Here is a 72,089-nt window from a genome sequence, read left to right as displayed (position 1 = left end):
GTACAAAGCGGATTTGGCCAAAGTTGAAAGACCTTCCAAAACCATCCCTAAATAACTTAGCCAAACAATGAAAGTTCCAATAAGCTCCTACAGGAAAGGTGCATCTATGACACAACCCCCGAGCAGGTAGCTACATTCTGCACAGTACAAAATGCATATGAATTCCAGCAAGAAAACTCACTCCAGAAGGATGAAATGCATGTATTTCTCTCTGAAAGGACACTCAGCCACTATTCTTTTGCTTGCTCCTTCCAAGTCTTTGTAGAACCGTGTGTTTTCACTGCTGGAATAAGTTTTAGGATGCATTGTTTCAATCTCTTGCAAGCCTCATGTTGTTTCTTAGACAATGTGGAAAATCACGGATTATGTTTCCCAAATCACAAGAAATAAAGGAAAACGCACACTGCACCAGTCTTCTTCAAACACGCTCTATCTCCTAATGTGTTGTGAACTTTCAACAAACCAGAAAAGAAGGGCATTTTGCACTGAAATTCAGACGGGTATGTACAAGGGTTCATTCCTATTGGTTGCAGAGTGCAAAAGCATGATTGACTTCAAGTTCTCGATGAAACCCTTACATTTCCAAGAGTAAAGAAGTAGGACTTTTACAAAAAGATGTGTTTGCGTGTCTGTGGTGAAAGGAGCTCTAAGTTGTGTATTCAGTGCTGGAGATTGACACACTCTACACAGGTTACTCAGCGTTTTAAGAGCACCAATATGTTGCAAACTGAAACTGCTACAAGGTGTGTGTAGCATGCAGAAAGAGGGCTTGTAATTTCAAAGAAAGAAGAGGAAACCAAAATCCAGGTAGTGAAACGAGCACACCAGTATGGGAGATGTGCATGTGGAGAGTTTTAAGCAGCAGTTCTTTGTGGGCTCTTGGAAACAGGGCTGTGAAAAAATTTCGTAAGAAAGCGGATTTGGCTAAAGTTGAAAGACCTTCCAAAACCAACCCAAAGAAGTTAGCCAAACAATGAATGTTCCAATAAGCTCCTGCAGGAAAGTTGCTTCTATGACACAACCCCCGAGCAGGTAGTTACATTCTGCACGGTACAAATGCATATGAATTCCAGGCTGAAAATTCACTCCAGAAGGATGAAATGTGTATGTTTCTCTCTGAAAGAACACTCAGCCATTGGCTTTTACTTGCTACTTCAAAGTCTTTGTAGAAACGTGTGCTTTCACCGCTGAGGTACGTTTTGGGATGCATTTTTTCAATCTCTTGCAAGCCTCATGTTTCTTTCACAATGTGGAAAAATAAGGATTATATTTCCCAAATCACTTGAAATCTAGGGAAACGCACACTGCATCGATCTTGCTCAAACACGCTCTTTCTCCTAATGTGTTGAGAACATTCAAGAAACCAGAAAACAAGGGCATTTTGCAGTGAAACTCAGTCAGGCATGTACAAGAGGTCATTTCTATTGGTAGTAGAGTGCAAAAGCATGATTGACGTCATGATCTCCTTGAAACCCTTACATTTCCAAGGGACCTGAAGTAGGACTTTCACAAAAAGATGTGTTTGCGTGTCTGTGGTGAAAGGAGCTCTAAGTTGTGTATTCAGTGCTGGAGAGTAACACACTCTACATAGGTTACACAGCGTTTTGAGAGCACCAACATGCTTCAAACTGAAGCTGGTACAAGGTGTGTGTAGAATGCTGAATGAAGACTTGTCATTTCAAAGAAAGAAGAGGAAACCAAAATCCAGGTAGTGAAACGAGCACACCAGTATACGAGATGTGCATGTGGACAGTTTCAAGCAGCAGCTCTTTATGGACACTTGGAAACAGCGCTATTAAAAACTTGCGTACGAAGCGGGATTTGACCAAGGTTGAAAGACCTTCCAAAACCAACCCTAAATAACTTAGCCAAACAATGAATGTTCCAATAAGCTCCTGCAGAAAAGGTGCTTCTATGACACAACCCCCAGCAGGTAGCTACATTCTGCACAGTATAAAATGCATATGAACTCCAGCATGAAAATTCACTCCAGAAGGATGAAATGCATGTTTCCCTATGAAAGAACACTCATCCACAAGGCTTTAGCTTGCTGCTTCAAAGTCTTTATAGAAATGTGTGTATTCACTGCTGGAATACCCTAGCCCTCAACATCACTATAACCCTAGGTCCAATCTTAACCCTAACCTAATCTCTAAGCCTAGCCCTCAACATAACCCTAACCCTACGTCCAATAGTAACCCTAACCGGATCTCTAACCCTAGCCCTAAACATAACCCTAACCCGAGGTCAAATCGTAACCCTAACCGGATCTGTAACTCTAGCCCTCAACATAACCCTAACCCTAGGTCCAATCGTAACCCTAACCCGATCTCAAACCCTGGGCCTCAACATAACCCTAACCCTAGGTCCAATTGTAACCCTAACCTTCTCTCTAAGCCTAGCCCTCAACGTTACGCTAACCCTAGGTTCAAGTGCAACCCTAACCGGAACTCTAACCCTAGCCCTCAACATAACCCTAACCCTAGGTCCAATCGTAACCCTAACCATATCTCTAACCCTAGCCCTCAACATAACCCTAACCCTAGGTCCAAAAGTAACCCTAACCTTCTCTCTAACCCTAGCCCTCAACATAAGCCTAACCCTAGGTCCATTCGTAACCCTAACCGTCTCTCAAACCCTAGCCCTCAACATAACCCTACCCTAGGTCCAATCGTAACCCTAACCGTCTCTACAGAAGGATGAAATACGTGTGTTTCTCTCTGAAAGAACTCTCAGCCACTATTCTTTTGCTTGCTCCTTCCAAGTCTTTGTAGAAACGTGTGTTTTCACTGCAGGCATAAGTTTTAGGATGCATTTTTTCAATCTCTTGCAAGCCTCATGTTGTTTCTTAGAGAATGTGGAAAAACAAGGAGTATGTATCCCGAATCACTTGAAATCCAGGAAAACGCACACTGCATCAGTCTTCTTCAAACACGTTCTATTTCCTAAAGTGTTTTGAACTTTCAACAAACCAGAAAAGAAGGGCATTTTGCAGTGAAATTCAGAATGGCATGTACAAAAAGCCATTTCTTTCGGTTGCAGAGTTCAAAAGCATGATTGTCTTCATGTTTTCGATGAAACCCTTACATTTCCAATTTACCTGAGTTAGGACTTTCCCAAAAAGCCGTGTTTGCGTGTCTGTGTTGAAAGGAGCTCTAAGTTGTGTATTCAGTGCTGTAGAGTGACACACTCTACCCAGGATACGCAGCGTTTTGAGAGCACCAACATGCTTCAAACTGAAACTGCTACAAGCTGTGTGTAGCATGCTGAATGAAGACTTGTCATTTCAAAGAAAGAAGAGGAAACCAAAATCCAGGTAGTGAAACGAGCACACCAGTATGGGAGATGTGCATGTGGACACTTTCAAGCAGCAGCTCTTTGTGGACACTTGGAAACAGGGCTGTGAAAAACTTTCGTGCAAAGCGGATTTGGCCAAAGTTGAAACACCTTCCAAAACCAACCCTAAATAACTTAGCCAAACAATGAAAGTTCCAATAAGCTCCTACAGGAAAGGTGCATCTATGACACAACCCCCGAGCAGGTAGCTACAGTCTGCACAGTACAAAGTGCATATGAATTCCAGCAAGAAAACTCACTCCAGAAGGATGAAATGCATGTATTTCTCTCTGAAAGGACACTCAGCCACTATTCTTTTGCTTGCTCCTTCCAAGTCTTTGTAGAACCGTGTGTTTTCACTGCTGGAATAAGTTTTAGGATGCATTGTTTCAATCTCTTGCAAGCCTCATGTTGTTTCTTAGACAATGTGGAAAATCACGGATTATGTTTCCCAAATCACAAGAAATAAAGGAAAACGCACACTGCACCAGTCTTCTTCAAACACTCTCTATCTCCTAATGTGTTGTGAACTTTCAACAAACCAGAAAAGAAGGGCATTTTGCACTGAAATTCAGACGGGTATGTACAAGGGTTCATTCCTATTGGTTGCAGAGTGCAAAAGCATGATTGACTTCAAGTTCTCGATGAAACCCTTACATTTCCAAGAGTAAAGAAGTTGGACTTTTACAAAAAGATGTGTTTGCGTGTCTGTGGTGAAAGGAGCTCTAAGTTGTGTATTCAGTGCTGGAGATTGACACACTCTACACAGGTTACTCAGCGTTTTAAGAGCACCAATATGCTGCAAACTGAAACTGCTACAAGGTGTGTGTAGCATGCAGAAAGAGGGCTTGTAATTTCAAAGAAAGAAGAGGAAACCAAAATCCAGGTAGTGAAACGAGCACACCAGTATGGGAGATGTGCATGTGGAGAGTTTTAAGCAGCAGTTCTTTGTGGGCTCTTGGAAACAGGGCTGTGAAAAAATTTCGTAAGAAAGCGGATTTGGCTAAAGTTGAAAGACCTTCCAAAACCAACCCAAAGAAGTTAGCCAAACAATGAATGTTCCAATAAGCTCCTGCAGGAAAGTTGCTTCTATGACACAACCCCCGAGCAGGTAGTTACATTCTGCACGGTACAAATGCATATGAATTCCAGGTTGAAAATTCACTACAGAAGGATGAAATGTGTATGTTTCTCTCTGAAAGAACACTCAGCCATTGGCTTTTACTTGCTACTTCAAAGTCTTTGTAGAAACGTGTGCTTTCACCGCTGAGGTACGTTTTGGGATGCATTTTTTCAATCTCTTGCAAGCCTCATGTTTCTTTCACAATGTGGAAAAATAAGGATTATATTTCCCAAATCACTTGAAATCTAGGGAAACGCACACTGCATCGATCTTGCTCAAACACGCTCTTTCTCCTAATGTGTTGAGAACATTCAAGAAACCAGAAAACAAGGGCATTTTGCAGTGAAACTCAGTCAGGCATGTACAAGAGGTCATTTCTATTGGTAGTAGAGTGCAAAAGCATGATTGACGTCATGATCTCCATGAAACCCTTACATTTCCAAGGGACCTGAAGTAGGACTTTCACAAAAAGATGTGTTTGCGTGTCTGTGGTGAAAGGAGCTCTAAGTTGTGTATTCAGTGCTGGAGAGTAACACACTCTACATAGGTTACACAGCGTTTTGAGAGCACCAACATGCTTCAAACTGAAGCTGGTACAAGGTGTGTGTAGAATGCTGAATGAAGACTTGTCATTTCAAAGAAAGAAGAGGAAACCAAAATCCAGGTAGTGAAACGAGCACACCAGTATACGAGATGTGCATGTGGACAGTTTCAAGCAGCAGCTCTTTGTGGACACTTGGAAACAGCGCTATTAAAAACTTGCGTACGAAGCGGGATTTGACCAAGGTTGAAAGACCTTCCAAAACCAACCCTAAATAACTTAGCCAAACAATGAGTGTTCCAATAAGCGCCTGCAGAAAAGGTGCTTCTATGACACAACCTCCAGCAGGTAGCTACATTCTGCACAGTATAAAATGCATATGAACTCCAGCATGAAAATTCACTCCAGAAGGATGAAATGCATGTTTCCCTATGAAAGAACACTCAGCCACAAGGCTTTAGCTTGCTGCTTCAAAGTCTTTATAGAAATGTGTGTATTCACTGCTGGAATACCCTAGCCCTCAACATCACTATAACCCTAGGTCCAATCTTAACCCTAACCTGATCTCTAAGCCTAGCCCTCAACATAACCCTAACCCTACGTCCAATAGTAACCCTAACCGGATCTCTAACCCTAGCCCTAAACATAACCCTAACCCGAGGTCAAATCGTAACCCTAACCGGATCTGTAACTCTAGCCCTCAACATAACCCTAACCCTAGGTCCAATCGTAACCCTAACCCGATCTCAAACCCGGGGCCTCAAGATAACCCTAACCCTAGGTCCAATTGTAACCCTAACCTTCTCTCTAAGCCTAGCCCTCAACGTTACGCTAACCCTAGGTTCAAGTGCAACCCTAACCGGAACTCTAACCCTAGCCCTCAACATAACCCTAACCCTAGGTCCAATCGTAACCCTAACCATATCTCTAACCCTAGCCCTCAACATAACCCTAACCCTAGGTCCAAAAGTAACCCTAACCTTCTCTCTAACCCTAGCCCTCAACATAACCCTAACCCTAGGTCCAATCGTAACCCTAACCATATCTCTAACCCTAGCCCGCAACATAACCCTAACCCTAGGTCCAAAAGTAACCCTAACCTTCTCTCTAACCCTAGCCCTCAACATAACCCTAACCCTAGGTCCAATCGTAACCCTAACCATATCTCTAACCCTAGCCCTCAACATAACCCTAACCCTAGGTCCAAAAGTAACCCTAACCTTCTCTCTACCCCTAGCCCTCAACATAACCCTAACCCTAGGTCCAATCGTACCCCTAACCATATCTCTAACCCTAGCCCTCAACATAACCCTAACCCTAGGTCCAAAAGTAACCCTAACCATATCTCTAACCCTAGCCCTCAACATAACCCTAACCCTAGGTCCAAAAGTAACCCTAACCTTCTCTCTAACCCTAGCCCTCAACATAAGCCTAACCCTAGGTCCATTCGTAACCCTAACCGTCTCTCAAACCCTAGCCCTCAACATAACCCTACCCTAGGTCCAATCGTAACCCTAACCGTCTCTACAGAAGGATGAAATACGTGTGTTTCTCTCTGAAAGAACTCTCAGCCACTATTCTTTTGCTTGCTCCTTCCAAGTCTTTGTAGAAACGTGTGTTTTCACTGCAGGCATAAGTTTTAGGATGCATTTTTTCAATCTCTTGCAAGCCTCATGTTGTTTCTTAGACAATGTGGAAAAACAAGGAGTATGTATCCCGAATCACTTGAAATCCAGGAAAACGCACACTGCATCAGTCTTCTTCAAACACGTTCTATTTCCTAAAGTGTTTTGAACTTTCAACAAACCAGAAAAGAAGGGCATTTTGCAGTGAAATTCAGAATGGCATGTACAAAAAGCCATTTCTTTCGGTTGCAGAGTTCAAAAGCATGATTGTCTTCATGTTTTCGATGAAACCCTTACATTTCCAATTTACCTTAGTTAGGACTTTCCCAAAAAGACGTGTTTGCGTGTCTGTGTTGAAAGGAGCTCTAAGTTGTGTATTCAGTGCTGTAGAGTGACACACTCTACACAGGATACACAGCGTTTTGAGAGCACCAACATGCTTCAAACTGAAACTGCTACAAGCTGTGTGTAGCATGCTGAATGAAGACTTGTCATTTCAAAGAAAGAAGAGGAAACCAAAATCCAGGTAGTGAAACGAGCACACCAGTATGGGAGATGTGCATGTGGACACTTTCAAGCAGCAGCTCTTTGTGGACACTTGGAAACAGGGCTGTGAAAAACTTTCGTACAAAGCGGATTTGGCCAAAGTTGAAAGACCTTCCAAAACCATCCCTAAATAACTTAGCCAAACAATGAAAGTTCCAATAAGCTCCTACAGGAAAGGTGCATCTATGACACAACCCCCGAGCAGGTAGCTACATTCTGCACAGTACAAAATGCATATGAATTCCAGCAAGAAAACTCACTCCAGAAGGATGAAATGCATGTATTTCTCTCTGAAAGGACACTCAGCCACTATTCTTTTGCTTGCTCCTTCCAAGTCTTTGTAGAACCGTGTGTTTTCACTGCTGGAATAAGTTTTAGGATGCATTGTTTCAATCTCTTGCAAGCCTCATGTTGTTTCTTAGACAATGTGGAAAATCACGGATTATGTTTCCCAAATCACAAGAAATAAAGGAAAACGCACACTGCACCAGTCTTCTTCAAACACGCTCTATCTCCTAATGTGTTGTGAACTTTCAACAAACCAGAAAAGAAGGGCATTTTGCACTGAAATTCAGACGGGTATGTACAAGGGTTCATTCCTATTGGTTGCAGAGTGCAAAAGCATGATTGACTTCAAGTTCTCGATGAAACCCTTACATTTCCAAGAGTAAAGAAGTAGGACTTTTACAAAAAGATGTGTTTGCGTGTCTGTGGTGAAAGGAGCTCTAAGTTGTGTATTCAGTGCTGGAGATTGACACACTCTACACAGGTTACTCAGCGTTTTAAGAGCACCAATATGTTGCAAACTGAAACTGCTACAAGGTGTGTGTAGCATGCAGAAAGAGGGCTTGTAATTTCAAAGAAAGAAGAGGAAACCAAAATCCAGGTAGTGAAACGAGCACACCAGTATGGGAGATGTGCATGTGGAGAGTTTTAAGCAGCAGTTCTTTGTGGGCTCTTGGAAACAGGGCTGTGAAAAAATTTCGTAAGAAAGCGGATTTGGCTAAAGTTGAAAGACCTTCCAAAACCAACCCAAAGAAGTTAGCCAAACAATGAATGTTCCAATAAGCTCCTGCAGGAAAGTTGCTTCTATGACACAACCCCCGAGCAGGTAGTTACATTCTGCACGGTACAAATGCATATGAATTCCAGGCTGAAAATTCACTCCAGAAGGATGAAATGTGTATGTTTCTCTCTGAAAGAACACTCAGCCATTGGCTTTTACTTGCTACTTCAAAGTCTTTGTAGAAACGTGTGCTTTCACCGCTGAGGTACGTTTTGGGATGCATTTTTTCAATCTCTTGCAAGCCTCATGTTTCTTTCACAATGTGGAAAAATAAGGATTATATTTCCCAAATCACTTGAAATCTAGGGAAACGCACACTGCATCGATCTTGCTCAAACACGCTCTTTCTCCTAATGTGTTGAGAACATTCAAGAAACCAGAAAACAAGGGCATTTTGCAGTGAAACTCAGTCAGGCATGTACAAGAGGTCATTTCTATTGGTAGTAGAGTGCAAAAGCATGATTGACGTCATGATCTCCATGAAACCCTTACATTTCCAAGGGACCTGAAGTAGGACTTTCACAAAAAGATGTGTTTGCGTGTCTGTGGTGAAAGGAGCTCTAAGTTGTGTATTCAGTGCTGGAGAGTAACACACTCTACATAGGTTACACAGCGTTTTGAGAGCACCAACATGCTTCAAACTGAAGCTGGTACAAGGTGTGTGTAGAATGCTGAATGAAGACTTGTCATTTCAAAGAAAGAAGAGGAAACCAAAATCCAGGTAGTGAAACGAGCACACCAGTATACGAGATGTGCATGTGGACAGTTTCAAGCAGCAGCTCTTTATGGACACTTGGAAACAGCGCTATTAAAAACTTGCGTACGAAGCGGGATTTGACCAAGGTTGAAAGACCTTCCAAAACCAACCCTAAATAACTTAGCCAAACAATGAATGTTCCAATAAGCTCCTGCAGAAAAGGTGCTTCTATGACACAACCCCCAGCAGGTAGCTACATTCTGCACAGTATAAAATGCATATGAACTCCAGCATGAAAATTCACTCCAGAAGGATGAAATGCATGTTTCCCTATGAAAGAACACTCATCCACAAGGCTTTAGCTTGCTGCTTCAAAGTCTTTATAGAAATGTGTGTATTCACTGCTGGAATACCCTAGCCCTCAACATCACTATAACCCTAGGTCCAATCTTAACCCTAACCTAATCTCTAAGCCTAGCCCTCAACATAACCCTAACCCTACGTCCAATAGTAACCCTAACCGGATCTCTAACCCTAGCCCTAAACATAACCCTAACCCGAGGTCAAATCGTAACCCTAACCGGATCTGTAACTCTAGCCCTCAACATAACCCTAACCCTAGGTCCAATCGTAACCCTAACCCGATCTCAAACCCTGGGCCTCAACATAACCCTAACCCTAGGTCCAATTGTAACCCTAACCTTCTCTCTAAGCCTAGCCCTCAACGTTACGCTAACCCTAGGTTCAAGTGCAACCCTAACCGGAACTCTAACCCTAGCCCTCAACATAACCCTAACCCTAGGTCCAATCGTAACCCTAACCATATCTCTAACCCTAGCCCTCAACATAACCCTAACCCTAGGTCCAAAAGTAACCCTAACCTTCTCTCTAACCCTAGCCCTCAACATAAGCCTAACCCTAGGTCCATTCGTAACCCTAACCGTCTCTCAAACCCTAGCCCTCAACATAACCCTACCCTAGGTCCAATCGTAACCCTAACCGTCTCTACAGAAGGATGAAATACGTGTGTTACTCTCTGAAAGAACTCTCAGCCACTATTCTTTTGCTTGCTCCTTCCAAGTCTTTGTAGAAACGTGTGTTTTCACTGCAGGCATAAGTTTTAGGATGCATTTTTTCAATCTCTTGCAAGCCTCATGTTGTTTCTTAGAGAATGTGGAAAAACAAGGAGTATGTATCCCGAATCACTTGAAATCCAGGAAAACGCACACTGCATCAGTCTTCTTCAAACACGTTCTATTTCCTAAAGTGTTTTGAACTTTCAACAAACCAGAAAAGAAGGGCATTTTGCAGTGAAATTCAGAATGGCATGTACAAAAAGCCATTTCTTTCGGTTGCAGAGTTCAAAAGCATGATTGTCTTCATGTTTTCGATGAAACCCTTACATTTCCAATTTACCTGAGTTAGGACTTTCCCAAAAAGCCGTGTTTGCGTGTCTGTGTTGAAAGGAGCTCTAAGTTGTGTATTCAGTGCTGTAGAGTGACACACTCTACCCAGGATACGCAGCGTTTTGAGAGCACCAACATGCTTCAAACTGAAACTGCTACAAGCTGTGTGTAGCATGCTGAATGAAGACTTGTCATTTCAAAGAAAGAAGAGGAAACCAAAATCCAGGTAGTGAAACGAGCACACCAGTATGGGAGATGTGCATGTGGACACTTTCAAGCAGCAGCTCTTTGTGGACACTTGGAAACAGGGCTGTGAAAAACTTTCGTGCAAAGCGGATTTGGCCAAAGTTGAAACACCTTCCAAAACCAACCCTAAATAACTTAGCCAAACAATGAAAGTTCCAATAAGCTCCTACAGGAAAGGTGCATCTATGACACAACCCCCGAGCAGGTAGCTACATTCTGCACAGTACAAAGTGCATATGAATTCCAGCAAGAAAACTCACTCCAGAAGGATGAAATGCATGTATTTCTCTCTGAAAGGACACTCAGCCACTATTCTTTTGCTTGCTCCTTCCAAGTCTTTGTAGAACCGTGTGTTTTCACTGCTGGAATAAGTTTTAGGATGCATTGTTTCAATCTCTTGCAAGCCTCATGTTGTTTCTTAGACAATGTGGAAAATCACGGATTATGTTTCCCAAATCACAAGAAATAAAGGAAAACGCACACTGCACCAGTCTTCTTCAAACACTCTCTATCTCCTAATGTGTTGTGAACTTTCAACAAACCAGAAAAGAAGGGCATTTTGCACTGAAATTCAGACGGGTATGTACAAGGGTTCATTCCTATTGGTTGCAGAGTGCAAAAGCATGATTGACTTCAAGTTCTCGATGAAACCCTTACATTTCCAAGAGTAAAGAAGTTGGACTTTTACAAAAAGATGTGTTTGCGTGTCTGTGGTGAAAGGAGCTCTAAGTTGTGTATTCAGTGCTGGAGATTGACACACTCTACACAGGTTACTCAGCGTTTTAAGAGCACCAATATGCTGCAAACTGAAACTGCTACAAGGTGTGTGTAGCATGCAGAAAGAGGGCTTGTAATTTCAAAGAAAGAAGAGGAAACCAAAATCCAGGTAGTGAAACGAGCACACCAGTATGGGAGATGTGCATGTGGAGAGTTTTAAGCAGCAGTTCTTTGTGGGCTCTTGGAAACAGGGCTGTGAAAAAATTTCGTAAGAAAGCGGATTTGGCTAAAGTTGAAAGACCTTCCAAAACCAACCCAAAGAAGTTAGCCAAACAATGAATGTTCCAATAAGCTCCTGCAGGAAAGTTGCTTCTATGACACAACCCCCGAGCAGGTAGTTACATTCTGCACGGTACAAATGCATATGAATTCCAGGTTGAAAATTCACTACAGAAGGATGAAATGTGTATGTTTCTCTCTGAAAGAACACTCAGCCATTGGCTTTTACTTGCTACTTCAAAGTCTTTGTAGAAACGTGTGCTTTCACCGCTGAGGTACGTTTTGGGATGCATTTTTTCAATCTCTTGCAAGCCTCATGTTTCTTTCACAATGTGGAAAAATAAGGATTATATTTCCCAAATCACTTGAAATCTAGGGAAACGCACACTGCATCGATCTTGCTCAAACACGCTCTTTCTCCTAATGTGTTGAGAACATTCAAGAAACCAGAAAACAAGGGCATTTTGCAGTGAAACTCAGTCAGGCATGTACAAGAGGTCATTTCTATTGGTAGTAGAGTGCAAAAGCATGATTGACGTCATGATCTCCATGAAACCCTTACATTTCCAAGGGACCTGAAGTAGGACTTTCACAAAAAGATGTGTTTGCGTGTCTGTGGTGAAAGGAGCTCTAAGTTGTGTATTCAGTGCTGGAGAGTAACACACTCTACATAGGTTACACAGCGTTTTGAGAGCACCAACATGCTTCAAACTGAAGCTGGTACAAGGTGTGTGTAGAATGCTGAATGAAGACTTGTCATTTCAAAGAAAGAAGAGGAAACCAAAATCCAGGTAGTGAAACGAGCACACCAGTATACGAGATGTGCATGTGGACAGTTTCAAGCAGCAGCTCTTTGTGGACACTTGGAAACAGCGCTATTAAAAACTTGCGTACGAAGCGGGATTTGACCAAGGTTGAAAGACCTTCCAAAACCAACCCTAAATAACTTAGCCAAACAATGAGTGTTCCAATAAGCGCCTGCAGAAAAGGTGCTTCTATGACACAACCTCCAGCAGGTAGCTACATTCTGCACAGTATAAAATGCATATGAACTCCAGCATGAAAATTCACTCCAGAAGGATGAAATGCATGTTTCCCTATGAAAGAACACTCAGCCACAAGGCTTTAGCTTGCTGCTTCAAAGTCTTTATAGAAATGTGTGTATTCACTGCTGGAATACCCTAGCCCTCAACATCACTATAACCCTAGGTCCAATCTTAACCCTAACCTGATCTCTAAGCCTAGCCCTCAACATAACCCTAACCCTACGTCCAATAGTAACCCTAACCGGATCTCTAACCCTAGCCCTAAACATAACCCTAACCCGAGGTCAAATCGTAACCCTAACCGGATCTGTAACTCTAGCCCTCAACATAACCCTAACCCTAGGTCCAATCGTAACCCTAACCCGATCTCAAACCCGGGGCCTCAAGATAACCCTAACCCTAGGTCCAATTGTAACCCTAACCTTCTCTCTAAGCCTAGCCCTCAACGTTACGCTAACCCTAGGTTCAAGTGCAACCCTAACCGGAACTCTAACCCTAGCCCTCAACATAACCCTAACCCTAGGTCCAATCGTAACCCTAACCATATCTCTAACCCTAGCCCTCAACATAACCCTAACCCTAGGTCCAAAAGTAACCCTAACCTTCTCTCTAACCCTAGCCCTCAACATAACCCTAACCCTAGGTCCAATCGTAACCTTAACCATATCTCTAACCCTAGCCCGCAACATAACCCTAACCCTAGGTCCAAAAGTAACCCTAACCTTCTCTCTAACCCTAGCCCTCAACATAACCCTAACCCTAGGTCCAATCGTAACCCTAACCATATCTCTAACCCTAGCCCTCAACATAACCCTAACCCTAGGTCCAAAAGTAACCCTAACCTTCTCTCTACCCCTAGCCCTCAACATAACCCTAACCCTAGGTCCAATCGTACCCCTAACCATATCTCTAACCCTAGCCCTCAACATAACCCTAACCCTAGGTCCAAAAGTAACCCTAACCATATCTCTAACCCTAGCCCTCAACATAACCCTAACCCTAGGTCCAAAAGTAACCCTAACCTTCTCTCTAACCCTAGCCCTCAACATAAGCCTAACCCTAGGTCCATTCGTAACCCTAACCGTCTCTCAAACCCTAGCCCTCAACATAACCCTACCCTAGGTCCAATCGTAACCCTAACCGTCTCTACAGAAGGATGAAATACGTGTGTTACTCTCTGAAAGAACTCTCAGCCACTATTCTTTTGCTTGCTCCTTCCAAGTCTTTGTAGAAACGTGTGTTTTCACTGCAGGCATAAGTTTTAGGATGCATTTTTTCAATCTCTTGCAAGCCTCATGTTGTTTCTTAGAGAATGTGGAAAAACAAGGAGTATGTATCCCGAATCACTTGAAATCCAGGAAAACGCACACTGCATCAGTCTTCTTCAAACACGTTCTATTTCCTAAAGTGTTTTGAACTTTCAACAAACCAGAAAAGAAGGGCATTTTGCAGTGAAATTCAGAATGGCATGTACAAAAAGCCATTTCTTTCGGTTGCAGAGTTCAAAAGCATGATTGTCTTCATGTTTTCGATGAAACCCTTACATTTCCAATTTACCTGAGTTAGGACTTTCCCAAAAAGCCGTGTTTGCGTGTCTGTGTTGAAAGGAGCTCTAAGTTGTGTATTCAGTGCTGTAGAGTGACACACTCTACCCAGGATACGCAGCGTTTTGAGAGCACCAACATGCTTCAAACTGAAACTGCTACAAGCTGTGTGTAGCATGCTGAATGAAGACTTGTCATTTCAAAGAAAGAAGAGGAAACCAAAATCCAGGTAGTGAAACGAGCACACCAGTATGGGAGATGTGCATGTGGACACTTTCAAGCAGCAGCTCTTTGTGGACACTTGGAAACAGGGCTGTGAAAAACTTTCGTACAAAGCGGATTTGGCCAAAGTTGAAACACCTTCCAAAACCAACCCTAAATAACTTAGCCAAACAATGAAAGTTCCAATAAGCTCCTACAGGAAAGGTGCATCTATGACACAACCCCCGAGCAGGTAGCTACATTCTGCACAGTACAAAATGCATATGAATTCCAGCAAGAAAACTCACTCCAGAAGGATGAAATGCATGTATTTCTCTCTGAAAGGACACTCAGCCACTATTCTTTTGCTTGCTCCTTCCAAGTCTTTGTAGAACCGTGTGTTTTCACTGCTGGAATAAGTTTTAGGATGCATTGTTTCAATCTCTTGCAAGCCTCATGTTGTTTCTTAGACAATGTGGAAAATCACGGATTATGTTTCCCAAATCACAAGAAATAAAGGAAAACGCACACTGCATCAGTCTTCTTCAAACACGCTCTATCTCCTAATGTGTTGTGAACTTTCAACAAACCAGAAAAGAAGGGCATTTTGCACTGAAATTCAGACGGGTATGTACAAGGGTTCATTCCTATTGGTTGCAGAGTGCAAAAGCATGATTGACTTCAAGTTCTCGATGAAACCCTTACATTTCCAAGAGTAAAGAAGTTGGACTTTTACAAAAAGATGTGTTTGCGTGTCTGTGGTGAAAGGAGCTCTAAGTTGTGTATTCAGTGCTGGAGATTGACACACTCTACACAGGTTACTCAGCGTTTTAAGAGCACCAATATGCTGCAAACTGAAACTGCTACAAGGTGTGTGTAGCATGCAGAAAGAGGGCTTGTAATTTCAAAGAAAGAAGAGGAAACCAAAATCCAGGTAGTGAAACGAGCACACCAGTATGGGAGATGTGCATGTGGAGAGTTTTAAGCAGCAGTTCTTTGTGGGCTCTTGGAAACAGGGCTGTGAAAAAATTTCGTAAGAAAGCGGATTTGGCTAAAGTTGAAAGACCTTCCAAAACCAACCCAAAGAAGTTAGCCAAACAATGAATGTTCCAATAAGCTCCTGCAGGAAAGTTGCTTCTATGACACAACCCCCGAGCAGGTAGTTACATTCTGCACGGTACAAATGCATATGAATTCCAGGTTGAAAATTCACTACAGAAGGATGAAATGTGTATGTTTCTCTCTGAAAGAACACTCAGCCATTGGCTTTTACTTGCTACTTCAAAGTCTTTGTAGAAACGTGTGCTTTCACCGCTGAGGTACGTTTTGGGATGCATTTTTTCAATCTCTTGCAAGCCTCATGTTTCTTTCACAATGTGGAAAAATAAGGATTATATTTCCCAAATCACTTGAAATCTAGGGAAACGCACACTGCATCGATCTTGCTCAAACACGCTCTTTCTCCTAATGTGTTGAGAACATTCAAGAAACCAGAAAACAAGGGCATTTTGCAGTGAAACTCAGTCAGGCATGTACAAGAGGTCATTTCTATTGGTAGTAGAGTGCAAAAGCATGATTGACGTCATGATCTCCATGAAACCCTTACATTTCCAAGGGACCTGAAGTAGGACTTTCACAAAAAGATGTGTTTGCGTGTCTGTGGTGAAAGGAGCTCTAAGTTGTGTATTCAGTGCTGGAGAGTAACACACTCTACATAGGTTACACAGCGTTTTGAGAGCACCAACATGCTTCAAACTGAAGCTGGTACAAGGTGTGTGTAGAATGCTGAATGAAGACTTGTCATTTCAAAGAAAGAAGAGGAAACCAAAATCCAGGTAGTGAAACGAGCACACCAGTATACGAGATGTGCATGTGGACAGTTTCAAGCAGCAGCTCTTTATGGACACTTGGAAACAGCGCTATTAAAAACTTGCGTACGAAGCGGGATTTGACCAAGGTTGAAAGACCTTCCAAAACCAACCCTAAATAACTTAGCCAAACAATGAGTGTTCCAATAAGCGCCTGCAGAAAAGGTGCTTCTATGACACAACCTCCAGCAGGTAGCTACATTCTGCACAGTATAAAATGCATATGAACTCCAGCATGAAAATTCACTCCAGAAGGATGAAATGCATGTTTCCCTATGAAAGAACACTCAGCCACAAGGCTTTAGCTTGCTGCTTCAAAGTCTTTATAGAAATGTGTGTATTCACTGCTGGAATACCCTAGCCCTCAACATCACTATAACCCTAGGTCCAATCTTAACCCTAACCTGATCTCTAAGCCTAGCCCTCAACATAACCCTAACCCTACGTCCAATAGTAACCCTAACCGGATCTCTAACCCTAGCCCTAAACATAACCCTAACCCGAGGTCAAATCGTAACCCTAACCGGATCTGTAACTCTAGCCCTCAACATAACCCTAACCCTAGGTCCAATCGTAACCCTAACCCGATCTCAAACCCTGGGCCTCAAGATAACCCTAACCCTAGGTCCAATTGTAACCCTAACCTTCTCTCTAAGCCTAGCCCTCAACGTTACGCTAACCCTAGGTTCAAGTGCAACCCTAACCGGAACTCTAACCCTAGCCCTCAACATAACCCTAACCCTAGGTCCAATCGTAACCCTAACCATATCTCTAACCCTAGCCCTCAACATAACCCTAACCCTAGGTCCAAAAGTAACCCTAACCTTCTCTCTAACCCTAGCCCTCAACATAACCCTAACCCTAGGTCCAATCGTAACCCTAACCATATCTCTAACCCTAGCCCGCAACATAACCCTAACCCTAGGTCCAAAAGTAACCCTAACCATATCTCTAACCCTAGCCCTCAACATAACCCTAACCCTAGGTCCAAAAGTAACCCTAACCTTCTCTCTACCCCTAGCCCTCAACATAACCCTAACCCTAGGTCCAATCGTACCCCTAACCATATCTCTAACCCTAGCCCTCAACATAACCCTAACCCTAGGTCCAAAAGTAACCCTAACCATATCTCTAACCCTAGCCCTCAACATAACAATAACCCTAGGTCCAATAGTAACCCTAACCTTCTCTCTAACCCTAGCCCTCAACATAAGCCTAACCCTAGGTCCATTCGTAACCCTAACCGTCTCTCAAACCCTAGCCCTCAACATAACCCTACCCTAGGTCCAATCGTAACCCTAACCGTCTCTACAGAAGGATGAAATACGTGTGTTTCTCTCTGAAAGAACTCTCAGCCACTATTCTTTTGCTTGCTCCTTCCAAGTCTTTGTAGAAACGTGTGTTTTCACTGCAGGCATAAGTTTTAGGATGCATTTTTTCAATCTCTTGCAAGCCTCATGTTGTTTCTTAGAGAATGTGGAAAAACAAGGAGTATGTATCCCGAATCACTTGAAATCCAGGAAAACGCACACTGCATCAGTCTTCTTCAAACACGTTCTATTTCCTAAAGTGTTTTGAACTTTCAACAAACCAGAAAAGAAGGGCATTTTGCAGTGAAATTCAGAATGGCATGTACAAAAAGCCATTTCTTTCGGTTGCAGAGTTCAAAAGCATGATTGTCTTCATGTTTTCGATGAAACCCTTACATTTCCAATTTACCTTAGTTAGGACTTTCCCAAAAAGACGTGTTTGCGTGTCTGTGTTGAAAGGAGCTCTAAGTTGTGTATTCAGTGCTGTAGAGTGACACACTCTACACAGGATACACAGCGTTTTGAGAGCACCAACATGCTTCAAACTGAAACTGCTACAAGCTGTGTGTAGCATGCTGAATGAAGACTTGTCATTTCAAAGAAAGAAGAGGAAACCAAAATCCAGGTAGTGAAACGAGCACACCAGTATGGGAGATGTGCATGTGGACACTTTCAAGCAGCAGCTCTTTGTGGACACTTGGAAACAGGGCTGTGAAAAACTTTCGTACAAAGCGGATTTGGCCAAAGTTGAAAGACCTTCCAAAACCATCCCTAAATAACTTAGCCAAACAATGAAAGTTCCAATAAGCTCCTACAGGAAAGGTGCATCTATGACACAACCCCCGAGCAGGTAGCTACATTCTGCACAGTACAAAATGCATATGAATTCCAGCAAGAAAACTCACTCCAGAAGGATGAAATGCATGTATTTCTCTCTGAAAGGACACTCAGCCACTATTCTTTTGCTTGCTCCTTCCAAGTCTTTGTAGAACCGTGTGTTTTCACTGCTGGAATAAGTTTTAGGATGCATTGTTTCAATCTCTTGCAAGCCTCATGTTGTTTCTTAGACAATGTGGAAAATCACGGATTATGTTTCCCAAATCACAAGAAATAAAGGAAAACGCACACTGCACCAGTCTTCTTCAAACACGCTCTATCTCCTAATGTGTTGTGAACTTTCAACAAACCAGAAAAGAAGGGCATTTTGCACTGAAATTCAGACGGGTATGTACAAGGGTTCATTCCTATTGGTTGCAGAGTGCAAAAGCATGATTGACTTCAAGTTCTCGATGAAACCCTTACATTTCCAAGAGTAAAGAAGTAGGACTTTTACAAAAAGATGTGTTTGCGTGTCTGTGGTGAAAGGAGCTCTAAGTTGTGTATTCAGTGCTGGAGATTGACACACTCTACACAGGTTACTCAGCGTTTTAAGAGCACCAATATGTTGCAAACTGAAACTGCTACAAGGTGTGTGTAGCATGCAGAAAGAGGGCTAGTAATTTCAAAGAAAGAAGAGGAAACCAAAATCCAGGTAGTGAAACGAGCACACCAGTATGGGAGATGTGCATGTGGAGAGTTTTAAGCAGCAGTTCTTTGTGGGCTCTTGGAAACAGGGCTGTGAAAAAATTTCGTAAGAAAGCGGATTTGGCTAAAGTTGAAAGACCTTCCAAAACCAACCCAAAGAAGTTAGCCAAACAATGAATGTTCCAATAAGCTCCTGCAGGAAAGTTGCTTCTATGACACAACCCCCGAGCAGGTAGTTACATTCTGCACGGTACAAATGCATATGAATTCCAGGCTGAAAATTCACTCCAGAAGGATGAAATGTGTATGTTTCTCTCTGAAAGAACACTCAGCCATTGGCTTTTACTTGCTACTTCAAAGTCTTTGTAGAAACGTGTGCTTTCACCGCTGAGGTACGTTTTGGGATGCATTTTTTCAATCTCTTGCAAGCCTCATGTTTCTTTCACAATGTGGAAAAATAAGGATTATATTTCCCAAATCACTTGAAATCTAGGGAAACGCACACTGCATCGATCTTGCTCAAACACGCTCTTTCTCCTAATGTGTTGAGAACATTCAAGAAACCAGAAAACAAGGGCATTTTGCAGTGAAACTCAGTCAGGCATGTACAAGAGGTCATTTCTATTGGTAGTAGAGTGCAAAAGCATGATTGACGTCATGATCTCCATGAAACCCTTACATTTCCAAGGGACCTGAAGTAGGACTTTCACAAAAAGATGTGTTTGCGTGTCTGTGGTGAAAGGAGCTCTAAGTTGTGTATTCAGTGCTGGAGAGTAACACACTCTACATAGGTTACACAGCGTTTTGAGAGCACCAACATGCTTCAAACTGAAGCTGGTACAAGGTGTGTGTAGAATGCTGAATGAAGACTTGTCATTTCAAAGAAAGAAGAGGAAACCAAAATCCAGGTAGTGAAACGAGCACACCAGTATACGAGATGTGCATGTGGACAGTTTCAAGCAGCAGCTCTTTATGGACACTTGGAAACAGCGCTATTAAAAACTTGCGTACGAAGCGGGATTTGACCAAGGTTGAAAGACCTTCCAAAACCAACCCTAAATAACTTAGCCAAACAATGAATGTTCCAATAAGCTCCTGCAGAAAAGGTGCTTCTATGACACAACCCCCAGCAGGTAGCTACATTCTGCACAGTATAAAATGCATATGAACTCCAGCATGAAAATTCACTCCAGAAGGATGAAATGCATGTTTCCCTATGAAAGAACACTCAGCCACAAGGCTTTAGCTTGCTGCTTCAAAGTCTTTATAGAAATGTGTGTATTCACTGCTGGAATACCCTAGCCCTCAACATCACTATAACCCTAGGTCCAATCTTAACCCTAACCTAATCTCTAAGCCTAGCCCTCAACATAACCCTAACCCTACGTCCAATAGTAACCCTAACCGGATCTCTAACCCTAGCCCTAAACATAACCCTAACCCGAGGTCAAATCGTAACCCTAACCGGATCTGTAACTCTAGCCCTCAACATAACCCTAACCCTAGGTCCAATCGTAACCCTAACCCGATCTCAAACCCTGGGCCTCAACATAACCCTAACCCTAGGTCCAATTGTAACCCTAACCTTCTCTCTAAGCCTAGCCCTCAACGTTACGCTAACCCTAGGTTCAAGTGCAACCCTAACCGGAACTCTAACCCTAGCCCTCAACATAACCCTAACCCTAGGTCCAATCGTAACCCTAACCATATCTCTAACCCTAGCCCTCAACATAACCCTAACCCTAGGTCCAAAAGTAACCCTAACCTTCTCTCTAACCCTAGCCCTCAACATAACCCTAACCCTAGGTCCAATCGTAACCCTAACCATATCTCTAACCCTAGCCCTCAACATAACCCTAACCCTAGGTCCAAAAGTAACCCTAACCTTCTCTCTAACCCTAGCCCTCAACATAAGCCTAACCCTAGGTCCATTCGTAACCCTAACCGTCTCTCAAACCCTAGCCCTCAACATAACCCTACCCTAGGTCCAATCGTAACCCTAACCGTCTCTACAGAAGGATGAAATACGTGTGTTACTCTCTGAAAGAACTCTCAGCCACTATTCTTTTGCTTGCTCCTTCCAAGTCTTTGTAGAAACGTGTGTTTTCACTGCAGGCATAAGTTTTAGGATGCATTTTTTCAATCTCTTGCAAGCCTCATGTTGTTTCTTAGAGAATGTGGAAAAACAAGGAGTATGTATCCCGAATCACTTGAAATCCAGGAAAACGCACACTGCATCAGTCTTCTTCAAACACGTTCTATTTCCTAAAGTGTTTTGAACTTTCAACAAACCAGAAAAGAAGGGCATTTTGCAGTGAAATTCAGAATGGCATGTACAAAAAGCCATTTCTTTCGGTTGCAGAGTTCAAAAGCATGATTGTCTTCATGTTTTCGATGAAACCCTTACATTTCCAATTTACCTGAGTTAGGACTTTCCCAAAAAGCCGTGTTTGCGTGTCTGTGTTGAAAGGAGCTCTAAGTTGTGTATTCAGTGCTGTAGAGTGACACACTCTACCCAGGATACGCAGCGTTTTGAGAGCACCAACATGCTTCAAACTGAAACTGCTACAAGCTGTGTGTAGCATGCTGAATGAAGACTTGTCATTTCAAAGAAAGAAGAGGAAACCAAAATCCAGGTAGTGAAACGAGCACACCAGTATGGGAGATGTGCATGTGGACACTTTCAAGCAGCAGCTCTTTGTGGACACTTGGAAACAGGGCTGTGAAAAACTTTCGTGCAAAGCGGATTTGGCCAAAGTTGAAACACCTTCCAAAACCAACCCTAAATAACTTAGCCAAACAATGAAAGTTCCAATAAGCTCCTACAGGAAAGGTGCATCTATGACACAACCCCCGAGCAGGTAGCTACATTCTGCACAGTACAAAATGCATATGAATTCCAGCAAGAAAACTCACTCCAGAAGGATGAAATGCATGTATTTCTCTCTGAAAGGACACTCAGCCACTATTCTTTTGCTTGCTCCTTCCAAGTCTTTGTAGAACCGTGTGTTTTCACTGCTGGAATAAGTTTTAGGATGCATTGTTTCAATCTCTTGCAAGCCTCATGTTGTTTCTTAGACAATGTGGAAAATCACGGATTATGTTTCCCAAATCACAAGAAATAAAGGAAAACGCACACTGCACCAGTCTTCTTCAAACACGCTCTATCTCCTAATGTGTTGTGAACTTTCAACAAACCAGAAAAGAAGGGCATTTTGCACTGAAATTCAGACGGGTATGTACAAGGGTTCATTCCTATTGGTTGCAGAGTGCAAAAGCATGATTGACTTCAAGTTCTCGATGAAACCCTTACATTTCCAAGAGTAAAGAAGTAGGACTTTTACAAAAAGATGTGTTTGCGTGTCTGTGGTGAAAGGAGCTCTAAGTTGTGTATTCAGTGCTGGAGATTGACACACTCTACACAGGTTACTCAGCGTTTTAAGAGCACCAATATGCTGCAAACTGAAACTGCTACAAGGTGTGTGTAGCATGCAGAAAGAGGGCTTGTAATTTCAAAGAAAGAAGAGGAAACCAAAATCCAGGTAGTGAAACGAGCACACCAGTATGGGAGATGTGCATGTGGAGAGTTTTAAGCAGCAGTTCTTTGTGGGCTCTTGGAAACAGGGCTGTGAAAAAATTTCGTAAGAAAGCGGATTTGGCTAAAGTTGAAAGACCTTCCAAAACCAACCCAAAGAAGTTAGCCAAACAATGAATGTTCCAATAAGCTCCTGCAGGAAAGTTGCTTCTATGACACAACCCCCGAGCAGGTAGTTACATTCTGCACGGTACAAATGCATATGAATTCCAGGTTGAAAATTCACTCCAGAAGGATGAAATGTGTATGTTTCTCTCTGAAAGAACACTCAGCCATTGGCTTTTACTTGCTACTTCAAAGTCTTTGTAGAAACGTGTGCTTTCACCGCTGAGGTACGTTTTGGGATGCATTTTTTCAATCTCTTGCAAGCCTCATGTTTCTTTCACAATGTGGAAAAATAAGGATTATATTTCCCAAATCACTTGAAATCTAGGGAAACGCACACTGCATCGATCTTGCTCAAACACGCTCTTTCTCCTAATGTGTTGAGAACATTCAAGAAACCAGAAAACAAGGGCATTTTGCAGTGAAACTCAGTCAGGCATGTACAAGAGGTCATTTCTATTGGTAGTAGAGTGCAAAAGCATGATTGACGTCATGATCTCCATGAAACCCTTACATTTCCAAGGGACCTGAAGTAGGACTTTCACAAAAAGATGTGTTTGCGTGTCTGTGGTGAAAGGAGCTCTAAGTTGTGTATTCAGTGCTGGAGAGTAACACACTCTACATAGGTTACACAGCGTTTTGAGAGCACCAACATGCTTCAAACTGAAGCTGGTACAAGGTGTGTGTAGAATGCTGAATGAAGACTTGTCATTTCAAAGAAAGAAGAGGAAACCAAAATCCAGGTAGTGAAACGAGCACACCAGTATACGAGATGTGCATGTGGACAGTTTCAAGCAGCAGCTCTTTGTGGACACTTGGAAACAGCGCTATTAAAAACTTGCGTACGAAGCGGGATTTGACCAAGGTTGAAAGACCTTCCAAAACCAACCCTAAATAACTTAGCCAAACAATGAGTGTTCCAATAAGCTCCTGCAGAAAAGGTGCTTCTATGACACAACCTCCAGCAGGTAGCTACATTCTGCACAGTATAAAATGCATATGAACTCCAGCATGAAAATTCACTCCAGAAGGATGAAATGCATGTTTCCCTATGAAAGAACACTCAGCCACAAGGCTTTAGCTTGCTGCTTCAAAGTCTTTATAGAAATGTGTGTATTCACTGCTGGAATACCCTAGCCCTCAACATCACTATAACCCTAGGTCCAATCTTAACCCTAACCTGATCTCTAAGCCTAGCCCTCAACATAACCCTAATCCTACGTCCAATAGTAACGCTAACCGGATCTCTAACCCTAGCCCTAAACATAACCCTAACCCGAGGTCAAATCGTAACCCTAACCGGATCTGTAACTTCAGCCCTCAACATAACCCTAACCCTAGGTCCAATCGTAACCCTAACCCGATCTCAAACCCTGGGCCTCAACATAACCCTAACCCTAGGTCCAATTGTAACCCTAACCTTCTCTCTAAGCCTAGCCCTCAACGTTACGCTAACCCTAGGTTCAAGTGCAACCCTAACCGGAACTCTAACCCTAGCCCTCAACATAACCCTAACCCTAGGTCCAATCGTAACCCTAACCATATCTCTAACCCTAGCCCTCAACATAACCCTAACCCTAGGTCCAAAAGTAACCCTAACCTTCTCTCTAACCCTAGCCCTCAACATAACCCTAACCCTAGGTCCAATCGTAACCTTAACCATATCTCTAACCCTAGCCCGCAACATAACCCTAACCCTAGGTCCAAAAGTAACCCTAACCTTCTCTCTAACCCTAGCCCTCAACATAACCCTAACCCTAGGTCCAATCGTAACCCTAACCATATCTCTAACCCTAGCCCTCAACATAACCCTAACCCTAGGTCCAAAAGTAACCCTAACCTTCTCTCTACCCCTAGCCCTCAACATAACCCTAACCCTAGGTCCAATCGTACCCCTAACCATATCTCTAACCCTAGCCCTCAACATAACCCTAACCCTAGGTCCAAAAGTAACCCTAACCATATCTCTAACCCTAGCCCTCAACATAACCCTAACCCTAGGTCCAAAAGTAACCCTAACCTTCTCTCTAACCCTAGCCCTCAACATAAGCCTAACCCTAGGTCCATTCGTAACCCTAACCGTCTCTCAAACCCTAGCCCTCAACATAACCCTACCCTAGGTCCAATCGTAACCCTAACCGTCTCTACAGAAGGATGAAATACGTGTGTTTCTCTCTGAAAGAACTCTCAGCCACTATTCTTTTGCTTGCTCCTTCCAAGTCTTTGTAGAAACGTGTGTTTTCACTGCAGGCATAAGTTTTAGGATGCATTTTTTCAATCTCTTGCAAGCCTCATGTTGTTTCTTAGAGAATGTGGAAAAACAAGGAGTATGTATCCCGAATCACTTGAAATCCAGGAAAACGCACACTGCATCAGTCTTCTTCAAACACGTTCTATTTCCTAAAGTGTTTTGAACTTTCAACAAACCAGAAAAGAAGGGCATTTTGCAGTGAAATTCAGAATGGCATGTACAAAAAGCCATTTCTTTCGGTTGCAGAGTTCAAAAGCATGATTGTCTTCATGTTTTCGATGAAACCCTTACATTTCCAATTTACCTTAGTTAGGACTTTCCCAAAAAGACGTGTTTGCGTGTCTGTGTTGAAAGGAGCTCTAAGTTGTGTATTCAGTGCTGTAGAGTGACACACTCTACACAGGATACACAGCGTTTTGAGAGCACCAACATGCTTCAAACTGAAACTGCTACAAGCTGTGTGTAGCATGCTGAATGAAGACTTGTCATTTCAAAGAAAGAAGAGGAAACCAAAATCCAGGTAGTGAAACGAGCACACCAGTATGGGAGATGTGCATGTGGACACTTTCAAGCAGCAGCTCTTTGTGGACACTTGGAAACAGGGCTGTGAAAAACTTTCGTACAAAGCGGATTTGGCCAAAGTTGAAAGACCTTCCAAAACCATCCCTAAATAACTTAGCCAAACAATGAAAGTTCCAATAAGCTCCTACAGGAAAGGTGCATCTATGACACAACCCCCGAGCAGGTAGCTACATTCTGCACAGTACAAAATGCATATGAATTCCAGCAAGAAAACTCACTCCAGAAGGATGAAATGCATGTATTTCTCTCTGAAAGGACACTCAGCCACTATTCTTTTGCTTGCTCCTTCCAAGTCTTTGTAGAACCGTGTGTTTTCACTGCTGGAATAAGTTTTAGGATGCATTGTTTCAATCTCTTGCAAGCCTCATGTTGTTTCTTAGACAATGTGGAAAATCACGGATTATGTTTCCCAAATCACAAGAAATAAAGGAAAACGCACACTGCACCAGTCTTCTTCAAACACGCTCTATCTCCTAATGTGTTGTGAACTTTCAACAAACCAGAAAAGAAGGGCATTTTGCACTGAAATTCAGACGGGTATGTACAAGGGTTCATTCCTATTGGTTGCAGAGTGCAAAAGCATGATTGACTTCAAGTTCTCGATGAAACCCTTACATTTCCAAGAGTAAAGAAGTAGGACTTTTACAAAAAGATGTGTTTGCGTGTCTGTGGTGAAAGGAGCTCTAAGTTGTGTATTCAGTGCTGGAGATTGACACACTCTACACAGGTTACTCAGCGTTTTAAGAGCACCAATATGTTGCAAACTGAAACTGCTACAAGGTGTGTGTAGCATGCAGAAAGAGGGCTTGTAATTTCAAAGAAAGAAGAGGAAACCAAAATCCAGGTAGTGAAACGAGCACACCAGTATGGGAGATGTGCATGTGGAGAGTTTTAAGCAGCAGTTCTTTGTGGGCTCTTGGAAACAGGGCTGTGAAAAAATTTCGTAAGAAAGCGGATTTGGCTAAAGTTGAAAGACCTTCCAAAACCAACCCAAAGAAGTTAGCCAAACAATGAATGTTCCAATAAGCTCCTGCAGGAAAGTTGCTTCTATGACACAACCCCCGAGCAGGTAGTTACATTCTGCACGGTACAAATGCATATGAATTCCAGGCTGAAAATTCACTCCAGAAGGATGAAATGTGTATGTTTCTCTCTGAAAGAACACTCAGCCATTGGCTTTTACTTGCTACTTCAAAGTCTTTGTAGAAACGTGTGCTTTCACCGCTGAGGTACGTTTTGGGATGCATTTTTTCAATCTCTTGCAAGCCTCATGTTTCTTTCACAATGTGGAAAAATAAGGATTATATTTCCCAAATCACTTGAAATCTAGGGAAACGCACACTGCATCGATCTTGCTCAAACACGCTCTTTCTCCTAATGTGTTGAGAACATTCAAGAAACCAGAAAACAAGGGCATTTTGCAGTGAAACTCAGTCAGGCATGTACAAGAGGTCATTTCTATTGGTAGTAGAGTGCAAAAGCATGATTGACGTCATGATCTCCATGAAACCCTTACATTTCCAAGGGACCTGAAGTAGGACTTTCACAAAAAGATGTGTTTGCGTGTCTGTGGTGAAAGGAGCTCTAAGTTGTGTATTCAGTGCTGGAGAGTAACACACTCTACATAGGTTACACAGCGTTTTGAGAGCACCAACATGCTTCAAACTGAAGCTGGTACAAGGTGTGTGTAGAATGCTGAAAGAAGACTTGTCATTTCAAAGAAAGAAGAGGAAACCAAAATCCAGGTAGTGAAACGAGCACACCAGTATACGAGATGTGCATGTGGACAGTTTCAAGCAGCAGCTCTTTATGGACACTTGGAAACAGCGCTATTAAAAACTTGCGTACGAAGCGGGATTTGACCAAGGTTGAAAGACCTTCCAAAACCAACCCTAAATAACTTAGCCAAACAATGAATGTTCCAATAAGCTCCTGCAGAAAAGGTGCTTCTATGACACAACCCCCAGCAGGTAGCTACATTCTGCACAGTATAAAATGCATATGAACTCCAGCATGAAAATTCACTCCAGAAGGATGAAATGCATGTTTCCCTATGAAAGAACACTCAGCCACAAGGCTTTAGCTTGCTGCTTCAAAGTCTTTATAGAAATGTGTGTATTCACTGCTGGAATACCCTAGCCCTCAACATCACTATAACCCTAGGTCCAATCTTAACCCTAACCTAATCTCTAAGCCTAGCCCTCAACATAACCCTAACCCTACGTCCAATAGTAACCCTAACCGGATCTCTAACCCTAGCCCTAAACATAACCCTAACCCGAGGTCAAATCGTAACCCTAACCGGATCTGTAACTCTAGCCCTCAACATAACCCTAACCCTAGGTCCAATCGTAACCCTAACCCGATCTCAAACCCTGGGCCTCAACATAACCCTAACCCTAGGTGCAATTGTAACCCTAACCTTCTCTCTAAGCCTAGCCCTCAACGTTACGCTAACCCTAGGTTCAAGTGCAACCCTAACCGGAACTCTAACCCTAGCCCTCAACATAACCCTAACCCTAGGTCCAATCGTAACCCTAACCATATCTCTAACCCTAGCCCTCAACATAACCCTAACCCTAGGTCCAAAAGTAACCCTAACCTTCTCTCTAACCCTAGCCCTCAACATAACCCTAACCCTAGGTCCAATCGTAACCCTAACCATATCTCTAACCCTAGCCCTCAACATAACCCTAACCCTAGGTCCAAAAGTAACCCTAACCTTCTCTCTAACCCTAGCCCTCAACATAAGCCTAACCCTAGGTCCATTCGTAACCCTAACCGTCTCTCAAACCCTAGCCCTCAACATAACCCTACCCTAGGTCCAATCGTAACCCTAACCGTCTCTACAGAAGGATGAAATACGTGTGTTACTCTCTGAAAGAACTCTCAGCCACTATTCTTTTGCTTGCTCCTTCCAAGTCTTTGTAGAAACGTGTGTTTTCACTGCAGGCATAAGTTTTAGGATGCATTTTTTCAATCTCTTGCAAGCCTCATGTTGTTTCTTAGAGAATGTGGAAAAACAAGGAGTATGTATCCCGAATCACTTGAAATCCAGGAAAACGCACACTGCATCAGTCTTCTTCAAACACGTTCTATTTCCTAAAGTGTTTTGAACTTTCAACAAACCAGAAAAGAAGGGCATTTTGCAGTGAAATTCAGAATGGCATGTACAAAAAGCCATTTCTTTCGGTTGCAGAGTTCAAAAGCATGATTGTCTTCATGTTTTCGATGAAACCCTTACATTTCCAATTTACCTGAGTTAGGACTTTCCCAAAAAGACGTGTTTGCGTGTCTGTGTTGAAAGGAGCTCTAAGTTGTGTATTCAGTGCTGTAGAGTGACACACTCTACCCAGGATACGCAGCGTTTTGAGAGCACCAACATGCTTCAAACTGAAACTGCTACAAGCTGTGTGTAGCATGCTGAATGAAGACTTGTCATTTCAAAGAAAGAAGAGGAAACCAAAATCCAGGTAGTGAAACGAGCACACCAGTATGGGAGATGTGCATGTGGACACTTTCAAGCAGCAGCTCTTTGTGGACACTTGGAAACAGGGCTGTGAAAAACTTTCGTGCAAAGCGGATTTGGCCAAAGTTGAAACACCTTCCAAAACCAACCCTAAATAACTTAGCCAAACAATGAAAGTTCCAATAAGCTCCTACAGGAAAGGTGCATCTATGACACAACCCCCGAGCAGGTAGCTACATTCTGCACAGTACAAAATGCATATGAATTCCAGCAAGAAAACTCACTCCAGAAGGATGAAATGCATGTATTTCTCTCTGAAAGGACACTCAGCCACTATTCTTTTGCTTGCTCCTTCCAAGTCTTTGTAGAACCGTGTGTTTTCACTGCTGGAATAAGTTTTAGGATGCATTGTTTCAATCTCTTGCAAGCCTCATGTTGTTTCTTAGACAATGTGGAAAATCACGGATTATGTTTCCCAAATCACAAGAAATAAAGGAAAACGCACACTGCACCAGTCTTCTTCAAACACGCTCTATCTCCTAATGTGTTGTGAACTTTCAACAAACCAGAAAAGAAGGGCATTTTGCACTGAAATTCAGACGGGTATGTACAAGGGTTCATTCCTATTGGTTGCAGAGTGCAAAAGCATGATTGACTTCAAGTTCTCGATGAAACCCTTACATTTCCAAGAGTAAAGAAGTTGGACTTTTACAAAAAGATGTGTTTGCGTGTCTGTGGTGAAAGGAGCTCTAAGTTGTGTATTCAGTGCTGGAGATTGACACACTCTACACAGGTTACTCAGCGTTTTAAGAGCACCAATATGCTGCAAACTGAAACTGCTACAAGGTGTGTGTAGCATGCAGAAAGAGGGCTTGTAATTTCAAAGAAAGAAGAGGAAACCAAAATCCAGGTAGTGAAACGAGCACACCAGTATGGGAGATGTGCATGTGGAGAGTTTTAAGCAGCAGTTCTTTGTGGGCTCTTGGAAACAGGGCTGTGAAAAAATTTCGTAAGAAAGCGGATTTGGCTAAAGTTGAAAGACCTTCCAAAACCAACCCAAAGAAGTTAGCCAAACAATGAATGTTCCAATAAGCTCCTGCAGGAAAGTTGCTTCTATGACACAACCCCCGAGCAGGTAGTTACATTCTGCACGGTACAAATGCATATGAATTCCAGGTTGAAAATTCACTCCAGAAGGATGAAATGTGTATGTTTCTCTCTGAAAGAACACTCAGCCATTGGCTTTTACTTGCTACTTCAAAGTCTTTGTAGAAACGTGTGCTTTCACCGCTGAGGTACGTTTTGGGATGCATTTTTTCAATCTCTTGCAAGCCTCATGTTTCTTTCACAATGTGGAAAAATAAGGATTATATTTCCCAAATCACTTGAAATCTAGGGAAACGCACACTGCATCGATCTTGCTCAAACACGCTCTTTCTCCTAATGTGTTGAGAACATTCAAGAAACCAGAAAACAAGGGCATTTTGCAGTGAAACTCAGTCAGGCATGTACAAGAGGTCATTTCTATTGGTAGTAGAGTGCAAAAGCATGATTGACGTCATGATCTCCATGAAACCCTTACATTTCCAAGGGACCTGAAGTAGGACTTTCACAAAAAGATGTGTTTGCGTGTCTGTGGTGAAAGGAGCTCTAAGTTGTGTATTCAGTGCTGGAGAGTAACACACTCTACATAGGTTACACAGCGTTTTGAGAGCACCAACATGCTTCAAACTGAAGCTGGTACAAGGTGTGTGTAGAATGCTGAATGAAGACTTGTCATTTCAAAGAAAGAAGAGGAAACCAAAATCCAGGTAGTGAAACGAGCACACCAGTATACGAGATGTGCATGTGGACAGTTTCAAGCAGCAGCTCTTTGTGGACACTTGGAAACAGCGCTATTAAAAACTTGCGTACGAAGCGGGATTTGACCAAGGTTGAAAGACCTTCCAAAACCAACCCTAAATAACTTAGCCAAACAATGAGTGTTCCAATAAGCTCCTGCAGAAAAGGTGCTTCTATGACACAACCTCCAGCAGGTAGCTACATTCTGCACAGTATAAAATGCATATGAACTCCAGCATGAAAATTCACTCCAGAAGGATGAAATGCATGTTTCCCTATGAAAGAACACTCAGCCACAAGGCTTTAGCTTGCTGCTTCAAAGTCTTTATAGAAATGTGTGTATTCACTGCTGGAATACCCTAGCCCTCAACATCACTATAACCCTAGGTCCAATCTTAACCCTAACCTGATCTCTAAGCCTAGCCCTCAACATAACCCTAATCCTACGTCCAATAGTAACGCTAACCGGATCTCTAACCCTAGCCCTAAACATAACCCTAACCCGAGGTCAAATCGTAACCCTAACCGGATCTGTAACTTTAGCCCTCAACATAACCCTAACCCTAGGTCCAATCGTAACCCTAACCCGATCTCAAACCCTGGGCCTCAACATAACCCTAACCCTAGGTCCAATTGTAACCCTAACCTTCTCTCTAAGCCTAGCCCTCAACGTTACGCTAACCCTAGGTTCAAGTGCAACCCTAACCGGAACTCTAACCCTAGCCCTCAACATAACCCTAACCCTAGGTCCAATCGTAACCCTAACCATATCTCTAACCCTAGCCCTCAACATAACCCTAACCCTAGGTCCAAAAGTAACCCTAACCTTCTCTCTAACCCTAGCCCTCAACATAACCCTAACCCTAGGTCCAATCGTAACCTTAACCATATCTCTAACCCTAGCCCGCAACATAACCCTAACCCTAGGTCCAAAAGTAACCCTAACCTTCTCTCTAACCCTAGCCCTCAACATAACCCTAACCCTAGGTCCAATCGTAACCCTAACCATATCTCTAACCCTAGCCCTCAACATAACCCTAACCCTAGGTCCAAAAGTAACCCTAACCTTCTCTCTACCCCTAGCCCTCAACATAACCCTAACCCTATGTCCAATCGTAACCCTAACCATATCTCTAACCCTAGCCCTCAACATAACCCTAACCCTAGGTCCAAAAGTAACCCTAACCTTCTCTCTAACCCTAGCCCTCAACATAACCCTAACCCTAGGTCCAAAAGTAACCCTAACCTTCTCTCTAACCCTAGCCCTCAACATAAGCCTAACCCTAGGTCCATTCGTAACCCTAACCGTCTCTCAAACCCTAGCCCTCAACATAACCCTACCCTAGGTCCAATCGTAACCCTAACCGTCTCTACAGAAGGATGAAATACGTGTGTTACTCTCTGAAAGAACTCTCAGCCACTATTCTTTTGCTTGCTCCTTCCAAGTCTTTGTAGAAACGTGTGTTTTCACTGCAGGCATAAGTTTTAGGATGCATTTTTTCAATCTCTTGCAAGCCTCATGTTGTTTCTTAGAGAATGTGGAAAAACAAGGAGTATGTATCCCGAATCACTTGAAATCCAGGAAAACGCACACTGCATCAGTCTTCTTCAAACACGTTCTATTTCCTAAAGTGTTTTGAACTTTCAACAAACCAGAAAAGAAGGGCATTTTGCAGTGAAATTCAGAATGGCATGTACAAAAAGCCATTTCTTTCGGTTGCAGAGTTCAAAAGCATGATTGTCTTCATGTTTTCGATGAAACCCTTACATTTCCAATTTACCTGAGTTAGGACTTTCCCAAAAAGCCGTGTTTGCGTGTCTGTGTTGAAAGGAGCTCTAAGTTGTGTATTCAGTGCTGTAGAGTGACACACTCTACCCAGGATACGCAGCGTTTTGAGAGCACCAACATGCTTCAAACTGAAACTGCTACAAGCTGTGTGTAGCATGCTGAATGAAGACTTGTCATTTCAAAGAAAGAAGAGGAAACCAAAATCCAGGTAGTGAAACGAGCACACCAGTATGGGAGATGTGCATGTGGACACTTTCAAGCAGCAGCTCTTTGTGGACACTTGGAAACAGGGCTGTGAAAAACTTTCGTGCAAAGCGGATTTGGCCAAAGTTGAAACACCTTCCAAAACCAACCCTAAATAACTTAGCCAAACAATGAAAGTTCCAATAAGCTCCTACAGGAAAGGTGCATCTATGACACAACCCCCGAGCAGGTAGCTACATTCTGCACAGTACAAAATGCATATGAATTCCAGCAAGAAAACTCACTCCAGAAGGATGAAATGCATGTATTTCTCTCTGAAAGGACACTCAGCCACTATTCTTTTGCTTGCTCCTTCCAAGTCTTTGTAGAACCGTGTGTTTTCACTGCTGGAATAAGTTTTAGGATGCATTGTTTCAATCTCTTGCAAGCCTCATGTTGTTTCTTAGACAATGTGGAAAATCACGGATTATGTTTCCCAAATCACAAGAAATAAAGGAAAACGCACACTGCACCAGTCTTCTTCAAACACGCTCTATCTCCTAATGTGTTGTGAACTTTCAACAAACCAGAAAAGAAGGGCATTTTGCACTGAAATTCAGACGGGTATGTACAAGGGTTCATTCCTATTGGTTGCAGAGTGCAAAAGCATGATTGACTTCAAGTTCTCGATGAAACCCTTACATTTCCAAGAGTAAAGAAGTTGGACTTTTACAAAAAGATGTGTTTGCGTGTCTGTGGTGAAAGGAGCTCTAAGTTGTGTATTCAGTGCTGGAGATTGACACACTCTACACAGGTTACTCAGCGTTTTAAGAGCACCAATATGCTGCAAACTGAAACTGCTACAAGGTGTGTGTAGCATGCAGAAAGAGGGCTTGTAATTTCAAAGAAAGAAGAGGAAACCAAAATCCAGGTAGTGAAACGAGCACACCAGTATGGGAGATGTGCATGTGGAGAGTTTTAAGCAGCAGTTCTTTGTGGGCTCTTGGAAACAGGGCTGTGAAAAAATTTCGTAAGAAAGCGGATTTGGCTAAAGTTGAAAGACCTTCCAAAACCAACCCAAAGAAGTTAGCCAAACAATGAATGTTCCAATAAGCTCCTGCAGGAAAGTTGCTTCTATGACACAACCCCCGAGCAGGTAGTTACATTCTGCACGGTACAAATGCATATGAATTCCAGGTTGAAAATTCACTACAGAAGGATGAAATGTGTATGTTTCTCTCTGAAAGAACACTCAGCCATTGGCTTTTACTTGCTACTTCAAAGTCTTTGTAGAAACGTGTGCTTTCACCGCTGAGGTACGTTTTGGGATGCATTTTTTCAATCTCTTGCAAGCCTCATGTTTCTTTCACAATGTGGAAAAATAAGGATTATATTTCCCAAATCACTTGAAATCTAGGGAAACGCACACTGCATCGATCTTGCTCAAACACGCTCTTTCTCCTAATGTGTTGAGAACATTCAAGAAACCAGAAAACAAGGGCATTTTGCAGTGAAACTCAGTCAGGCATGTACAAGAGGTCATTTCTATTGGTAGTAGAGTGCAAAAGCATGATTGACGTCATGATCTCCATGAAACCCTTACATTTCCAAGGGACCTGAAGTAGGACTTTCACAAAAAGATGTGTTTGCGTGTCTGTGGTGAAAGGAGCTCTAAGTTGTGTATTCAGTGCTGGAGAGTAACACACTCTACATAGGTTACACAGCGTTTTGAGAGCACCAACATGCTTCAAACTGAAGCTGGTACAAGGTGTGTGTAGAATGCTGAATGAAGACTTGTCATTTCAAAGAAAGAAGAGGAAACCAAAATCCAGGTAGTGAAACGAGCACACCAGTATACGAGATGTGCATGTGGACAGTTTCAAGCAGCAGCTCTTTATGGACACTTGGAAACAGCGCTATTAAAAACTTGCGTACGAAGCGGGATTTGACCAAGGTTGAAAGACCTTCCAAAACCAACCCTAAATAACTTAGCCAAACAATGAGTGTTCCAATAAGCGCCTGCAGAAAAGGTGCTTCTATGACACAACCTCCAGCAGGTAGCTACATTCTGCACAGTATAAAATGCATATGAACTCCAGCATGAAAATTCACTCCAGAAGGATGAAATGCATGTTTCCCTATGAAAGAACACTCAGCCACAAGGCTTTAGCTTGCTGCTTCAAAGTCTTTATAGAAATGTGTGTATTCACTGCTGGAATACCCTAGCCCTCAACATCACTATAACCCTAGGTCCAATCTTAACCCTAACCTGATCTCTAAGCCTAGCCCTCAACATAACCCTAACCCTACGTCCAATAGTAACCCTAACCGGATCTCTAACCCTAGCCCTAAACATAACCCTAACCCGAGGTCAAATCGTAACCCTAACCGGATCTGTAACTCTAGCCCTCAACATAACCCTAACCCTAGGTCCAATCGTAACCCTAACCCGATCTCAAACCCTGGGCCTCAAGATAACCCTAACCCTAGGTCCAATTGTAACCCTAACCTTCTCTCTAAGCCTAGCCCTCAACGTTACGCTAACCCTAGGTTCAAGTGCAACCCTAACCGGAACTCTAACCCTAGCCCTCAACATAACCCTAACCCTAGGTCCAATCGTAACCCTAACCATATCTCTAACCCTAGCCCTCAACATAACCCTAACCCTAGGTCCAAAAGTAACCCTAACCTTCTCTCTAACCCTAGCCCTCAACATAACCCTAACCCTAGGTCCAATCGTAACCCTAACCATATCTCTAACCCTAGCCCGCAACATAACCCTAACCCTAGGTCCAAAAGTAACCCTAACCATATCTCTAACCCTAGCCCTTAACATAACCCTAACCCTAGGTCCAAAAGTAACCCTAACCTTCTCTCTACCCCTAGCCCTCAACATAACCCTAACCCTAGGTCCAATCGTACCCCTAACCATATCTCTAACCCTAGCCCTCAACATAACCCTAACCCTAGGTCCAAAAGTAACCCTAACCATATCTCTAACCCTAGCCCTCAACATAACCCTAACCCTAGGTCCAATAGTAACCCTAACCTTCTCTCTAACCCTAGCCCTCAACATAAGCCTAACCCTAGGTCCATTCGTAACCCTAACCGTCTCTCAAACCCTAGCCCTCAACATAACCCTACCCTAGGTCCAATCGTAACCCTAACCGTCTCTACAGAAGGATGAAATACGTGTGTTTCTCTCTGAAAGAACTCTCAGCCACTATTCTTTTGCTTGCTCCTTCCAAGTCTTTGTAGAAACGTGTGTTTTCACTGCAGGCATAAGTTTTAGGATGCATTTTTTCAATCTCTTGCAAGCCTCATGTTGTTTCTTAGAGAATGTGGAAAAACAAGGAGTATGTATCCCGAATCACTTGAAATCCAGGAAAACGCACACTGCATCAGTCTTCTTCAAACACGTTCTATTTCCTAAAGTGTTTTGAACTTTCAACAAACCAGAAAAGAAGGGCATTTTGCAGTGAAATTCAGAATGGCATGTACAAAAAGCCATTTCTTTCGGTTGCAGAGTTCAAAAGCATGATTGTCTTCATGTTTTCGATGAAACCCTTACATTTCCAATTTACCTTAGTTAGGACTTTCCCAAAAAGACGTGTTTGCGTGTCTGTGTTGAAAGGAGCTCTAAGTTGTGTATTCAGTGCTGTAGAGTGACACACTCTACACAGGATACACAGCGTTTTGAGAGCACCAACATGCTTCAAACTGAAACTGCTACAAGCTGTGTGTAGCATGCTGAATGAAGACTTGTCATTTCAAAGAAAGAAGAGGAAACCAAAATCCAGGTAGTGAAACGAGCACACCAGTATGGGAGATGTGCATGTGGACACTTTCAAGCAGCAGCTCTTTGTGGACACTTGGAAACAGGGCTGTGAAAAACTTTCGTACAAAGCGGATTTGGCCAAAGTTGAAAGACCTTCCAAAACCATCCCTAAATAACTTAGCCAAACAATGAAAGTTCCAATAAGCTCCTACAGGAAAGGTGCATCTATGACACAACCCCCGAGCAGGTAGCTACATTCTGCACAGTACAAAATGCATATGAATTCCAGCAAGAAAACTCACTCCAGAAGGATGAAATGCATGTATTTCTCTCTGAAAGGACACTCAGCCACTATTCTTTTGCTTGCTCCTTCCAAGTCTTTGTAGAACCGTGTGTTTTCACTGCTGGAATAAGTTTTAGGATGCATTGTTTCAATCTCTTGCAAGCCTCATGTTGTTTCTTAGACAATGTGGAAAATCACGGATTATGTTTCCCAAATCACAAGAAATAAAGGAAAACGCACACTGCACCAGTCTTCTTCAAACACGCTCTATCTCCTAATGTGTTGTGAACTTTCAACAAACCAGAAAAGAAGGGCATTTTGCACTGAAATTCAGACGGGTATGTACAAGGGTTCATTCCTATTGGTTGCAGAGTGCAAAAGCATGATTGACTTCAAGTTCTCGATGAAACCCTTACATTTCCAAGAGTAAAGAAGTAGGACTTTTACAAAAAGATGTGTTTGCGTGTCTGTGGTGAAAGGAGCTCTAAGTTGTGTATTCAGTGCTGGAGATTGACACACTCTACACAGGTTACTCAGCGTTTTAAGAGCACCAATATGTTGCAAACTGAAACTGCTACAAGGTGTGTGTAGCATGCAGAAAGAGGGCTAGTAATTTCAAAGAAAGAAGAGGAAACCAAAATCCAGGTAGTGAAACGAGCACACCAGTATGGGAGATGTGCATGTGGAGAGTTTTAAGCAGCAGTTCTTTGTGGGCTCTTGGAAACAGGGCTGTGAAAAAATTTCGTAAGAAAGCGGATTTGGCTAAAGTTGAAAGACCTTCCAAAACCAACCCAAAGAAGTTAGCCAAACAATGAATGTTCCAATAAGCTCCTGCAGGAAAGTTGCTTCTATGACACAACCCCCGAGCAGGTAGTTACATTCTGCACGGTACAAATGCATATGAATTCCAGGCTGAAAATTCACTCCAGAAGGATGAAATGTGTATGTTTCTCTCTGAAAGAACACTCAGCCATTGGCTTTTACTTGCTACTTCAAAGTCTTTGTAGAAACGTGTGCTTTCACCGCTGAGGTACGTTTTGGGATGCATTTTTTCAATCTCTTGCAAGCCTCATGTTTCTTTCACAATGTGGAAAAATAAGGATTATATTTCCCAAATCACTTGAAATCTAGGGAAACGCACACTGCATCGATCTTGCTCAAACACGCTCTTTCTCCTAATGTGTTGAGAACATTCAAGAAACCAGAAAACAAGGGCATTTTGCAGTGAAACTCAGTCAGGCATGTACAAGAGGTCATTTCTATTGGTAGTAGAGTGCAAAAGCATGATTGACGTCATGATCTCCATGAAACCCTTACATTTCCAAGGGACCTGAAGTAGGACTTTCACAAAAAGATGTGTTTGCGTGTCTGTGGTGAAAGGAGCTCTAAGTTGTGTATTCAGTGCTGGAGAGTAACACACTCTACATAGGTTACACAGCGTTTTGAGAGCACCAACATGCTTCAAACTGAAGCTGGTACAAGGTGTGTGTAGAATGCTGAATGAAGACTTGTCATTTCAAAGAAAGAAGAGGAAACCAAAATCCAGGTAGTGAAACGAGCACACCAGTATACGAGATGTGCATGTGGACAGTTTCAAGCAGCAGCTCTTTATGGACACTTGGAAACAGCGCTATTAAAAACTTGCGTACGAAGCGGGATTTGACCAAGGTTGAAAGACCTTCCAAAACCAACCCTAAATAACTTAGCCAAACAATGAATGTTCCAATAAGCTCCTGCAGAAAAGGTGCTTCTATGACACAACCCCCAGCAGGTAGCTACATTCTGCACAGTATAAAATGCATATGAACTCCAGCATGAAAATTCACTCCAGAAGGATGAAATGCATGTTTCCCTATGAAAGAACACTCAGCCACAAGGCTTTAGCTTGCTGCTTCAAAGTCTTTATAGAAATGTGTGTATTCACTGCTGGAATACCCTAGCCCTCAACATCACTATAACCCTAGGTCCAATCTTAACCCTAACCTAATCTCTAAGCCTAGCCCTCAACATAACCCTAACCCTACGTCCAATAGTAACCCTAACCGGATCTCTAACCCTAGCCCTAAACATAACCCTAACCCGAGGTCAAATCGTAACCCTAACCGGATCTGTAACTCTAGCCCTCAACATAACCCTAACCCTAGGTCCAATCGTAACCCTAACCCGATCTCAAACCCTGGGCCTCAACATAACCCTAACCCTAGGTCCAATTGTAACCCTAACCTTCTCTCTAAGCCTAGCCCTCAACGTTACGCTAACCCTAGGTTCAAGTGCAACCCTAACCGGAACTCTAACCCTAGCCCTCAACATAACCCTAACCCTAGGTCCAATCGTAACCCTAACCATATCTCTAACCCTAGCCCTCAACATAACCCTAACCCTAGGTCCAAAAGTAACCCTAACCTTCTCTCTAACCCTAGCCCTCAACATAACCCTAACCCTAGGTCCAATCGTAACCCTAACCATATCTCTAACCCTAGCCCTCAACATAACCCTAACCCTAGGTCCAAAAGTAACCCTAACCTTCTCTCTAACCCTAGCCCTCAACATAAGCCTAACCCTAGGTCCATTCGTAACCCTAACCGTCTCTCAAACCCTAGCCCTCAACATAACCCTACCCTAGGTCCAATCGTAACCCTAACCGTCTCTACAGAAGGATGAAATACGTGTGTTACTCTCTGAAAGAACTCTCAGCCACTATTCTTTTGCTTGCTCCTTCCAAGTCTTTGTAGAAACGTGTGTTTTCACTGCAGGCATAAGTTTTAGGATGCATTTTTTCAATCTCTTGCAAGCCTCATGTTGTTTCTTAGAGAATGTGGAAAAACAAGGAGTATGTATCCCGAATCACTTGAAATCCAGGAAAACGCACACTGCATCAGTCTTCTTCAAACACGTTCTATTTCCTAAAGTGTTTTGAACTTTCAACAAACCAGAAAAGAAGGGCATTTTGCAGTGAAATTCAGAATGGCATGTACAAAAAGCCATTTCTTTCGGTTGCAGAGTTCAAAAGCATGATTGTCTTCATGTTTTCGATGAAACCCTTACATTTCCAATTTACCTGAGTTAGGACTTTCCCAAAAAGACGTGTTTGCGTGTCTGTGTTGAAAGGAGCTCTAAGTTGTGTATTCAGTGCTGTAGAGTGACACACTCTACCCAGGATACGCAGCGTTTTGAGAGCACCAACATGCTTCAAACTGAAACTGCTACAAGCTGTGTGTAGCATGCTGAATGAAGACTTGTCATTTCAAAGAAAGAAGAGGAAACCAAAATCCAGGTAGTGAAACGAGCACACCAGTATGGGAGATGTGCATGTGGACACTTTCAAGCAGCAGCTCTTTGTGGACACTTGGAAACAGGGCTGTGAAAAACTTTCGTGCAAAGCGGATTTGGCCAAAGTTGAAACACCTTCCAAAACCAACCCTAAATAACTTAGCCAAACAATGAAAGTTCCAATAAGCTCCTACAGGAAAGGTGCATCTATGACACAACCCCCGAGCAGGTAGCTACATTCTGCACAGTACAAAATGCATATGAATTCCAGCAAGAAAACTCACTCCAGAAGGATGAAATGCATGTATTTCTCTCTGAAAGGACACTCAGCCACTATTCTTTTGCTTGCTCCTTCCAAGTCTTTGTAGAACCGTGTGTTTTCACTGCTGGAATAAGTTTTAGGATGCATTGTTTCAATCTCTTGCAAGCCTCATGTTGTTTCTTAGACAATGTGGAAAATCACGGATTATGTTTCCCAAATCACAAGAAATAAAGGAAAACGCACACTGCACCAGTCTTCTTCAAACACGCTCTATCTCCTAATGTGTTGTGAACTTTCAACAAACCAGAAAAGAAGGGCATTTTGCACTGAAATTCAGACGGGTATGTACAAGGGTTCATTCCTATTGGTTGCAGAGTGCAAAAGCATGATTGACTTCAAGTTCTCGATGAAACCCTTACATTTCCAAGAGTAAAGAAGTTGGACTTTTACAAAAAGATGTGTTTGCGTGTCTGTGGTGAAAGGAGCTCTAAGTTGTGTATTCAGTGCTGGAGATTGACACACTCTACACAGGTTACTCAGCGTTTTAAGAGCACCAATATGCTGCAAACTGAAACTGCTACAAGGTGTGTGTAGCATGCAGAAAGAGGGCTTGTAATTTCAAAGAAAGAAGAGGAAACCAAAATCCAGGTAGTGAAACGAGCACACCAGTATGGGAGATGTGCATGTGGAGAGTTTTAAGCAGCAGTTCTTTGTGGGCTCTTGGAAACAGGGCTGTGAAAAAATTTCGTAAGAAAGCGGATTTGGCTAAAGTTGAAAGACCTTCCAAAACCAACCCAAAGAAGTTAGCCAAACAATGAATGTTCCAATAAGCTCCTGCAGGAAAGTTGCTTCTATGACACAACCCCCGAGCAGGTAGTTACATTCTGCACGGTACAAATGCATATGAATTCCAGGTTGAAAATTCACTCCAGAAGGATGAAATGTGTATGTTTCTCTCTGAAAGAACACTCAGCCATTGGCTTTTACTTGCTACTTCAAAGTCTTTGTAGAAACGTGTGCTTTCACCGCTGAGGTACGTTTTGGGATGCATTTTTTCAATCTCTTGCAAGCCTCATGTTTCTTTCACAATGTGGAAAAATAAGGATTATATTTCCCAAATCACTTGAAATCTAGGGAAACGCACACTGCATCGATCTTGCTCAAACACGCTCTTTCTCCTAATGTGTTGAGAACATTCAAGAAACCAGAAAACAAGGGCATTTTGCAGTGAAACTCAGTCAGGCATGTACAAGAGGTCATTTCTATTGGTAGTAGAGTGCAAAAGCATGATTGACGTCATGATCTCCATGAAACCCTTACATTTCCAAGGGACCTGAAGTAGGACTTTCACAAAAAGATGTGTTTGCGTGTCTGTGGTGAAAGGAGCTCTAAGTTGTGTATTCAGTGCTGGAGAGTAACACACTCTACATAGGTTACACAGCGTTTTGAGAGCACCAACATGCTTCAAACTGAAGCTGGTACAAGGTGTGTGTAGAATGCTGAATGAAGACTTGTCATTTCAAAGAAAGAAGAGGAAACCAAAATCCAGGTAGTGAAACGAGCACACCAGTATACGAGATGTGCATGTGGACAGATTCAAGCAGCAGCTCTTTGTGGACACTTGGAAACAGCGCTATTAAAAACTTGCGTACGAAGCGGGATTTGACCAAGGTTGAAAGACCTTCCAAAACCAACCCTAAATAACTTAGCCAAACAATGAGTGTTCCAATAAGCTCCTGCAGAAAAGGTGCTTCTATGACACAACCTCCAGCAGGTAGCTACATTCTGCACAGTATAAAATGCATATGAACTCCAGCATGAAAATTCACTCCAGAAGGATGAAATGCATGTTTCCCTATGAAAGAACACTCAGCCACAAGGCTTTAGCTTGCTGCTTCAAAGTCTTTATAGAAATGTGTGTATTCACTGCTGGAATACCCTAGCCCTCAACATCACTATAACCCTAGGTCCAATCTTAACCCTAACCTGATCTCTAAGCCTAGCCCTCAACATAACCCTAATCCTACGTCCAATAGTAACGCTAACCGGATCTCTAACCCTAGCCCTAAACATAACCCTAACCCGAGGTCAAATCGTAACCCTAACCGGATCTGTAACTTTAGCCCTCAACATAACCCTAACCCTAGGTCCAATCGTAACCCTAACCCGATCTCAAACCCTGGGCCTCAACATAACCCTAACCCTAGGTCCAATTGTAACCCTAACCTTCTCTCTAAGCCTAGCCCTCAACGTTACGCTAACCCTAGGTTCAAGTGCAACCCTAACCGGAACTCTAACCCTAGCCCTCAACATAACCCTAACCCTAGGTCCAGTCGTAACCCTAACCATATCTCTAACCCTAGCCCTCAACATAACCCTAACCCTAGGTCCAAAAGTAACCCTAACCTTCTCTCTAACCCTAGCCCTCAACATAACCCTAACCCTAGGTCCAATCGTAACCCTAACCATATCTCTAACCCTAGCCCTCAACATAACCCTAACCCTAGGTCCAAAAGTAACCCTAACCTTCTCTCAAACCCTAGCCCTCAACATAACCCTACCCTAGGTCCAATCGTAACCCTAACCGTCTCTACAGAAGGATGAAATACGTGTGTTTCTCTCTGAAAGAACTCTCAGCCACTATTCTTTTGCTTGCTCCTTCCAAGTCTTTGTAGAAACGTGTGTTTTCACTGCAGGCATAAGTTTTAGGATCCATTTTTTCAATCTCTTGCAAGCCTCATGTTGTTTCTTAGAAAATGTGGAAAAACAAGGAGTATGTATCCCGAATCACTTGAAATCCAGGAAAACGCACACTGCATCAGTCTTCTTCAAACACGTTCTATTTCCTAAAGTGTTTTGAACTTTCAACAAACCAGAAAAGAAGGGCATTTTGCAGTGAAATTCAGAATGGCATGTACAAAATGCCATTTCTTTCGGTTGCAGAGTTCAAAAGCATGATTGTCTTCATGTTTTCGATGAAACCCTTACATTTCCAATTTACCTTAGTTAGGACTTTCCCAAAAAGACGTGTTTGCGTGTCTGTGTTGAAAGGAGCTCTAAGTTGTGTATTCAGTGCTGTAGAGTGACACACTCTACACAGGATACAGAGCGTTTTGAGAGCACCAACATGCTTCAAACTGAAACTGCTACAAGCTGTGTGTAGCATGCTGAATGAAGACTTGTCATTTCAAAGAAAGAAGAGGAAACCAAAATCCAGGTAGTGAAACGAGCACACCAGTATGGGAGATGTGCATGTGGACACTTTCAAGCAGCAGCTCTTTGTGGACACTTGGAAACAGGGCTGTGAAAAACTTTCGTACAAAGCGGATTTGGCCAAAGTTGAAAGACCTTCCAAAACCATCCCTAAATAACTTAGCCAAACAATGAAAGTTCCAATAAGCTCCTACAGGAAAGGTGCATCTATGACACAACCCCCGAGCAGGTAGCTACATTCTGCACAGTACAAAATGCATATGAATTCCAGCAAGAAAACTCACTCCAGAAGGATGAAATGCATGTATTTCTCTCTGAAAGGACACTCAGCCACTATTCTTTTGCTTGCTCCTTCCAAGTCTTTGTAGAACCGTGTGTTTTCACTGCTGGAATAAGTTTTAGGATGCATTGTTTCAATCTCTTGCAAGCCTCATGTTGTTTCTTAGACAATGTGGAAAATCACGGATTATGTTTCCCAAATCACAAGAAATAAAGGAAAACGCACACTGCACCAGTCTTCTTCAAACACGCTCTATCTCCTAATGTGTTGTGAACTTTCAACAAACCAGAAAAGAAGGGCATTTTGCACTGAAATTCAGACGGGTATGTACAAGGGTTCATTCCTATTGGTTGCAGAGTGCAAAAGCATGATTGACTTCAAGTTCTCGATGAAACCCTTACATTTCCAAGAGTAAAGAAGTAGGACTTTTACAAAAAGATGTGTTTGCGTGTCTGTGGTGAAAGGAGCTCTAAGTTGTGTATTCAGTGCTGGAGATTGACACACTCTACACAGGTTACTCAGCGTTTTAAGAGCACCAATATGCTGCAAACTGAAACTGCTACAAGGTGTGTGTAGCATGCAGAAAGAGGGCTTGTAATTTCAAAGAAAGAAGAGGAAACCAAAATCCAGGTAGTGAAACGAGCACACCAGTATGGGAGATGTGCATGTGGAGAGTTTTAAGCAGCAGTTCTTTGTGGGCTCTTGGAAACAGGGCTGTGAAAAAATTTCGTAAGAAAGCGGATTTGGCTAAAGTTGAAAGACCTTCCAAAACCAACCCAAAGAAGTTAGCCAAACAATGAATGTTCCAATAAGCTCCTGCAGGAAAGTTGCTTCTATGACACAACCCCCGAGCAGGTAGTTACATTCTGCACGGTACAAATGCATATGAATTCCAGGCTGAAAATTCACTCCAGAAGGATGAAATGTGTATGTTTCTCTCTGAAAGAACACTCAGCCATTGGCTTTTACTTCCTACTTCAAAGTCTTTGTAGAAACGTGTGCTTTCACAGCTGAGGTACGTGTTGGGATGCATTTTTTCAATCTCTTGCAAGCCTCATGTTTCTTTCACAATGTGGAAAAATAAGGATTATATTTCCCAAATCACTTGAAATCTAGGGAAACGCACACTGCATCGATCTTGCTCAAACACGCTCTTTCTCCTAATGTGTTGAGAACATTCAAGAAACCAGAAAACAAGGGCATTTTGCAGTGAAACTCAGTCAGGCATGTACAAGAGGTCATTTCTATTGGTAGTAGAGTGCAAAAGCATGATTGACGTCATGATCTCCATGAAACCCTTACATTTCCAAAGGACCTGAAGTAGGACTTTCACAAAAAGATGTGTTTGCGTGTCTGTGGTGAAAGGAGCTCTAAGTTGTGTATTCAGTGCTGGAGAGTAACACACTCTACATAGGTTACACAGCGTTTTGAGAGCACCAACATGCTTCAAACTGAAGCTGGTACAAGGTGTGTGTAGAATGCTGAATGAAGACTTGTCATTTCAAAGAAAGAAGAGGAAACCAAAATCCAGGTAGTGAAACGAGCACACCAGTATACGAGATGTGCATGTGGACAGTTTCAAGCAGCAGCTCTTTGTGGACACTTGGAAACAGCGCTATTAAAAACTTGCGTACGAAGCGGGATTTGGCCAAGGTTGAAAGACCTTCCAAAACCAACCCTAAATAACTTAGCCAAACAATGAGTGTTCCAATAAGCTCCTGCAGAAAAGGTGCTTCTATGACACAACCCCCAGCAGGTAGCTACATTCTGCACAGTATAAAATGCATATGAACTCCAGCATGAAAATTCACTCCAGAAGGATGAAATGCATGTTTCCCTATGAAAGAACACTCAGCCACAAGGCTTTAGCTTGCTGCTTCAAAGTCTTTATAGAAATGTGTGTATTCACTGCTGGAATACCCTAGCCCTCAACATCACTATAACCCTAGGTCCAATCTTAACCCTAACCTGATCTCTAAGCCTAGCCCTCAACATAACCCTAACCCTACGTCCAATAGTAACCCTAACCGGATCTCTAACCCTAGCCCTAAACATAACCCTAACCCGAGGTCAAATCGTAACCCTAACCGGATCTGTAACTCTAGCCCTCAACATAACCCTAACCCTAGGTCCAATCGTAACCCTAACCCGATCTCAGACCCTGGGCCTCAACATAACCCTAACCCTAGGTCCAATTGTAACCCTAAACTTCTCTCTAAGCCTAGCCCTCAACGTTACGCTAACCCTAGGTTCAAGTGCAACCCTAACCGGAACTCTAACCCTAGCCCTCAACATAACCCTAACCCTAGGTCCAATCGTAACCCTAACCATATCTCTAACCCTAGCCCTCAACATAACCCTAACCCTAGGTCCAAAAGTAACCCTAACCTTCTCTCTAACCCTAGCCCTCAACATAACCCTAACCCTAGGTCCAATCGTAACCCTAACCATATCTCTAACCCTAGCCCTCAACATAACCCTAACCCTAGGTCCAAAAGTAACCCTAACCTTCTCTCTAACCCTAGCCCTCAACATAAGCCTAACCCTAGGTCCATTCGTAACCTTAACCGTCTCTCAAACCCTAGCCCTCAACATAACCCTACCCTAGGTCCAATCGTAACCCTAACCGTCTCTACAGAAGGATGAAATACGTGTGTTTCTCTCTGAAAGAACTCTCAGCCACTATTCTTTTGCTTGCTCCTTCCAAGTCTTTGTAGAAACGTGTGTTTTCACTGCAGGCATAAGTTTTAGGATGCATTTTTTCAATCTCTTGCAAGCCTCATGTTGTTTCTTAGAGAATGTGGAAAAACAAGGAGTATGTATCCCGAATCACTTGAAATCCAGGAAAACGCACACTGCATCAGTCTTCTTCAAACACGTTCTATTTCCTAAAGTGTTTTGAACTTTCAACAAACCAGAAAAGAAGGGCATTTTGCAGTGAAATTCAGAATGGCATGTACAAAAAGCCATTTCTTTCGGTTGCAGAGTTCAAAAGCATGATTGTCTTCATGTTTTCGATGAAACCCTTACATTTCCAATTTACCTTAGTTAGGACTTTCCCAAAAAGACGTGTTTGCGTGTCTGTGTTGAAAGGAGCTCTAAGTTGTGTATTCAGTGCTGTAGAGTGACACACTCTACACAGGATACACAGCGTTTTGAGAGCACCAACATGCTTCAAACTGAAACTGCTACAAGCTGTGTGTAGCATGCTGAATGAAGACTTGTCATTTCAAAGAAAGAAGAGGAAACCAAAATCCAGGTAGTGAAACGAGCACACCAGTATGGGAGATGTGCATGTGGACACTTTCAAGCAGCAGCTCTTTGTGGACACTTGGAAACAGGGCTGTGAAAAACTTTCGTACAAAGCGGATTTGGCCAAAGTTGAAAGACCTTCCAAAACCATCCCTAAATAACTTAGCCAAACAATGAAAGTTCCAATAAGCTCCTACAGGAAAGGTGCATCTATGACACAACCCCCGAGCAGGTAGCTACATTCTGCACAGTACAAAATGCATATGAATTCCAGCAAGAAAACTCACTCCAGAAGGATGAAATGCATGTATTTCTCTCTGAAAGGACACTCAGCCACTATTCTTTTGCTTGCTCCTTCCAAGTCTTTGTAGAACCGTGTGTTTTCACTGCTGGAATAAGTTTTAGGATGCATTGTTTCAATCTCTTGCAAGCCTCATGTTGTTTCTTAGACAATGTGGAAAATCACGGATTATGTTTCCCAAATCACAAGAAATAAAGGAAAACGCACACTGCACCAGTCTTCTTCAAACACGCTCTATCTCCTAATGTGTTGTGAACTTTCAACAAACCAGAAAAGAAGGGCATTTTGCACTGAAATTCAGACGGGTATGTACAAGGGTTCATTCCTATTGGTTGCAGAGTGCAAAAGCATGATTGACTTCAAGTTCTCGATGAAACCCTTACATTTCCAAGAGTAAAGAAGTAGGACTTTTACAAAAAGATGTGTTTGCGTGTCTGTGGTGAAAGGAGCTCTAAGTTGTGTATTCAGTGCTGGAGATTGACACACTCTACACAGGTTACTCAGCGTTTTAAGAGCACCAATATGCTGCAAACTGAAACTGCTACAAGGTGTGTGTAGCATGCAGAAAGAGGGCTTGTAATTTCAAAGAAAGAAGAGGAAACCAAAATCCAGGTAGTGAAACGAGCACACCAGTATGGGAGATGTGCATGTGGAGAGTTTTAAGCAGCAGTTCTTTGTGGGCTCTTGGAAACAGGGCTGTGAAAAAATTTCGTAAGAAAGCGGATTTGGCTAAAGTTGAAAGACCTTCCAAAACCAACCCAAAGAAGTTAGCCAAACAATGAATGTTCCAATAAGCTCCTGCAGGAAAGTTGCTTCTATGACACAACCCCCGAGCAGGTAGTTACATTCTGCACGGTACAAATGCATATGAATTCCAGGCTGAAAATTCACTCCAGAAGGATGAAATGTGTATGTTTCTCTCTGAAAGAACACTCAGCCATTGGCTTTTACTTCCTACTTCAAAGTCTTTGTAGAAACGTGTGCTTTCACAGCTGAGGTACGTGTTGGGATGCATTTTTTCAATCTCTTGCAAGCCTCATGTTTCTTTCACAATGTGGAGAAATAAGGATTATATTTCCCAAATCACTTGAAATCTAGGGAAACGCACACTGCATCGATCTTGCTCAAACACGCTCTTTCTCCTAATGTGTTGAGAACATTCAAGAAACCAGAAAACAAGGGCATTTTGCAGTGAAACTCAGTCAGGCATGTACAAGAGGTCATTTCTATTGGTAGTAGAGTGCAAAAGCATGATTGACGTCATGATCTCCATGAAACCCTTACATTTCCAAGGGACCTGAAGTAGGACTTTCACAAAAAGATGTGTTTGCGTGTCTGTGGTGAAAGGAGCTCTAAGTTGTGTATTCAGTGCTGGAGAGTAACACACTCTACATAGGTTACACAGCGTTTTGAGAGCACCAACATGCTTCAAACTGAAGCTGGTACAAGGTGTGTGTAGAATGCTGAATGAAGACTTGTCATTTCAAAGAAAGAAGAGGAAACCAAAATCCAGGTAGTGAAACGAGCACACCAGTATACGAGATGTGCATGTGGACAGTTTCAAGCAGCAGCTCTTTGTGGACACTTGGAAACAGCGCTATTAAAAACTTGCGTACGAAGCGGGATTTGGCCAATGTTGAAAGACTTTCCAAAACCAACCCTAAATAACTTAGCCAAACAATGAGTGTTCCAATAAGCTCCTGCAGAAAAGGTGCTTCTATGACACAACCCCCAGCAGGTAGCTACATTCTGCACAGTATAAAATGCATATGAACTCCAGCATGAAAATTCACTCCAGAAGGATGAAATGCATGTTTCCCTATGAAAGAACACTCATCCACAAGGCTTTAGCTTGCTGCTTCAAAGTCTTTATAGAAATGTGTGTATTCACTGCTGGAATACCCTAGCCCTCAACATCACTATAACCCTAGGTCCAATCTTAACCCTAACCTGATCTCTAAGCCTAGCCCTCAACATAACCCTAACCCTACGTCCAATAGTAACCCTAACCGGATCTCTAACCCTAGCCCTAAACATAACCCTAACCCGAGGTCAAATCGTAACCCTAACCGGATCTGTAACTCTAGCCCTCAACATAACCCTAACCCTAGGTCCAATCGTAACCCTAACCCGATCTCAGACCCTGGGCCTCAACATAACCCTAACCCTAGGTCCAATTGTAACCCTAAACTTCTCTCTAAGCCTAGCCCTCAACGTTACGCTAACCCTAGGTTCAAGTGCAACCCTAACCGGAACTCTAACCCTAGCCCTCAACATCACCCTAACCCTAGGTCCAATCGTAACCCTAACCATATCTCTAACCCTAGCCCTCAACATAACCCTAACCCTAGGTCCAAAAGTAACCCTAACCTTCTCTCTAACCCTAGCCCTCAACATAACCCTAACCCTAGGTCCAATCGTAACCCTAACCATATCTCTAACCCTAGCCCTCAACATAACCCTAACCCTAGGTCCAAAAGTAACCCTAACCTTCTCTCTAACCCTAGCCCTCAACATAAGCCTAACCCTAGGTCCAATCGTAACCCTAACCGTCTCTCTAACCCTAGCCCTCAACATAACCCTACCCTAGGTCCAATCGTAACACTAACCGTCTCTACAGAAGGATGAAATACGTGTGTTTCTCTCTGAAAGAACTCTCAGCCACTATTCTTTTGCTTGCTCCTTCCAAGTCTTTGTAGAAACGTGTGTTTTCACTGCAGGCATAAGTTTTAGGATGCATTTTTTCAATCTCTTGCAAGCCTCATGTTGTTTCTTAGAGAATGTGGAAAAACAAGGAGTATGTATCCCGAATCACTTGAAATCCAGGAAAACGCACACTGCATCAGTCTTCTTCAAACACGTTCTATTTCCTAAAGTGTTTTGAACTTTCAACAAACCAGAAAAGAAGGGCATTTTGCAGTGAAATTCAGAATGGCATGTACAAAAAGCCATTCCTTTCGGTTGCAGAGTTCAAAAGCATGATTGTCTTCATGTTTTCGATGAAACCCTTACATTTCCAATTTACCTTAGTTAGGACTTTCCCAAAAAGACGTGTTTGCGTGTCTGTGTTGAAAGGAGCTCTAAGTTGTGTATTCAGTGCTGTAGAGTGACACACTCTACACAGGATACACAGCGTTTTGAGAGCACCAACATGCTTCAAACTGAAACTACTACAAGCTGTGTGTAGCATGCTGAATGAAGACTTGTCATTTCAAAGAAAGAAGAGGAAACCAAAATCCAGGTAGTGAAACGAGCACACCAGTATGGGAGATGTGCATGTGGACACTTTCAAGCAGCAGCTCTTTGTGGACACTTGGAAACAGGGCTGTGAAAAACTTTCGTACAAAGCGGATTTGGCCAAAGTTGAAAGACCTTCCAAAACCATCCCTAAATAACTTAGCCAAACAATGAAAGTTCCAATAAGCTCCTACAGGAAAGGTGCATCTATGACACAACCCCCGAGCAGGTAGCTACATTCTGCACAGTACAAAATGCATATGAATTCCAGCAAGAAAACTCACTCCAGAAGGATGAAATGCATGTATTTCTCTCTGAAAGGACACTCAGCCACTATTCTTTTGCTTGCTCCTTCCAAGTCTTTGTAGAACCGTGTGTTTTCACTGCTGGAATAAGTTTTAGGATGCATTGTTTCAATCTCTTGCAAGCCTCATGTTGTTTCTTAGACAATGTGGAAAATCACGGATTATGTTTCCCAAATCACAAGAAATAAAGGAAAACGCACACTGCACCAGTCTTCTTCAAACACGCTCTATCTCCTAATGTGTTGTGAACTTTCAACAAACCAGAAAAGAAGGGCATTTTGCACTGAAATTCAGACGGGTATGTACAAGGGTTCATTCCTATTGGTTGCAGAGTGCAAAAGCATGATTGACTTCAAGTTCTCGATGAAACCCTTACATTTCCAAGAGTAAAGAAGTAGGACTTTTACAAAAAGATGTGTTTGCGTGTCTGTGGTGAAAGGAGCTCTAAGTTGTGTATTCAGTGCTGGAGATTGACACACTCTACACAGGTTACTCAGCGTTTTAAGAGCACCAATATGCTGCAAACTGAAACTGCTACAAGGTGTGTGTAGCATGCAGAAAGAGGGCTTGTAATTTCAAAGAAAGAAGAGGAAACCAAAATCCAGGTAGTGAAACGAGCACACCAGTATGGGAGATGTGCATGTGGAGAGTTTTAAGCAGCAGTTCTTTGTGGGCTCTTGGAAACAGGGCTGTGAAAAAATTTCGTAAGAAAGCGGATTTGGCTAAAGTTGAAAGACCTTCCAAAACCAACCCAAAGAAGTTAGCCAAACAATGAATGTTCCAATAAGCTCCTGCAGGAAAGTTGCTTCTATGACACAACCCCCGAGCAGGTAGTTACATTCTGCACGGTACAAATGCATATGAATTCCAGGCTGAAAATTCACTCCAGAAGGATGAAATGTGTATGTTTCTCTCTGAAAGAACACTCAGCCATTGGCTTTTACTTCCTACTTCAAAGTCTTTGTAGAAACGTGTGCTTTCACAGCTGAGGTACGTGTTGGGATGCATTTTTTCAATCTCTTGCAAGCCTCATGTTTCTTTCACAATGTGGAGAAATAAGGATTATATTTCCCAAATCACTTGAAATCTAGGGAAACGCACACTGCATCGATCTTGCTCAAACACGCTCTTTCTCCTAATGTGTTGAGAACATTCAAGAAACCAGAAAACAAGGGCATTTTGCAGTGAAACTCAGTCAGGCATGTACAAGAGGTCATTTCTATTGGTAGTAGAGTGCAAAAGCATGATTGACGTCATGATCTCCATGAAACCCTTACATTTCCAAGGGACCTGAAGTAGGACTTTCACAAAAAGATGTGTTTGCGTGTCTGTGGTGAAAGGAGCTCTAAGTTGTGTATTCAGTGCTGGAGAGTAACACACTCTACATAGGTTACACAGCGTTTTGAGAGCACCAACATGCTTCAAACTGAAGCTGGTACAAGGTGTGTGTAGAATGCTGAATGAAGACTTGTCATTTCAAAGAAAGAAGAGGAAACCAAAATCCAGGTAGTGAAACGAGCACACCAGTATACGAGATGTGCATGTGGACAGTTTCAAGCAGCAGCTCTTTGTGGACACTTGGAAACAGCGCTATTAAAAACTTGCGTACGAAGCGGGATTTGGCCAAGGTTGAAAGACCTTCCAAAACCAACCCTAAATAACTTAGCCAAACAATGAGTGTTCCAATAAGCTCCTGCAGAAAAGGTGCTTCTATGACACAACCCCCAGCAGGTAGCTACATTCTGCACAGTATAAAATGCATATGAACTCCAGCATGAAAATTCACTCCAGAAGGATGAAATGCATGTTTCCCTATGAAAGAACACTCATCCACAAGGCTTTAGCTTGCTGCTTCAAAGTCTTTATAGAAATGTGTGTATTCACTGCTGGAATACCCTAGCCCTCAACATCACTATAACCCTAGGTCCAATCTTAACCCTAACCTGATCTCTAAGCCTAGCCCTCAACATAACCCTAACCCTACGTCCAATAGTAACCCTAACCGGATCTCTAACCCTAGCCCTAAACATAACCCTAACCCGAGGTCAAATCGTAACCCTAACCGGATCTGTAACTCTAGCCCTCAACATAACCCTAACCCTAGGTCCAATCGTAACCCTAACCCGATCTCAGACCCTGGGCCTCAACATAACCCTAACCCTAGGTCCAATTGTAACCCTAAACTTCTCTCTAAGCCTAGCCCTCAACGTTACGCTAACCCTAGGTTCAAGTGCAACCCTAACCGGAACTCTAACCCTAGCCCTCAACATCACCCTAACCCTAGGTCCAATCGTAACCCTAACCATATCTCTAACCCTAGCCCTCAACATAACCCTAACCCTAGGTCCAAAAGTAACCCTAACCTTCTCTCTAACCCTAGCCCTCAACATAACCCTAACCCTAGGTCCAATCGTAACCCTAACCATATCTCTAACCCTAGCCCAAAACATAACCCTAACCCTAGGTCCAAAAGTAACCCTAACCTTCTCTCTAACCCTAGCCCTCAACATAAGCCTAACCCTAGGTCCATTCGTAACCCTAACCGTCTCTCAAACCCTAGCCCTCAACATAACCCTACCCTAGGTCCAATCGTAACCCTAAACGTCTCTACAGAAGGATGAAATACGTGTGTTTCTCTCTGAAAGAACTCTCAGCCACTATTCTTTTGCTTGCTCCTTCCAAGTCTTTGTAGAAACGTGTGTTTTCACTGCAGGCATAAGTTTTAGGATCCATTTTTTCAATCTCTTGCAAGCCTCATGTTGTTTCTTAGAGAATGTGGAAAAACAAGGAGTATGTATCCCGAATCACTTGAAATCCAGGAAAACGCACACTGCATCAGTCTTCTTCAAACACGTTCTATTTCCTAAAGTGTTTTGAACTTTCAACAAACCAGAAAAGAAGGGCATTTTGCAGTGAAATTCAGAATGGCATGTACAAAAAGCCATTTCTTTCGGTTGCAGAGTTCAAAAGCATGATTGTCTTCATGTTTTTGATGAAACCCTTACATTTCCAATTTACCTTAGTTAGGACTGTCCCAAAAAGACGTGTTTGCGTGTCTGTGTTGAAAGGAGCTCTAAGTTGTGTATTCAGTGCTGTAGAGTGACACACTCTACACAGGATACACAGCGTTTTGAGAGCACCAACATGCTTCAAACTGAAACTGCTACAAGCTGTGTGTAGCATGCTGAATGAAGACTTGTCATTTCAAAGAAAGAAGAGGAAACCAAAATCCAGGTAGTGAAACGAGCACACCAGTATGGGAGATGTGCATGTGGACACTTTCAAGCAGCAGCTCTTTGTGGACACTTGGAAACAGGGCTGTGAAAAACTTCCGTACAAAGCGGATTTGGCCAAAGTTGAAAGACCTTCCAAAACCATCCCTAAATAACTTAGCCAAACAATGAAAGTTCCAATAAGCTCCTACAGGAAAGGTGCATCTATGACACAACCCCCGAGCAGGTAGCTACATTCTGCACAGTACAAAATGCATATGAATTCCAGCAAGAAAACTCACTCCAGAAGGATGAAATGCATGTATTTCTCTCAGAAAGGACACTCAGCCACTATTCTTTTGCTTGCTCCTTCCAAGTCTTTGTAGAACCGTGTGTTTTCACTGCTGGAATAAGTTTTAGGATGCATTGTTTCAATCTCTTGCAAGCCTCATGTTGTTTCTTAGACAATGTGGAAAATCACGGATTATGTTTCCCAAATCACAAGAAATAAAGGAAAACGCACACTGCACCAGTCTTCTTCAAACACGCTCTATCTCCTAATGTGTTGTGAACTTTCAACAAACCAGAAAAGAAGGGCATTTTGCACTGAAATTCAGACGGGTATGTACAAGGGTTCATTCCTATTGGTTGCAGAGTGCAAAAGCATGATTGACTTCAAGTTCTCGATGAAACCCTTACATTTCCAAGAGTAAAGAAGTAGGACTTTTACAAAAAGATGTGTTTGCGTGTCTGTGGTGAAAGGAGCTCTAAGTTGTGTATTCAGTGCTGGAGATTGACACACTCTACACAGGTTACTCAGCGTTTTAAGAGCACCAATATGCTGCAAACTGAAACTGCTACAAGGTGTGTGTAGCATGCAGAAAGAGGGCTTGTAATTTCAAAGAAAGAAGAGGAAACCAAAATCCAGGTAGTGAAACGAGCACACCAGTATGGGAGATGTGCATGTGGAGAGTTTTAAGCAGCAGTTCTTTGTGGGCTCTTGGAAACAGGGCTGTGAAAAAATTTCGTAAGAAAGCGGATTTGGCTAAAGTTGAAAGACCTTCCAAAACCAACCCAAAGAAGTTAGCCAAACAATGAATGTTCCAATAAGCTCCTGCAGGAAAGTTGCTTCTATGACACAACCCCCGAGCAGGTAGTTACATTCGGCACGGTACAAATGCATATGATTTCCAGGCTGAAAATTCACTCCAGAAGGATGAAATGTGTATGTTTCTCTCTGAAAGAACACTCAGCCATTGGCTTTTACTTGCTACTTCAAAGTCTTTGTAGAAACGTGTGCTTTCACCGCTGGAGTACGTTTTGGGATGCATTTTTTCAATCTCTTGCAAGCCTCATGTTTCTTTCACAATGTGGAAAAATAAGGATAATATTTCCCAAATCACTTGAAATCTAGGGAAACGCACACTGCATCGATCTTGCTCAAACACGCTCTTTCTCCTAATGTGTTGAGAACATTCAAGAAACCAGAAAACAAGGGCATTTTGCAGTGAAACTCAGTCAGGCATGTACAAGAGGTCATTTCTATTGGTAGTAGAGTGCAAAAGCATGATTGACTTCATGTTCTCCATGAAACCCTTACATTTCCAAGGGACCTGAAGTAGGACTTTCACAAAAAGATGTGTTTGCGTGTCTGTGGTGAAAGGAGCTCTAAGTTGTGTATTCAGTGCTGGAGAGTAACACACTCTACATAGGTTACACAGCGTTTTGAGAGCACCAACATGCTTCAAACTGAAACTGCTACAAGCTGTGTGTAGCATGCTGAATGAAGACTTGTCATTTCAAAGAAAGAAGAGGAAACCAAAATCCAGGTAGTGAAACGAGCACACCAGTATACGAGATGTGCATGTGGACAGTTTCAAGCAGCAGCTCTTTGTGGACACTTGGAAACAGCGCTATTAAAAACTTGCGTACGAAGCGGGATTTGACCAAGGTTGAAAGACCTTCCAAAACCAACCCTAAATAACTTAGCCAAACAATGAATGTTCCAATAAGCTCCTGCAGAAAAGGTGCTTCTATAACACAACCCCCAGCAGGTAGCTACATTCTGCACAGTGTAAAATGCATATGAACTCCAGCATGAAAATTCACTCCAGAAGGATGAAATGCATGTTTCTCTATGAAAGAACACTCAGCCACAAGGCTTTAGCTTGCTGCTTCAAAGTCTTTATAGAAATGTGTGTTTTCACTGCTGGAATACCCTAGCCCTCAACATCACTATAACCCTAGGTCCAATCTTAACCCTAACCTGATCTCTAACCCTAGCCCTCAACATAACCCTAACCCTAGGTCCAACCGTAACCCTAACCGGATCTCTAACCCTAGCCCGCAACATAACCCTAACCCTACGTCCAATAGTAACCCTAACCGGATCTCTAACCCTACCCTAAACATAACCCTAACCCTACGTCCAATAGTAACCCTAACCGGATCTGTAACCCTAGCCCTCAACATAACCCTAACCCTAGGTGCAATTGAAACCCTAACCTTCTCTTTAACCTTAGCCCTCAACATAACCCTAACCCTAGGTCCAATCGTAACCCTAACCTGATCTCTAACCCTAGCCCTATACATAACCCTAACCGTAGGTCCAATCGTAACCCTAACCGTCTCTCTAACCCTAGCCCTCAACGTTACGCTAACCCTAGGTCCAATCGTAACCCTAACCGGATCTGAACCCTAGCCCTCAACATAACCTTAACCTTAGGTCCAATCGTAATTCTAACCTGATCACTAACCCTAGCCCTCAACATAACCCTAACCCTAGGTCCAATCGTAACCCTAACCGGATCTGTATCCCTAGCCCTAAACATAACCCTAACCCTAGGTCCATGCTAACCCTAACCAGATCTCAAACCCTGGGCCTCAACATAACCCTAACCCTAGGTCCAATCGTAACCCTAACCTGATGTCTAACCCTAGCCCTCAACATAACCCTAACACTAGGTCCAACCGAAACCCTAACCGGATCTCTAACCCTAGCCCGCAACATAACCCTAACCCTAGGTCAAATCGTAACCCTAACCGGATCTGTAACTCTAGCCCTCAACATAACCCTAACCCTAGGTCCAATCGTAACCCTAACCTGATCTCTAACCCTAGCCCTATACCTAACCCTAACCGTAGGTCCAATCGTAACCCTAACCGTCTCTCTAACCCTAGCCCTCAACGTCACGCTAACCCTAGGTGCAATCGTAACCCTAACCGGATCTGAACCTTAGCCCTCAACATAACCTTAACCTTAGGTCCAATCGTAATACTAACCTGATCACTAACCCTAGCCCTCAACATAACCCTAACCCCAGGTCCAATCGTAATCCTAACCGGATCTGTATCCCTAGCCCTAAACATAACCCTAACCCTAGGTCCAATCTAACCCTAACCAGATCTCAAACCCTGGGCCTCAACATAACCCTAACCTTAGGTCCAATCGTAACCCTAACCGGATGTCTAACCCTAGCCCTCAACATAACCCTAACCCTAGGTCCAATCGTAACCCTAACCGGATGTCTAACCCTAGCCCTCAACATAACCCTAACCCTAGGTCCAATCGTAACCCTAACCGGATGTCTAACCCTAGCCCTCAACATAACCCTAACCCTAGGTCCAATCGTAACCCTAACCATATCTCTAACCCTAGCCCTCAACATAACCCTAACCCTAGGTCCAAAAGTAACCCTAAACTTCTCTCTAACCCTAGCCCTCAACATAACCCTAACCCTAGGTCCAAAAGTAACCCTAAACTTCTCTCTAACCCTAGCCCTAAACATAACCCTAACCCTAGGTCCAATCGTAATACTAACCGGATCTCTAACCCTAGCCCTCAACATAACCCTAACCCTAGGTCCAATCTAACCCTAACCCGATCTAAAACCCTGGGCCTCAACATAACCCTAACCCTAGGTCCAATTGTAACCCTAACCTTCTCTCTAAGCCTAGCGCTCAACGTTACGCTAACCCTAGGTTCAAGTGCAACCCTAACCGGAACTCTAACCCTAGGCCTCAACATAACCCCAACCCTAGGTCCAATCGTAACCCTAACCATATCTCTAACCCTAGCCCTCAACATAACCCTAACCCTAGGTCCAAAAGTAACCCTAACCTTCTCTCTAACCCTAGCCCTCAACATAACCCTAACCCTAGGTCCAATCGTAACCCTAACCATATCTCTAACCCTAGCCCTCAACATAACCCTAACCCTAGGTCCAAAAGTAACCCTAACCTTCTCTCTAACCCTAGCCCTCAACATAAGCCTAACCCTAGGTCCAATCGTAACCCTAACCGTCTCTCTAACCCTAGCCCTCAACATAACCCTACCCTAGGTCCAATCGTAACCCTAACCGTCTCTACAGAAGGATGAAATACGTGTGTTTCTCTCTGAAAGAACTCTCAGCCACTATTCTTTTGCTTGCTCCTTCCAAGTCTTTGTAGAAACGTGTGTTTTCACTGCAGGCATAAGTTTTAGGATGCATTTTTTCAATCTCTTGCAAGCCTCATGTTGTTTCTTACACAATGTGGAAAAACAAGGAGTATGTATCCCGAATCACTTGAAATCCAGGAAAACGCACACTGCATCAGTCTTCTTCAAACACGTTCTATTTCCTAAAGTGTTTTGAACTTTCAACAAACCAGAAAAGAAGGGCATTTTGCAGTGAAATTCAGAATGGCATGTACAAAAAGCCATTTCTTTCGGTTACAGAGTTCAAAAGCATGATTGTCTTCATGTTTTCGATGAAACCCTTACATTTCCAATTTACCTGAGTTAGGACTTTCCCAAAAAGACGTGTTTGCGTGTCTGTGTTGAAAGGAGCTCTAAGTTGTGTATTCAGTGCTGTAGAGTGACACACTCTACACAGGATACACAGCGTTTTGAGAGCACCAACATGCTTCAAACTGAAACTGCTACAAGCTGTGTGTAGCATGCTGAATGAAGACTTGTCATTTCAAAGAAAGAAGAGGAAACCAAAATCCAGGTAGTGAAACGAGCACACCAGTATGGGAGATGTGCATGTGGACACTTTCAAGCAGCAGCTCTTTGTGGACACTTGGAAACAGGGCTGTGAAAAACTTTCGTACAAAGCGGATTTGGCCAAAGTTGAAAGACCTTCCAAAACCAATCCTAAATAACTTAGCCAAACAATGAAAGTTCCAATAAGCTCCTACAGGAAAGGTGCATCTATGACACAACCCCCGAGCAGGTAGCTACATTCTGCACAGTACAAAATGCATATGAATTCCAGCAAGAAAACTCACTCCAGAAGGATGAAATGCATGTGTTTCTCTCAGAAAGGACACTCAGCCACTATTCTTTTGCTTGCTCCTTCCAAGTCTTTGTAGAACCGTGTGTTTTCACTGCTGGAATAAGTTTTAGGATGCATTGTTTCAATCTCTTGCAAGCCTCATGTTGTTTCTTAGACAATGTGGAAAATCACGGATTATGTTTCCCAAATCACAAGAAATAAAGGAAAACGCACACTGCACCAGTCTTCTTCAAACACGCTCTATCTCCTAATGTGTTGTGAACTTTCAACAAACCAGAAAAGAAGGGCATTTTGCACTGAAATTCAGACGGGTATGTACAAGGGTTCATTCCTATTGGTTGCAGAGTGCAAAAGCATGATTGACTTCAAGTTCTCGATGAAACCCTTACATTTCCAAGAGTAAAGAAGTAGGACTTTTACAAAAAGATGTGTTTGCGTGTCTGTGGTGAAAGGAGCTCTAAGTTGTGTATTCAGTGCTGGAGATTGACACACACTACACAGGTTACTCAGCGTTTTAAGAGCACCAATATGCTGCAAACTGAAGCTGCTACAAGGTGTGTGTAGCATGCAGAAAGAGGGCTTGTAATTTCAAAGAAAGAAGAGGAAACCAAAATCCAGGTAGTGAAACGAGCACACCAGTATGGGAGATGTGCATGTGGAGAGTTTTAAGCAGCAGTTCTTTGTGGGCTCTTGGAAACAGGGCTGTGAAAAAATTTCGTAAGAAAGCGGATTTGGCTAAAGTTGAAAGACCTTCCAAAACCAACCCAAAGAAGTTAGCCAAACAATGAATGTTCCAATAAGCTCCTGCAGGAAAGTTGCTTCTATGACACAACCCCCGAGCAGGTAGTTACATTCTGCACGGTACAAATGCATATGATTTCCAGGCTGAAAATTCACTCCAGAAGGATGAAATGTGTATGTTTCTCTCTGAAAGAACACTCAGCCATTGGCTTTTACTTGCTACTTCAAAGTCTTTGTAGAAACGTGTGCTTTCACCGCTGAGGTACGTTTTGGGATGCATTTTTTCAATCTCTTGCAAGCCTCATGTTTCTTTCACAATGTGGAAAAATAAGGATTATATTTCCCAAATCACTTGAAATCTAGGGAAACGCACACTGCATCGATCTTGCTCAAACACGCTCTTTCTCCTAATGTGTTGAGAACATTCAAGAAACCAGAAAACAAGGGCATTTTGCAGTGAAACTCAGTCAGGCATGTACAAGAGGTCATTTCTATTGGTAGTAGAGTGCAAAAGCATGATTGACGTCATGATCTCCATGAAACCCTTACATTTCCAAGGGACCTGAAGTAGGACTTTCACAAAAAGATGTGTTTGCGTGCCTGTGGTGAAAGGAGCTCTAAGTTGTGTATTCAGTGCTGGAGAGTAACACACTCTACATAGGTTACACAGCGTTTTGAGAGCACCAACATGCTTCAAACTGAAGCTGGTACAAGGTGTGTGTAGAATGCTGAATGAAGACTTGTCATTTCAAAGAAAGAAGAGGAAACCAAAATCCAGGTAGTGAAACGAGCACACCAGTATACGAGATGTGCATGTGGACAGTTTCAAGCAGCAGCTCTTTGTGGACACTTGGAAACAGCGCTATTAAAAACTTGCGTACGAAGCGGGATTTGACCAAGGTTGAAAGACCTTCCAAAACCAACCCTAAATAACTTAGCCAAACAATGAATGTTCCAATAAGCTCCTGCAGAAAAGGTGCTTCTATGACACAACCCCCAGCAGGTAGCTACATTCTGCACAGTATAAAATGCATATGAACTCCAGCATGAAAATTCACTCCAGAAGGATGAAATGCATGTTTCCCTATGAAAGAACACTCAGCCACAAGGCTTTAGCTTGCTGCTTCAAAGTCTTTATAGAAATGTGTGTATTCACTGCTGGAATACCCTAGCCCTCAACATCACTATAACCCTAGGTCCAATCTTAACCCTAACCTGATCTCTAAGCCTAGCCCTCAACATAACCCTAACCCTACGTCCAATAGTAACCCTAACCGGATCTCTAACCCTAGCCCTAAACATAACCCTAACCCGAGGTCAAATCGTAACCCTAACCGGATCTGTAACTCTAGCCCTCAACATAACCCTAACCCTAGGTCCAATCGTAACCCTAACCCGATCTCAAACCCTGGGCCTCAACATAACCCTAACCCTAGGTCCAATTGTAACCCTAACCTTCTCTCTAAGCCTAGCCCTCAACGTTACGCTAACCCTAGGTTCAAGTGCAACCCTAACCGGAACTCTAACCCTAGCCCTCAACATAACCCTAACCCTAGGTCCAATCGTAACCCTAACCATATCTCTAACCCTAGCCCTCAACATAACCCTAACCCTAGGTCCAAAAGTAACCCTAACCTTCTCTCTAACCCTAGCCCTCAACATAACCCTAACCCTAGGTCCAATCGTAACCCTAACCATATCTCTAACCCTAGCCCTCAACATAACCCTAACCCTAGGTCCAAAAGTAACCCTAACCTTCTCTCTAACCCTAGCCCTCAACATAAGCCTAACCCTAGGTCCATTCGTAACCCTAACCGTCTCTCAAACCCTAGCCCTCAACATAACCCTACCCTAGGTCCAATCGTAACCCTAACCGTCTCTACAGAAGGATGAAATACGTGTGTTTCTCTCTGAAAGAACTCTCAGCCACTATTCTTTTGCTTGCTCCTTCCAAGTCTTTGTAGAAACGTGTGTTTTCACTGCAGGCATAAGTTTTAGGATCCATTTTTTCAATCTCTTGCAAGCCTCATGTTGTTTCTTAGACAATGTGGAAAAACAAGGAGTATGTATCCCGAATCACTTGAAATCCAGGAAAACGCACACTGCATCAGTCTTCTTCAAACACGTTCTATTTCCTAAAGTGTTTTGAACTTTCAACAAACCAGAAAAGAAGGGCATTTTGCAGTGAAATTCAGAATGGCATGTACAAAAAGCCATTTCTTTCGGTTGCAGAGTTCAAAAGCATGATTGTCTTCATGTTTTCGATGAAACCCTTACATTTCCAATTTACCTGAGTTAGGACTTTCCCAAAAAGACGTGTTTGCGTGTCTGTGTTGAAAGGAGCTCTAAGTTGTGTATTCAGTGCTGTAGAGTGACACACTCTACACAGGATACACAGCGTTTTGAGAGCACCAACATGCTTCAAACTGAAACTGCTACAAGCTGTGTGTAGCATGCTGAATGAAGACTTGTCATTTCAAAGAAAGAAGAGGAAACCAAAATCCAGGTAGTGAAACGAGCACACCAGTATGGGAGATGTGCATGTGGACACTTTCAAGCAGCAGCTCTTTGTGGACACTTGGAAACAGGGCTGTGAAAAACTTTCGTACAAAGCGGATTTGGCCAAAGTTGAAAGACCTTCCAAAACCATCCCTAAATAACTTAGCCAAACAATGAAAGTTCCAATAAGCTCCTACAGGAAAGGTGCATCTATGACACAACCCCCGAGCAGGTAGCTACATTCTGCACAGTACAAAATGCATATGAATTCCAGCAAGAAAACTCACTCCAGAAGGATGAAATGCATGTGTTTCTCTCTGAAAGGACACTCAGCCACTATTCTTTTGCTTGCTCCTTCCAAGTCTTTGTAGAACCGTGTGTTTTCACTGCTGGAATAAGTTTTAGGATGCATTGTTTCAATCTCTTGCAAGCCTCATGTTGTTTCTTAGACAATGTGGAAAATCACGGATTATGTTTCCCAAATCACAAGAAATAAAGGAAAACGCACACTGCACCAGTCTTCTTCAAACACGCTCTATCTCCTAATGTGTTGTGAACTTTCAACAAACCAGAAAAGAAGGGCATTTTGCACTGAAATTCAGACGGGTATGTACAAGGGTTCATTCCTATTGGTTGCAGAGTGCAAAAGCATGATTGACTTCAAGTTCTCGATGAAACCCTTACATTTCCAAGAGTAAAGAAGTTGGACTTTTACAAAAAGATGTGTTTGCGTGTCTGTGGTGAAAGGAGCTCTAAGTTGTGTATTCAGTGCTGGAGATTGACACACTCTACACAGGTTACTCAGCGTTTTAAGAGCACCAATATGCTGCAAACTGAAGCTGCTACAAGGTGTGTGTAGCATGCAGAAAGAGGGCTTGTAATTTCAAAGAAAGAAGAGGAAACCAAAATCCAGGTAGTGAAACGAGCACACCAGTATGGGAGATGTGCATGTGGAGAGTTTTAAGCAGCAGTTCTTTGTGGGCTCTTGGAAACAGGGCTGTGAAAAAATTTCGTAAGAAAGCGGATTTGGCTAAAGTTGAAAGACCTTCCAAAACCAACCCAAAGAAGTTAGCCAAACAATGAATGTTCCAATAAGCTCCTGCAGGAAAGTTGCTTCTATGACACAACCCCCGAGCAGGTAGTTACATTCTGCACGGTACAAATGCATATGAATTCCAGGCTGAAAATTCACTCCAGAAGGATGAAATGTGTATGTTTCTCTCTGAAAGAACACTCAGCCATTGGCTTTTACTTGCTACTTCAAAGTCTTTGTAGAAACGTGTGCTTTCACCGCTGAGGTACGTTTTGGGATGCATTTTTTCAATCTCTTGCAAGCCTCATGTTTCTTTCACAATGTGGAAAAATAAGGATTATATTTCCCAAATCACTTGAAATCTAGGGAAACGCACACTGCATCGATCTTGCTCAAACACGCTCTTTCTCCTAATGTGTTGAGAACATTCAAGAAACCAGAAAACAAGGGCATTTTGCAGTGAAACTCAGTCAGGCATGTACAAGAGGTCATTTCTATTGGTAGTAGAGTGCAAAAGCATGATTGACGTCATGATCTCCATGAAACCCTTACATTTCCAAGGGACCTGAAGTAGGACTTTCACAAAAAGATGTGTTTGCGTGTCTGTGGTGAAAGGAGCTCTAAGTTGTGTATTCAGTGCTGGAGAGTAACACACTCTACATAGGTTACACAGCGTATTGAGAGCACCAACATGCTTCAAACTGAAGCTGGTACAAGGTGTGTGTAGAATGCTGAATGAAGACTTGTCATTTCAAAGAAAGAAGAGGAAACCAAAATCCAGGTAGTGAAACGAGCACACCAGTATACGAGATGTGCATGTGGACAGTTTCAAGCAGCAGCTCTTTGTGGACACTTGGAAACAGCGCTATTAAAAACTTGCGTACGAAGCGGGATTTGGCCAAGGTTGAAAGACCTTCCAAAACCAACCCTAAATAACTTAGCCAAACAATGAGTGTTCCAATAAGCTCCTGCAGAAAAGGTGCTTCTATGATACAACCTCCAGCAGGTAGCTACATTCTGCACAGTATAAAATGCATATGAACTCCAGCATGAAAATTCACTCCAGAAGGATGAAATGCATGTTTCCCTATGAAAGAACACTCAGCCACAAGGCTTTAGCTTGCTGCTTCAAAGTCTTTATAGAAATGTGTGTATTCACTGCTGGAATACCCTAGCCCTCAACATCACTATAACCCTAGATCCAATCTTAACCCTAACCTGATCTCTAACCCTAGCCCTCAACATAACCCTAACCCTAGGTCCAATCTTAACCCTAACCTGATCTCTAAGCCTAGCCCTCAACATAACCCTAACCCTACGTCCAATAGTAACCCTAACCGGATCTCTAACCCTAGCCCTAAACATAACCCTAACCCGAGGTCAAATCGTAACCCTAACCGGATCTGTAACTCTAGCCCTCAACATAACCCTAACCCTAGGTCCAATCGTAACCCTAACCCGATCTCAAACCCTGGGCCTCAACATAACCCTAACCCTAGGTCCAATTGTAACCCTAACCTTCTCTCTAAGCCTAGCCCTCAACGTTACGCTAACCCTAGGTTCAAGTGCAACCCTAACCGGAACTCTAACCCTAGCCCTCAACATAACCCTAACCCTAGGTCCAATCGTAACCCTAACCATATCTCTAACCCTAGCCCTCAACATAACCCTAACCCTAGGTCCAAAAGTAACCCTAACCTTCTCTCTAACCCTAGCCCTCAACATAACCCTAACCCTAGGTCCAATCGTAACCCTAACCATATCTCTAACCCTAGCCCTCAACATAACCCTAACCCTAGGTCCAAAAGTAACCCTAACCTTCTCTCTAACCCTAGCCCTCAACATAAGCCTAACCCTAGGTCCATTCGTAACCCTAACCGTCTCTCAAACCCTAGCCCTCAACATAACCCTACCCTAGGTCCAATCGTAACCCTAACCGTCTCTACAGAAGGATGAAATACGTGTGTTTCTCTCTGAAAGAACTCTCAGCCACTATTCTTTTGCTTGCTCCTTCCAAGTCTTTGTAGAAACGTGTGTTTTCACTGCAGGCATAAGTTTTAGGATCCATTTTTTCAATCTCTTGCAAGCCTCATGTTGTTTCTTAGAGAATGTGGAAAAACAAGGAGTATGTATCCCGAATCACTTGAAATCCAGGAAAACGCACACTGCATCAGTCTTCTTCAAACACGTTCTATTTCCTAAAGTGTTTTGAACTTTCAACAAACCAGAAAAGAAGGGCATTTTGCAGTGAAATTCAGAATGGCATGTACAAAAAGCCATTTCTTTCGGTTGCAGAGTTCAAAAGCATGATTGTCTTCATGTTTTCGATGAAACCCTTACATTTCCAATTTACCTGAGTTAGGACTTTCCCAAAAAGACGTGTTTGCGTGTCTGTGTTGAAAGGAGCTCTAAGTTGTGTATTCAGTGCTGTAGAGTGACACACTCTACACAGGATACACAGCGTTTTGAGAGCACCAACATGCTTCAAACTGAAACTGCTACAAGCTGTGTGTAGCATGCTGAATGAAGACTTGTCATTTCAAAGAAAGAAGAGGAAACCAAAATCCAGGTAGTGAAACGAGCACACCAGTATGGGAGATGTGCATGTGGACACTTTCAAGCAGCAGCTCTTTGTGGACACTTGGAAACAGGGCTGTGAAAAACTTTCGTACAAAGCGGATTTGGCCAAAGTTGAAAGACCTTCCAAAACCATCCCTAAATAACTTAGCCAAACAATGAAAGTTCCAATAAGCTCCTACAGGAAAGGTGCATCTATGACACAACCCCCGAGCAGGTAGCTACATTCTGCACAGTACAAAATGCATATGAATTCCAGCAAGAAAACTCACTCCAGAAGGATGAAATGCATGTGTTTCTCTCTGAAAGGACACTCAGCCACTATTCTTTTGCTTGCTCCTTCCAAGTCTTTGTAGAACCGTGTGTTTTCACTGCTGGAATAAGTTTTAGGATGCATTGTTTCAATCTCTTGCAAGCCTCATGTTGTTTCTTAGACAATGTGGAAAATCACGGATTATGTTTCCCAAATCACAAGAAATAAAGGAAAACGCACACTGCACCAGTCTTCTTCAAACACGCTCTATCTCCTAATGTGTTGTGAACTTTCAACAAACCAGAAAAGAAGGGCATTTTGCACTGAAATTCAGACGGGTATGTACAAGGGTTCATTCCTATTGGTTGCAGAGTGCAAAAGCATGATTGACTTCAAGTTCTCGATGAAACCCTTACATTTCCAAGAGTAAAGAAGTAGGACTTTTACAAAAAGATGTGTTTGCGTGTCTGTGGTGAAAGGAGCTCTAAGTTGTGTATTCAGTGCTGGAGATTGACACACTCTACACAGGTTACTCAGCGTTTTAAGAGCACCAATATGCTGCAAACTGAAACTGCTACAAGGTGTGTGTAGCATGCAGAAAGAGGGCTTGTAATTTCAAAGAAAGAAGAGGAAACCAAAATCCAGGTAGTGAAACGAGCACACCAGTATGGGAGATGTGCATGTGGAGAGTTTTAAGCAGCAGTTCTTTGTGGGCTCTTGGAAACAGGGCTGTGAAAAAATTTCGTAAGAAAGCGGATTTGGCTAAAGTTGAAAGACCTTCCAAAACCAACCCAAAGAAGTTAGCCAAACAATGAATGTTCCAATAAGCTCCTGCAGGAAAGTTGCTTCTATGACACAACCCCCGAGCAGGTAGTTACATTCTGCACGGTACAAATGCATATGATTTCCAGGCTGAAAATTCACTCCAGAAGGATGAAATGTGTATGTTTCTCTCTGAAAGAACACTCAGCCATTGGCTTTTACTTGCTACTTCAAAGTCTTTGTAGAAACGTGTGCTTTCACCGCTGGAGTACGTTTTGGGATGCATTTTTTCAATCTCTTGCAAGCCTCATGTTTCTTTCACAATGTGGAAAAATAAGGATTATATTTCCCAAATCACTTGAAATCTAGGGAAACGCACACTGCATCGATCTTGCTCAAACACGCTCTTTCTCCTAATGTGTTGAGAACATTCAAGAAACCAGAAAACAAGGGCATTTTGCAGTGAAACTCAGTCAGGCATGTACAAGAGGTCATTTCTATTGGTAGTAGAGTGCAAAAGCATGATTGACGTCATGATCTCCATGAAACCCTTACATTTCCAAGGGACCTGAAGTAGGACTTTCACAAAAAGATGTGTTTGCGTGTCTGTGGTGAAAGGAGCTCTAAGTTGTGTATTCAGTGCTGGAGAGTAACACACTCTACATAGGTTACACAGCGTTTTGAGAGCACCAACATGCTTCAAACTGAAGCTGGTACAAGGTGTGTGTAGAATGCTGAATGAAGACTTGTCATTTCAAAGAAAGAAGAGGAAACCAAAATCCAGGTAGTGAAACGAGCACACCAGTATACGAGATGTGCATGTGGACAGTTTCAAGCAGCAGCTCTTTGTGGACACTTGGAAACAGCGCTATTAAAAACTTGCGTACGAAGCGGGATTTGACCAAGGTTGAAAGACCTTCCAAAACCAACCCTAAATAACTTAGCCAAACAATGAATGTTCCAATAAGCTCCTGCAGAAAAGGTGCTTCTATGACACAACCCCCAGCAGGTAGCTACATTCTGCACAGTATAAAATGCATATGAACTCCAGCATGAAAATTCACTCCAGAAGGATGAAATGCATGTTTCCCTATGAAAGAACACTCAGCCACAAGGCTTTAGCTTGCTGCTTCAAAGTCTTTATAGAAATGTGTGTATTCACTGCTGGAATACCCTAGCCCTCAACATCACTATAACCCTAGGTCCAATCTTAACCCTAACCTAATCTCTAAGCCTAGCCCTCAACATAACCCTAACCCTACGTCCAATAGTAACCCTAACCGGATCTCTAACCCTAGCCCTAAACATAACCCTAACCCGAGGTCAAATCGTAACCCTAACCGGATCTGTAACTCTAGCCCTCAACATAACCCTAACCCTAGGTCCAATCGTAACCCTAACCCGATCTCAAACCCTGGGCCTCAACATAACCCTAACCCTAGGTCCAATTGTAACCCTAACCTTCTCTCTAAGCCTAGCCCTCAACGTTACGCTAACCCTAGGTTCAAGTGCAACCCTAACCGGAACTCTAACCCTAGCCCTCAACATAACCCTAACCCTAGGTCCAATCGTAACCCTAACCGGATCTCTAACCCTAGCCCTCAACATAACCCAACCCCTAGGTCCAATCGTAACCCTAACCATATCTCTAACCCTAGCCCTCAACATAACCCTAACCCTAGGTCCAAAAGTAACCCTAACCATATCTCTAACCCTAACCCTCAACATAACCCTAACCCTAGGTCCAAAAGTAACCCTAACCTTCTCTCTAACCCTAGCCCTCAACATAAGCCTAACCCTAGGTCCATTCGTAACCCTAACCGTCTCTCAAACCCTAGCCCTCAACATAACCCTACCCTAGGTCCAATCGTAACCCTAACCGTCTCTACAGAAGGATGAAATACGTGTGTTACTCTCTGAAAGAACTCTCAGCCACTATTCTTTTGCTTGCTCCTTCCAAGTCTTTGTAGAAACGTGTGTTTTCACTGCAGGCATAAGTTTTAGGATCCATTTTTTCAATCTCTTGCAAGCCTCATGTTGTTTCTTAGAGAATGTGGAAAAACAAGGAGTATGTATCCCGAATCACTTGAAATCCAGGAAAACGCACACTGCATCAGTCTTCTTCAAACACGTTCTATTTCCTAAAGTGTTTTGAACTTTCAACAAACCAGAAAAGAAGGGCATTTTGCAGTGAAATTCAGAATGGCATGTACAAAAAGCCATTTCTTTCGGTTGCAGAGTTCAAAAGCATGATTGTCTTCATGTTTTCGATGAAACCCTTACATTTCCAATTTACCTGAGTTAGGACTTTCCCAAAAAGCCGTGTTTGCGTGTCTGTGTTGAAAGGAGCTCTAAGTTGTGTATTCAGTGCTGTAGAGTGACACACTCTACCCAGGATACGCAGCGTTTTGAGAGCACCAACATGCTTCAAACTGAAACTGCTACAAGCTGTGTGTAGCATGCTGAATGAAGACTTGTCATTTCAAAGAAAGAAGAGGAAACCAAAATCCAGGTAGTGAAACGAGCACACCAGTATGGGAGATGTGCATGTGGACACTTTCAAGCAGCAGCTCTTTGTGGACACTTGGAAACAGGGCTGTGAAAAACTTTCGTACAAAGCGGATTTGGCCAAAGTTGAAAGACCTTCCAAAACCATCCCTAAATAACTTAGCCAAACAATGAAAGTTCCAATAAGCTCCTACAGGAAAGGTGCATCTATGACACAACCCCCGAGCAGGTAGCTACATTCTGCACAGTACAAAATGCATATGAATTCCAGCAAGAAAACTCACTCCAGAAGGATGAAATGCATGTGTTTCTCTCTGAAAGGACACTCAGCCACTATTCTTTTGCTTGCTCCTTCCAAGTCTTTGTAGAACCGTGTGTTTTCACTGCTGGAATAAGTTTTAGGATGCATTGTTTCAATCTCTTGCAAGCCTCATGTTGTTTCTTAGACAATGTGGAAAATCACGGATTATGTTTCCCAAATCACAAGAAATAAAGGAAAACGCACACTGCACCAGTCTTCTTCAAACACGCTCTATCTCCTAATGTGTTGTGAACTTTCAACAAACCAGAAAAGAAGGGCATTTTGCACTGAAATTCAGACGGGTATGTACAAGGGTTCATTCCTATTGGTTGCAGAGTGCAAAAGCATGATTGACTTCAAGTTCTCGATGAAACCCTTACATTTCCAAGAGTAAAGAAGTTGGACTTTTACAAAAAGATGTGTTTGCGTGTCTGTGGTGAAAGGAGCTCTAAGTTGTGTATTCAGTGCTGGAGATTGACACACTCTACACAGGTTACTCAGCGTTTTAAGAGCACCAATATGCTGCAAACTGAAACTGCTACAAGGTGTGTGTAGCATGCAGAAAGAGGGCTTGTAATTTCAAAGAAAGAAGAGGAAACCAAAATCCAGGTAGTGAAACGAGCACACCAGTATGGGAGATGTGCATGTGGAGAGTTTTAAGCAGCAGTTCTTTGTGGGCTCTTGGAAACAGGGCTGTGAAAAAATTTCGTAAGAAAGCGGATTTGGCTAAAGTTGAAAGACCTTCCAAAACCAACCCAAAGAAGTTAGCCAAACAATGAATGTTCCAATAAGCTCCTGCAGGAAAGTTGCTTCTATGACACAACCCCCGAGCAGGTAGTTACATTCTGCACGGTACAAATGCATATGAATTCCAGGCTGAAAATTCACTCCAGAAGGATGAAATGTGTATGTTTCTCTCTGAAAGAACACTCAGCCATTGGCTTTTACTTGCTACTTCAAAGTCTTTGTAGAAACGTGTGCTTTCACCGCTGAGGTACGTTTTGGGATGCATTTTTTCAATCTCTTGCAAGCCTCATGTTTCTTTCACAATGTGGAAAAATAAGGATTATATTTCCCAAATCACTTGAAATCTAGGGAAACGCACACTGCATCGATCTTGCTCAAACACGCTCTTTCTCCTAATGTGTTGAGAACATTCAAGAAACCAGAAAACAAGGGCATTTTGCAGTGAAACTCAGTCAGGCATGTACAAGAGGTCATTTCTATTGGTAGTAGAGTGCAAAAGCATGATTGACGTCATGATCTCCATGAAACCCTTACATTTCCAAGGGACCTGAAGTAGGACTTTCACAAAAAGATGTGTTTGCGTGTCTGTGGTGAAAGGAGCTCTAAGTTGTGTATTCAGTGCTGGAGAGTAACACACTCTACATAGGTTACACAGCGTATTGAGAGCACCAACATGCTTCAAACTGAAGCTGGTACAAGGTGTGTGTAGAATGCTGAATGAAGACTTGTCATTTCAAAGAAAGAAGAGGAAACCAAAATCCAGGTAGTGAAACGAGCACACCAGTATACGAGATGTGCATGTGGACAGTTTCAAGCAGCAGCTCTTTGTGGACACTTGGAAACAGCGCTATTAAAAACTTGCGTACGAAGCGGGATTTGGCCAAGGTTGAAAGACCTTCCAAAACCAACCCTAAATAACTTAGCCAAACAATGAGTGTTCCAATAAGCTCCTGCAGAAAAGGTGCTTCTATGACACAACCTCCAGCAGGTAGCTACATTCTGCACAGTATAAAATGCATATGAACTCCAGCATGAAAATTCACTCCAGAAGGATGAAATGCATGTTTCCCTATGAAAGAACACTCAGCCACAAGGCTTTAGCTTG

The sequence above is a fragment of the Miniopterus natalensis genome, chromosome 7 (assembly GCF_054644295.1).
Source record: "Miniopterus natalensis isolate mMinNat1 chromosome 7, mMinNat1.hap1, whole genome shotgun sequence".
NCBI classification, from domain to species: domain Eukaryota; kingdom Metazoa; phylum Chordata; class Mammalia; order Chiroptera; family Miniopteridae; genus Miniopterus; species Miniopterus natalensis.
The sequence above is the reverse complement of the archived record's forward strand: the minus strand, read 5'-3'. Positions refer to the sequence as shown.